Source organism: Diospyros lotus, chromosome 14 (assembly GCF_014633365.1).
Source record: "Diospyros lotus cultivar Yz01 chromosome 14, ASM1463336v1, whole genome shotgun sequence".
In the NCBI taxonomy this organism is placed as follows: domain Eukaryota; kingdom Viridiplantae; phylum Streptophyta; class Magnoliopsida; order Ericales; family Ebenaceae; genus Diospyros; species Diospyros lotus.
The window spans coordinates 26,929,066-26,995,260 of record NC_068351.1 but is presented as its reverse complement, the minus strand read 5'-3'; the positions used below and the strand labels follow the sequence as shown (position 1 = coordinate 26,995,260).

At 39.4% G+C, this 66,195-nt stretch overlaps 1 protein-coding gene and 1 non-coding gene across 4 annotated transcripts; both read right to left on the bottom strand.

Annotated features, from left to right (window-relative positions):
• Positions 1 to 39,544: 39,544 nt before the first annotated feature.
• Positions 39,545 to 58,238, bottom strand: LOC127790243 (sec1 family domain-containing protein MIP3-like). Of its 3 annotated transcripts, none has more exons than XM_052319586.1 (8): positions 57,788 to 58,238; positions 50,660 to 50,760; positions 49,292 to 49,435; positions 48,182 to 48,331; positions 44,027 to 44,536; positions 42,097 to 43,650; positions 41,903 to 41,971; positions 39,545 to 39,852 (listed from the first exon to the last, which is right to left on the bottom strand). In XM_052319586.1, the coding sequence occupies exons 2-8, from the start codon at positions 50,705 to 50,707 to the stop codon at positions 39,724 to 39,726; spliced, it is 2,604 nt and encodes an 867-aa protein (XP_052175546.1). In that variant the 5' UTR covers positions 50,708 to 50,760; positions 57,788 to 58,238; the 3' UTR covers positions 39,545 to 39,723. The 3 variants fall into 3 exon arrangements, with proteins under 3 accessions (XP_052175546.1, XP_052175547.1, XP_052175548.1); XM_052319587.1 differs by having other exon boundaries at positions 50,660 to 50,733; XM_052319588.1 differs by lacking the exon at positions 50,660 to 50,760.
• A 7,070-nt stretch (positions 58,239 to 65,308) lies between these two features.
• Positions 65,309 to 65,415, bottom strand: LOC127791263 (small nucleolar RNA R71). The gene has a single exon (XR_008020903.1). It is a non-coding gene; the product is annotated as a small nucleolar RNA R71 (small nucleolar RNA).
• Positions 65,416 to 66,195: the final 780 nt, after the last annotated feature.

The window sequence follows — 66,195 nt, the reverse complement described above, 5'->3', positions numbered from 1 at the left end:
TAAAAGAAATTCCCCTGTTGACCCGACCAGAAACCGGAGAAAAACTATACTTGTATTTGGGAGTCAGCCATCAGGCAGTGAGCGTAGTTCTCGTCAAGCAGGTCGGGCAGGTTGATAGCTCGGTCTATTATGTGAGTAAGGTATTGCAAGGGGCGGAGATGCGATATCCTTACGCGAAGAAAATTGCCTTGGCATTGGTGGCGACAGCTAGGAAGTTAAGACCCTACTTCCAGGCCCACGCCATGGCAGTATTAACAGATCAACCATTGAGACAGATTCTACAGAAACCCGAATGTTCAGGAAGACTAACCAAATGGGCCATTGAACTCAGTGAGCATGACATTAACTTCGAGCCAAGAAAGGCGATAAAAGGACAAGCATTGGCAGATTTCATAGTCGAATGCACTCACCCGCCCGCGATAGAAGAAACTCGTAATAATGAATGGATGTTGTTCGTCGATGGGGCGTCAAACGCCAAAGGAAGTGGGGCAGGGGTAGTGTTGATTTCTCTGGAACAGGAAATCTTGGAATACTCGCTTCGCTTCACCTTTCCCAGTACAAATAACGTAGTAGAATACGAAGCCTTGCTTGCCGAAATGACATTAGCAGAAAGACTAGAAGTAAAAAACTTGATAGCCCACAGAGACTCTCAGTTGGTGGTACAACAGTTTCAAGGTACCTACGAAGCAAGGGAGCCGGTGCTGGCCCGCTACCTGCAGAAGGTGAAAGAACTCGCCCATAGGTTTGGGCATTTCGAGCTGATTCAGATTAATAGGTCCCTCAACCAGCACGCGGACGCACTGTCAAAATTAGCCTCTGCCTGGGACACCCCCGGACGCCTAATCCACATGGAAGTCCTCCAACAGCCTAGTGTAGGAGAGGAAGACATCGCGGTACATTGCATTACGGAGATCGAAGATTGGAGAAGCCCCATATTGAAATATTTGCTTGGCCAAGAACTGCCAGTAACCTCCGCAGAAGCAAGGAGATTAAAAACCAGCGCAACCCGTTTCACAATAATTGGGCAGAAATTATACAAAAAAGGGTACTCCATACCGTTGTTAAAATGTCTTGGGCCAAGGGAAGCACAACAGGCACTAGAAGAAGTGCATGAGGGGGACTGTGGTGAACACTTCAGAGGAAGGGCGTTAGCTGGGAAAATCCTGCGAGTCGGTTTCTTTTGGCCCACGATACGGCAAGACGCCGCCATGAAAGTTCGAACCTATGACAAGTGCCAGAAACATGCTCCCCTGACAGTAAAGCCTCCGGCTCCCATCCAGCCGATATTCCAATCTCTGTCGTTCGCGCAGTGGGGTCTAGACATACTGGGGCCATTCCCAATGGCATCTGCTCAACAAAAATTCCTGCTGGTGGCTACAGATTACTTCACAAAATGGGTAGAAGCTGAACCTTTGGTAACCATCACGGAAAAGAAAGTGTAAGGGATGGAATGGAAAGACATTATTTGTCGTTTCGGCATGCCACGTATACTCAATACAGATCATGGAACACAATTCGACTCAGATGCGTTCAGAGCTTTTTGTCATCTATGGGGAATCAGTCTAAGAATGGCATCTATAGCATACCCCCAAGTGAACGGACAAGCCAAAGCAAGCAACAAGACCATACTACACGGCTTAAAGACCCGACTAGAAAAGGCAAAAGGTGGATGGGCCGATGAACTCCCCAGCATCTTGTGGGCATATTGCACAACTAGTCGGGTACCCACCGGGGAAACACCTTTCAGCTTGGCATATGGAACTGACGCCCTTATCCCTGTGGAAGTGGACCTTGGCTCACCCCGAGTCATGGCCTTCAGGGAAGAAGGTAATTCGGATCGTCTACGGGAGAACTTGGACCTGTTAGACGAATTGAGGGAAAAGGCGGCGGTACAGTTGGCAGCTTATCAGAGGAGAGTCTCCAACTACTATAATGAAAGGGTTCGCCCTCGCAAGCTTGAAGAAGGAGATCTGGTACTCAGGAAAACAGCCATCACCAATGCTCTTAGAGAGGAGGGGAACTCAGACCTAATTGGGAAGGACTTTACAGAATTCAAAAAATGTTGGGACCTAACACGTGCATACTGCAGACGCTACAAGGCGAGACAATGGGCAAAACTTGGAACACCGTCCACCTCAAAAGGTACTTCCCGACCATGCCAACCATGAACTCCAGCGAAGAAGGCGAAGTACTATAGGCAGGACCAAGCCTGTCACCAGAGGCGTTGCCCGATCCAGCTGAGGGTCGAGATTCTCTCTAACTTTTCATTGTAATAATGTTCCCCAAACAAATAAAAGAATATACCCCCTGTATTCCAGTGGAGTAGGCAAAACTATAAGCCGAACCACGTAAAATCTCTATGCCCGATTGCTTGTGTGTCATTGAATGTAATGCAGGTACAACGGCTCAAGCACTACCCACTCCCAAAGGCCAAGTCGCCTAGTGGCAATCTGGCGTCAATGACCGCGAGCTAGCCCGGGATCGCCAGAAAATTCGATGCCTATGCCCGCAGACTCACCCGGATCCCTCGTTTGAGTTCGGTGCTATGCCTTTTTGGCCATACCCGACTCCTTGGTTGATCTGGCTCCTAGGTCTCCCGGCAAACTCGGATGTCTGGCAGGAATCTCGCGATGGATCGCGGGTCAAACCCGGATTCCCTAAGATAGATCGACCCATCCTGACATGATTCTTCTTACCAGAGTTGAGTCACCCAGTTGCAATTTGGTGCTAATAACCACGAATTGGCCCGAGATCGCCAGAAAATCCGATGCCTATGCCCGCAGACTCACCCGGATCCCTCGTTTGAGTTCGGTGCTATGCTTTTTTGACTAGATCCGACTCCTTGGTTGATCTGGCGCCTAGGTCTCCCAACAAACTTGGATGTCTGGTTGGAATCTCGTGCTAGATCACTGGTCAAACCAAGATTAACTGAGGTGGACCGACCCTGAAAGACAGAGACAGAAGACACAACAGCAAATGAACTACGACCCATCCCGGGATCTCCAAATGCCTGGTCGCCTAGAGACAATCTGGTGCTTATGACCCCAGATCGACATAGTTTCTTCAAGTATTCTGACACCGATGCCCGCAGGCTCACCTGGATCCCTCAATTGAGTCCGATCTATGCCCCTAAGCTAGACCCAACTCCTTGGTCGATCCGGCGCCTAGGCCTCCCGGCAAACTCGGATGCCTGAGAAGGATCATGTATCGGACCCGGGGTCAAAACTAGATTGCTTATGGCAGACGAATCCATAAGAGAAAGAACGGGCGGCCCCAAGAAGGCTCCCCACAATTCTTGTAATCTATGATTCGTAAACACAGAACATGAAAAAGAGCAAGGCACGTCCCGACACAAGAATAGTTGAAGAAAAATTTTAAAAACGCCATGACAAGCATATAAGTGCAAAAGATACTGGAAGGAAATATATATATATATATATAATAAGCGATAACAGCCCATGTGTAAACGTGACAAATAAAGCACACCTAATCTTTCGTACATAAGATTCGTGGCCCAAAAAGTTCGACATCCATAAAAAATGGGGCCACCATTTTACATAACCAAGATGGGAATTCAATAAAAAAGCATGGCCTAATCACCTCTGCGGGAGTTGAGGTGCTCCAACTCCGGAGGAAGCGGACTCAGGGGGGCGCCATCAGGTTCATCCAACCCATGCCTAATCGTTTGCAGAGCCTCTATAATCCCGGAGGTATCCTCCTGATCAGGTACATAAGGACTCCATGGACCAGACAGGTTGGCCAGGTCATCTGTCAGGGTTGCCCTTATATACTTATCAGGGTCACATGAGTTAGGTTCATACTTCCGCCAGTCAGGAGGATCAAGCGAAGCTGTTTCTGAAAACACCATTTCAGGAAATGACTCCCCAGGACGCCGGGACTCCAGTAGACTATGGCCAAGGTAAAAGCCTAGCTTGGAGAAGCAGCTGGCGTAGGCTTCCTTTCGTTGAAAGCAATCATTAGAAAGCCAATACTCTTTCACCACCTCTCGAGCGGCCTCATTGATCTCTCGATGCCTACTTTCACCATGACTGGATATCTCCTGACAAGCCTGCACCACCTGATCCTCGGAGTTGGCAAGAGATCTTCGAAGTTGAACAATCTCCTCCTGAGCACTAGAAAATGAAGACGCCATATTTTCGTACGCTTGGCCTTGCTCCACGGATTTCTCCTTCCATTTTTGAGCTTCTGATTCTGCTGACTGGCACCTTGTAGTGAGACCCTAAAGCTGGGTTTGGAGGCCTTCGATTTGCGTGTGAAGGTTCGAACTGTCAGACTCCAAGTGCCGGATATTCATATTCAGTACTTGTTTCTCCTCACTCCATTGCCAAGACTTGTTCATCCACTCAACGATCTCTGCCTCAGCTTTTGCAATGCGCGCCCGATTCATCGCGTTTGCCACCACGGCTCCTTGAGCACCCTGCCATAAGGAAATTTAAACAGGCAACCTTCAAAAAAAAAAAAAAGAGAGGAGGGGAGGGGGCTTACAATGGCCAGGTGGCGTTCAAAATCATCCATGTGATCAGGGGGGTTCCGAAAATAGCGGTCCTCATCTCGAGGAAGAATGTTAGAATATAACAAACGTGCCCCAACCTCGCACATGTTTATGGAATCCGTATCCAAAAGCCCCGGGCGCGCCATAAATTCCTCGCCTCGTGCCCATCGACCCTCTTTAAGATCTAAAGCGTGTTCAGCTGGTGAAGGGAGCTTGGCGAATCTAGGCTCTAAACCTCGGAGGCGTAACCTCTCCTCATTGTGTAGAACCCAACGCTCAGTATGCTGTGGGTTAACTACCCCTCTGCGAAATTGCCCACGACCAGTAGCATGAGATGCATTGATGGCCTCTTGGTCAAGGCGAGAGGTAACCTCGATCTCTTGCCCGCCATGGACCACCGGAGTGGCATCGAAATGGCTAACGTACCCCGCATCATTAGGAGCCCCGCTCATGGCAATCGAGTTGTGCCCTTCGTAGGGAAGTTCACCAGGTTCAAGGGGATATGCACTTGGAGAAGGAACCGATGGGACGCCCTCAGGAGGGTCCATAGGAGTAGGGGCAACGATCGGCTGGGAAGTGGATGGACCTGCCTCCCTCTGCTGACACCGACTCCTTTTGTGACAACGCCGCACCTCACCAGTTTCCCCTGTCCCCTCAACAGCATGAGTCTCTGGGTTGGTAACAACACCTTCAGGGGGGAGGGACATAGGCTGAGGAAGCCTGTCACGTGTCACTCCCTCGTTCGCCCTCCGGCGAGAAGCTTGCATTACTCGCCTCATACCTACCAAGAAGTAGAAAGATTTGTGAATTAAGATCAACTAAAAAAAAAAAAGAAGAAGAAGAAAACGAGAAGGAAAGAAAGGGGTAGCAGTCGGAAGGATCTAAACCCTCAGAAGGAGACCGCTCCTGGAGAGTGACGGCCCCTCCTTCTGCTTGGACATTGGTTGCCGGAGGGGCTGGGGGCCGCAGGGGAAGCGTCGAAGGGACTGTGTGCCTCGATGATTCTCTCGCGTGGAGTACCCAGCCAGCCCTCCTCAACCGGTCCTCAGAGAGAAGGTCTAGGAGGCTTACTAGACCTCCACGCAAGAGTTGACGCCGCTCATCATTGTATCGCTCCCGAAGAGCAGGGATGGATAAGGAAAGAATTGGCTTGGCCACTCGATCGTCAGAGCGCCAACCTCTGGGGGCATACCATGTACCCGGTGGAGGATCTACTACAAACCAACGAGTCTCGAAGTAGTGAGCCTTAGGTGGAATGCCCTCGAACAAGCGACCCTCAACACGCTCCCTATAAAGTGTATACAAGTGATAGCGAGACTGCCCTAGCCGAAAACGGTAAAAAGAAAGAAGAAGATTGACAGTAGGAGACACCCCCCTCTCGTGACATAAGACAAAAAAACCTGTTAATTGGGCCCAGCCATTGGGATGCAGCTGAGCTGGAGATAGAAAGCTTTGACGAATGAGCTCTACACCGAAAGGATGAAGCGAAAGGCGAAATCCTAAACGAAAACTTATTTCGTGAATTGCCATACATCCCTCTGAAACAGTGGCGGCACAAGATTCGCCTGGCTCAGGCAACCTAGCATGATAAGAGGAAGGAACGCGATAGTTGCTCACTAGTTGGGCAAGATCATCAGCTGTTAAAGAGGAACGTTTGCCCATAAGAAGTCGACATGGACGCCCCTCAAGATCTTGGGTACGAAGGTATACACTCTTAGGTGCCATGATCTTTGGAAGACAGAGACTTGAAAAAAGGAAGGGCCCTAAAAGACTTCAAAAAAGAAAGCCGGAACTAAAGAGGCTAGTGGCAACATGGCTCACGTGAAAGACTGGAAAAATGAAAAAACTCGCAACAAAGCCAACGGAAGGCTAATGGCAACAGCTAGCGGCAGGCTTACGGTAACTAAAGAGATTAGGAGCATTTGAGAATTTAAAGCCTCGCAGCAAGAGCAAGGAAAGCTCGCGGCAGCAACCTGAGGGCTCACGGCAAGTGATAAGAAGGCTCGCAGCAAGAGGCAGGAACTCGCGGCAAGGCCACGCAACTCCTTGGAAGCTCGCGGCAAGTGGAGAAACCTCGCGGCAACTCATTAGAAGCTCGCGGCAAGGGGAGAAGGCTCGCAGCAAGCGCTGCAAACTCGCGGCAATGGCCAAGAAGTCTCATGGCAAGCTCGCAGCAAATCCAAGGCAGGGTCGCGACAAATCATTGGAAGCTCGGGGCAACAAAAAAACCTCGCAGCAGAAGGAGCCAAAACTCGGAGAAAAACACAGTAAAACCCATGTAGTAACTAGTATTTATACGGGTGCCGGAAGAACCATTGGGCTGGAAGGAAAATTACCCCACGGGTAAAGACCAACCTAGCGGCGGTGTGGCCCTCTTATGTAAAATTTATTACTCTTTTCATTTTGTCCATAGACAAAACAAAAAGAGTGGGGGCAATTGTTGTGCCAAAGAAATCAGGGCAAGAAATTAAGCAAATAAGTTGCGCAAAGAACGCGGCAGTGTGCGGCAAGTTCGCGGCACACTACCGTAAGCCCTCAAATTAAGCAAGCCCTCAAATCGTTGCATAGGCTCGCGGCAGTGTGCCGCAAGCCCCTCACCGCCCGCTTGCTAGCGACAGCTTCTCGGCTAGCGGCAAATGCCGCAATCTCGCTGGCTCGCTGCACAGTCTATCATGCCGTTAGCCCGACCGCTTAAGCTCGCGGCAATTGCCGCGAGCTCGCCGCAAAAAGAGCAGGGGCTCGCGACACAAATACAAGTGTGCTCCCAACCTCCTATACTGCCGCAAGCCCCCAAGCTTGCGGCAAACCCGACCCTGCGACAGCTCAATGGCTTGCTGCAGTGTGCGTCTCCCGAACAAACTAAGAGCCCCATTCGGTGAGTGCCACGTGTCGACACTAGCCACCCTTGAAAATCGCGCCCTATAAATATCCAGCTAGAAGACAATGAACAGGACTTTCGACTGGGGTAAAAAATCTGGACATTTTGAATACACTTTGACTGTTCTCTTTTTCGTGAACAATTACTTTAATGTGGAGGACTAATTTTAGCATCGAAGGGTCTTCGCGGGTAAGATTCCCGCGAGCCTTCTAACCTATTTTCTCAGCATTAATAGGGTCGAAGCTTGCGGCGAACCTTGTGGCGAAGCCTTGCGGCAAACCTTGTGGCGAAGCTAGTGGCGAAGCTTGCGAAAAACCTTATGGCGAAGCTTGCGGCAAACCTTGCGGCGAAGCCTTGCAGCAAACCTTGCGGTGAAGCCTTGTGGCGAAACTTGTGGCGAAGCCTTGCAGTGAAGCCTTGTGGCGAAGCTTGTGGTAAAGCTTGTGGCGAAGCTAGTAGCGAAGCTAGTGGCGAAGCCTTGCAGTAAACCTTACGGCGAAGCTTGTGGTGAAGCTAATGGCGAAGCTTGTGGCGAAGCCTTCTGGCGAACCTAGTGGCGAAAGTTAGTGGCGAAGCCTTGCGGCGAGCACCCTAGCAACAATTTCCCTTGAAGCGACATCTCTTACGGCAACCCAACTCCACTTAACACCAAGCTCGAGTGGACCCCACATCACAAATTTTAATTATTGTATTTTGGCAACAACAGAAGTAGAAAATCAAGCCAACCGCCCACACCAGCGCTGCCTCATGGGGTGCCACTTTGTGCTCAAAATCCCATTTTTGAGCTTTTGACACGCTCCTTGAGTCCCAAATTAATCTCCAGAATTTTCTTGATTTTTCTACATTTTTCTCCTTTTTTTTCTTCCAATTTCTTTTTTTTTTCTTTTTTTTTCTCTCTTCTTCTTCCTTACTTCTTCTTCTCCTTCCCGCGCGCACAGTGGCCCCTACGCACCCACTAGCACTGTCAGCCACTCCATTTGGCCTTTGCTGCCACCAGCCGCAGCCACAGCCAACCTCGCCATCGCAGGTTGCCCCAGCTCCACCGCGCACAACCGCGGCTAGCCTCTCTGCGTGCGACCACCGCTGCCATGGTTGACCCCTGTCATTGTTAGCCTTAGCCATTACCGGCTACCCCCGAAGCCACAGGTCGCCACAACCACCACTAGCTGCCTCCATGCCACCGTGCGCTCTAACCAGCCACCAAAATGCCCTTGAGAAGGTGATGGATCCTTGAGATTGAGAATGCCCATGAGAAGGGTATTTTGGTAATTTTGATGGAGAAGTCCAATAAAGGGTATTTTGATAAATTAAAAATAATTCCTATGTGAAATTAGGTGTGTAAGTGAATGAAATCCCAATTTGGTATTTATGTGGAGATATATGGGATTAATAAATTCTCAAAGGGTATTTTGAGAATTTTGGAATTTAATTCCATAGAGGAAATTAATTATGGAAAATAGGGAAAATGGAGAATATGAAATTATTGGAGAAAATAATTATTTTTCCCTAAATTGGTGAATAAATGTGGTAATGCCACATGGATGAAGGAGATTAGAACTTGGAAGCCAAGGTTAGTGTCTTGTAATGACACTTGGCATTTTGTGGTCCAAGTTAAATGGAGAGATTAAATTAAATGTTAAAAGAAATTCTAATTAGTCTTTCAAGCATTTAATGTAGAGTATGATTATGGAGAATTAAATAAATCCAAAGAAAAATGGGAAATTAGTCTCCCATTAATGATGGAAAATTGTGGGATTTATTAAATGGGAAATCAATGTTTTATGTCTCTCAAATGTGATGGGGTGAAAATAGTCCCATTAATTTAAATGGGAAAGAAATGAAAAATTGGAAGGATGAGATTGATTCTTGGAATTGGAAATGATCTAAGGGCCACCATTTAGTCTTGAAGGTTGGCAAGGATTGCCAACATATTAATGATTTAATTTAAAGACTAATTTTGGAGGGCTAAGATTAATTCTTTGAAAGGCACATGGATTGTGCTTCCTTTTAAGGGTGGAGATTAAGTCTTGTAAAGGCAAAATAATCCAATGGTTGAAATTTAAAGAAAGGAAATGGCATGGATTGTGTTTCTTCCACGAGAGATGTATTTAATCCAAAGAGATGGATGGTTGGGATTTTCTCTCAAAAAGAAATTGGAAATCAAAGGCTAAGATGAAGTCTTGAAATGGAGATTTCAAGACAAGAGTAGTATTTAAAGGGAAAGTAAACCCTTGTCTCAAATTTTGCCATTTCGAAGAGAGAAAGAAAGTGAGTGGAAGGAAAGAGTTGTCTTCCAAGGAGAAGAAAAGAGAGAAGAAGATGAAGAAGGAAGGAAAGAAAGAGAGAGAAAGAAGTCTTCCATGGAGGGAAAAGTAAAGAAGAAGGAGAAGAGAATCAAGGTAAGTTATATTTTCTTATTCTCTTTAATTAGTGTTCTTGTATGCAAAGTGAGTGAATCCTTGTTTGAATGCATGTTAGATGGGAGAAAATGAAGATGGAAGCTCTCTTGAAATGAAGAATGGAAGGTTCAAGAATGAGGTAAGGGATGGCCTCTTGTGGTGGAGGCCTTGCATTGCATTGTAAGCAGGTTGCATAAATTTTTATGCATCTCTTTGCATGCTTTACTTGTACATGAGACCTATGGCCATGGGGGTGGGAAAGAAGTGGTAGGTTGATGCCTCAAACTATGTTGGGTTGTGAGGAAGGAATAACCTAACCATGCTTGCATGCATTTTCCATTACATAGATTTGTTATGCTTGTATTTACTTTGCATATGCACCCTTACTGAGCTTTGTGGCTCATGAGGTTTTATCCTCCCCTTGTAGGTTGTTTTATGTCAAGAGAAAAAGGGAAAGTTGCAAGCTTGTGGTTGGAAGCTCTTGGTGTATATTTCCTTTATTTTTATTGTAAAGCTAAGGCTTAAAGAAGCCTAGGCATGTGATTATTTTATTTGTGACCTTATGGATTAGGGAAGCCTATTTGTTGTTGTTGATCATGTGTGGTATTTATTTATGAATGTTGTTATGTGAGCAACAATAGGTTGTGTAAGGCTTATGTGTGAAATGGAAGGAGATTTTGATGTATGTTATGTATTCATCAAAGAGGTGGATTAAGCCTTAATTATAGAGAATTAGAGGCAAAATCAGGATGAATGTGAAGCATTTTTTATTAATTTCAATTTTGGAAAAATTGGGTTAGGAAGCCCAAATATATATATAAAAAAAAAAAAAGGGTGAAGAGGCAGCAGTAGCCCCGCGCACGCATGCAGGGCTGCTTGGGCGGCCGGGCGCGTGCGGGCAGGGCCGCGCGCGGGGGGGGCGCGCGCGGGAAGTCGTGCATGCGGGCAGGCGCGAGGCATGCGCGGCCAGCGCCCAGCGGGGCCCCACGCGGGCCCCGCCGGCCAAATTTTTTTTAAAATTTTGGAATTTTGGGGAATTAAGGGGCATTTCTAAATTGATTTTGGGCTCCGAATGAATTTTCAAAATAAAGGGATTTTTCGAGCATTTTTTGAGAAAATGCCGAAATTTTGGAAAACTGAAAAATTATGAGTTTTTCCTCCTAAATTTGTAATCGATCAATAGATTGATTTAAATGGTAATTTTTATGGAGCCCGGTAAAATTCTTGGTCGAAAAAAGAATTTAAAATGATTGAGAAAATGGCGGTTGGGCATCTTCATGAGTTTTCTTTTCAACCGAATGCGGTGTGGTTGAAGCTCAATTCTGCTAGGGAATCCTGGGTTTGAGGGAAGGGAAGGACGAGTCTAGTTCCCACCTAGGGCGTTTCGTCTTGAAACATGGTCCACCCTTCACCAAAGGCCGGGCAGGTGGACAATTCGGGTATTTGTTCATGAGTAACACCCGTAAGTGGGAGCGGGGCGTTACATCGACCTAGGTCCGGAGCACTACAAACGGGGACCGAGGCAGGCGCGAGGTCCTATGACGGACCGCATCGACCTAGGTCCAAAGCACTGCAAACGAGGATCAACGCAGGCCCGAGGTCCTGTGACGGACCACATCGACCTAGGTCCAGAGCACTGTAAATGGGGACCGAGGCAGGCTCAAGGTCCTGCTAATAGTTGTCTTCACAGAGGATTGCTATATATCTACTCCTATATTTTGAGCTGCTTAGTAGTAACTAGGGGTTGACAGTATGCTCTTGCATCATCCTTCACGTCAAACGGTGGTTCAAAATATGAGTATGTAAATGCATTCTTAGCAATTATTTAGGGGAGTAATCGGGTGTCTTGATCACAAATGTCAACATTTGCGTCAAAAGCCAAGTAATGCTTAGAAAAGAAAAAGAAAAAACAAAACTCATCCCTGTTATTCCTTATGTTTGTAGTAGTGAAGATAAGTGATTGCAAGAAAGCTATTGCATGATTTAACTGTGTTGGTTGCAAGGTTTCATGAGTTAGTTTTGAAGCTTGGATAGATGCGAAAGTGATGATTTCGCATGACTAATTCTTTCAATTAATGTTTTTGGATTTAGAGTTGATATGATAATAAGGAGGGTAATCAATTTCGAGATTAATTATGCATTGATATGTTATTGAATTCTTGATTTTGGCATAGCGTGAAAATGAAATGTTTATAGTTTTGCGGACCGTCACAGGACCTCACAGGACTACAAATAGCTTCCAATGACTACAAACAACTATATTTCTCTTGAAGTTTTTGGGTTGCTTATAAATACAACTCAAGTATGATCAAAAAGAGGATAATGGATGGAAATGAGTTGATCTAAATAATGAAATAAGTGAAGTGACGTTACAAATTATTTCTATTCTTCTCCATTGTATTTGTGCTTTAATTTTTCTCTCTCCAAGGCTTTGCTCTATCTTTGTAAATTTATTTTCAAGCCTTGTATTTTATTTTTGAGAGATCATTGTAACTAAGATTATTCTACTCTTAGATTTTCTCTCTTGTTCACTATTGTATTTTCTTTTCCAAGCTTGTGAAGCTTGAGGGCCTACCCATTATTAGTAGGAGGTTTGTATTTCCTAGTCTTGAACTAGAGAGCCTACTTGGGTTCAAGTAGGAGGTTATAGTGGATTGGTTTACAAAATTCTTAGTGAGGAGTTGTGGTAATGGATTAGGGTTGGTTTAAGTCAAACCACTATAAATCCTTGTGTTCATCTCTTACTTATGCTTTTTGTTTCATTTATTGTTCTAAGCTTTTCAATAATCCTCACTTGTATTGAAATTTTATTTTTCATCAGAAGGATTTCAAGTTTCAAACTAAATTTTTAAATTACCCATTTCACCTCCCTTCTTGGGTGTGTGCCATAGCATTTCAAACCTATCAAGTCTAATGAGCCTCCTAGAACTTCTATCTAAGGATAGATTGAGAAGGGACCTCCTACGTTGCCTCAACAACCTTCAGCTCCTCCTACAACTCACGTCCTTGTAGAGGAAGAGGCCACCCCCTTATAGGAGTAACCAACTCTTGAGGGTTTGGATCTCCCAACTACACTTTTTCCTTTTTTTTCTCTTCCAATTTTTAGTTCCAATTGCGATTTTCTTAGGTTTCTATTTTGTTTGGCTCCCTTCGTGTTCTTACTGGATTATAACTATGGGTATTCCTTCTTTTTGTAGACATGAGGCACTTTATCAAGTCGATGCATATGAGGGTAGCCGAAGATGCTGCAACTGCTCTGCCTCCCCCACATCCTGGCCAGCCTAAGATTCCACTTCCTCATCTTGAGCTTCTCGCGCTTAAGCTAAAATAAGAAGGAGAATGAGAAACAAGTAGGGGGATGTACTAGAGGAAAAAAAGTAGGCATCATCGTCATGAGGTAGGTCTGTTTGCATCACCTCCTCTAGCTGCCTTGCCTGTTCTCAAGCCAATTCAATCATCGATACGAGCTTAATCTATAGGGTCAATTGGGGTCATTCGTAAAGAAGCCCCCCCAACTTCCTAGCGCGTCTCCAATTATCCCAAAAATAGAGGTAACTTCATGCCTCGACCACAAAGTGATTGACACCATTTTGGCAAATGGCCATACTCAGTTTCGCTAACCCAACGATAATCCTCAGCTGGTTGATAGGCACACGCTGCATCTAGAGCATAGTCTTAGTTTTGCCCCTCTAATTTTTAGAGCTTCCTCTTCTGCATTGGGGGATGGTTAACTTGGGTCATGGCCCCCAACTTTGAGGTGAAAATTTATGCTTTTACATAGGTTTGCTCGATACCAAAATCGTGGACACGCTCGGTGTCGATTCCCCCTTATTTATGCCTCCATCCTCTTGCGCGATGAGGATTGGTACTTTAGGAATCCTTCCTGGGACTTGGACAATTTTGAGCGTTATCGCATCATTGTAAGTATCTCCTACACTTTTTCGTTTTGAATTGGGCTCTTTTTATGTTTTTTGTATACTAAGTATAATAATGTTTCTTTCATATGATAGTGTACTCAGGGCATAGTCATGGCTAATGCCATGAATTGGGCACATCTTTCCATAGCAGAGGTGGGAGCCACTCGCTGGAAGGACCTGTCCCAGAAGTGGAAAGAGGAGAAGAAAGTATATAATGGCTGGATTCAATGGTTGGATTCAAATTTTGTGAACCTTCAGTCCCAACTGCAGACCCTTTCAACAAAATATGAGATTATTGAGGTTACGCCAGAAGGTGGAAAGAAGCCTCCGAGGAGCAGCAAAAGGCCTATGAGGAGATGGGGTCTTCCTTTGCCATTGTTCAAGAAGAGAACCTGAAGTTGCTAGAATTACTTGAGGCGACACAAGAGCAAAAGGTCCAAGCCCGCTAGAAGTTGGTTCGAGTCATGGAGGACATGTAGTAGGAACTAGCCTTGGTCGAGAAGGGCAAGTAGCGTGAGATTGGGGAGGAATGATGAGGCTGTTCTGGAATATTGCATTTCCAATGACTGCTTCTAATGCAATGATGGTAAGGAAAAACAAATTAGAAGCTCACATGATGGTAAGGAAAAGCATATTTGTTTATGCCAGACAATAGCCACGTAAAGAGAAGAGGTATCAAAAGTTGAGATAAGTCAACCTGAGCTTTCTCTTGTTTTGGCCAAAGAACCCCCACATAAAGGGTCTCCAGTGCGACCTTCGGTTGGCCCTATGGAATGGATGCTTGAGGAGCAAGGAGTGAGTTTACCTCTTCTTTCCCTTGTTTTGAGGAGCATTATTCCAGTGCCAGGTTTATGCCAACTTTAAACCAAGACATCCCTTATTCTCACCGTGATCACCCTTCGAGTTGCCCCATGACCTCTATAGGGACCAAATAATCTTCAAAGTGAAAGAAAGTGCCAACAGTTGGTGTATCATGTGGGTGGTTAGGTTGGTTTTCAAAACATTTTCAAAAACACAAGCAAAATGCAATGGAAATAGGAAACAAAAGCACACGCAAGACCCATTATGGAAATCCATATGCTTTGCAAACAAACCATCAATAATGAAAACATGTAGCAATTACCTCTTGAGACAAAGATGTTGTTCGTTGCTTCCAATGTGGCACAGTCTAGCCTCTACCGGTTTGTTATAGGATACCTGCGAACCACCTTCACAAACAACCACGAGCCACATCTGTTTCCTCACGAGCCTACACCTTAGCCGACCACGCCACCCCTACATACGTAGGGGACCAAGTTCGTCACCACCTAAGCTGCACCAAAACACTTCGTCGGACCTTAGTGTTAGCTAAGCTAGAGCGAAAGTGATGGATGGCCATTATTTTGGTTTGAGACAACAAAAAGTGATTGTCTCATGATCTCAAATTAATAAGGGCTAAAGGATGAGGAAATAGGTGGAGCAAGGTGTGGAGGAAGAAGAACAAAGCAAGCCGAAGAAGAAGAAGAAGAAGAAGAAGAAGAAAAACAAGAAGCTATCAAGAGAAATAGCTTCTTTTTTTATCTTGTTGTCTTTGATCAAAGGCCCTTACGAGAATGGAGAACGACTTCTCATTTTTCCCTCCAAGAGCATTTCACTTCTCTCTCTACACTCATTGCTCTTAAAAGACTTTAAATGCAGTTGCAAAGTTGCAGTTGAAAACGATAAGAGAATGCATGCGATTTGAATCAAGCTAATGGAAACGGTCTGCAGTTGCAAAAATCAATCAACCATTTCAAGTTTATTCTACACAAAGTGGTCAATAGTTACAGTAATCAATCGATAGCTTTAGGTCGTGTCAGCAAAGAACAGTCGACAATTAAAGAAATGGTCGACTGCTTACCTTATCTTATTTCAGCTTTCTATTAATTGCATTAAGGCCTGCTATTAACTCTTAATAGCTCTTCCATTAACTCTTAATGAAACTAAGACATTTCATTAACTCTTAACGGCTTCCCTCGCCTATGTCATCTAAATCTAGCATTAAGATATTAACACTAACACTCAGAATATTAAAGATAGACATTATCTAAAAGAAATATAATCTTAGATTTAAGAAAGCTCTATGTTCCTCTATAAATAGATAAGTGTTCATTCCAAAAAATAGGTACATATATATCTGATACTAGTTTCAATGCAATTTTTAAATATTTAGTGTCTGAATTAAGTATTAGAGTGTTTATGTAGAGATGTCCTTGCGCCTTCTAATCATTTTCTTTCTTACAGAGTCCAAATAATTTGACGATAACATTTTTAGTCAATAAATCTATTGTTGTGTTCGAGCGACAACACTAAGAATTCACTTTTCTACTGTGAGAAGGAAAGCTAGTGTAATACCTAGAATTTTATATCAAAAGTATTTTAATCTTTTGGGTCTAAATGCAGTTTATCATACTTTCGGACCAATGTGTAAATTTCAAAACATGAACGAAAAGGTAAGTGACCATACCAAAATGAAACTTGGATGGTCAAGGTTTTTTCAAAACCAAGAGATTTGAGGAAATTTAGGGTCAAATACGTGATTAGGGGCATTCGGGCCAAAGTGCAAAATCTAAAATTTAACTAAGGATGGTCAAAACAAAGGTTTTCTAAAGTTTTGGGGGTTTATTATGACATCCTAAAATTGTGGGGTCAAATGGAATAAGTAGAAAACCCAGGGTTTGAGAGATAAAGGCAGAAATGCAAAACACCAAAAGTTATGGGGTAAAAGTGAAAATTAAAAAATAGGTGTGAAACCTGCAAATCACTTACCAACTTTGCGGCAGCCATCGGCGGGACTTCCAAGGGGTATACGGATGCTCTCCAGGCCATGATGATTTGAATGGGTATGGTTATTGGCAAAGATCGACGGTGATAAGATAGAAAACGGGCTTCAAAATGATCAAAAATCTAGCCAAAAATTTCAAGGGGTTTTCATCATCTTTTAGCTTGATTCGAGGCTCTAAATGATGAAGATTCGAAGCTTGGGGACTAGGAAAGCTTATGTATGGTCGAAAATTCGATGGAAATTGAGTATAAATAGGGTTTATAAGGACGATGGTTTCATTCTAAATCGAAAGGAAATCGAGGAGTTTTAGCAAGAATCGAATGTTGAGAGCATAGGGCTTTTGTTCCTTGAGTTCTAGAGAGTGATTCCGGAGAATTTGGGAGGTTTTGGTATAGGTTTCAAGGGGTTTCAGTGAGTTGGCCGGAAAATCGGGCTTCGCCGGAGCCGACCCTGTAATTGGCCGTTTGAAGCTTCTCCGGTGTAGATTTTAGGCAACCCAAGGTACCCCTAGGACCGACTTGAAAATGGATATAAGGTGGTAGGATCAGATTGGTCATCAGAGCTAGTTGCAATAGCCGTCGCTGGAGAAGATGACAGGAGAAGACAACCCGTGTGTGCTGCACATGCGGACCCCACTTGTAGGCTACTCTCTTGGCTCGTGAGGGCACATGAGATACTAGAAATTTCTAAAATTAATTTTAGAATTCTTAAAAAATTATTTTAAGAATATTTGTGAAAAATATTTGATGAAAATAGGTGTTGTGTATTTATTTCACATTTTCAAAGAGAAGGAAAATTATAAAAAAATAGAGAAAAATAAGAAAAATTGAGGAAATTATGGAGGAAATTCGGAAAATCATAAATATTGATTTGCTTGGAAAATTATTGGCCAGGAAAGGATAGCTAAAAGTGTTGAGGTTTTACACACTATTCGAGGTCGACACATTTTTTGAGGAACATGTCGAATTTCTGTCCATGGTGAGTGAGCAGTCTCTTCAAAACCTAGTGTGATTTATGTGGATGGTTCGGCCCAAGGTTCGATTTATGATTTCATCTGTTGTGCTGCATGTTTGTTTATAAGCATATGGTGCATATCAAGTTATTTTCACGTGATGCATTAAATGGATATGATTTGTGAAAATGCATGGCAGGTGATTTTCATTGCATTGTTATATTTGAATCATGTCATAGTCCGGTAGGGCAAGATAGGGTCTTCTTGAAAATGGGGCAAGGTTAATCTCTGTTGATCGGGTAACGATGATGTGCACCCTGAGATTAAGTATGTCGCGGTAAGGTCAATCCCCACTATAGGATGTGGAATGAATTTTTTCACGGGAGATTGAGTATGCCAGGGAGATTTCTCAAGATTGACGTGTCGTGTTGTTTTGTATATGTCATGCTTATGTTCATACATGCATTTTATAAAACTGTTTCTGTGCCATCACTTAGATGATTTAGCATCTAATTTGGATTCTGCCCTTGGAACATTCAAACATTCCAGACGAGGGTCACAACAGGGATGAGGACGTGGTCGGATAGAGTCGATGAAATACAAGCATTATAGATGTTGTTTATGTTTTTTTAAATTATGTAATTCTTATTTTGTTTGGAAGGTGGTTTGTATGAACGGTTGTAGTATCCTACGATATCAAGTTATGTTATTTTCGCTGCGTAAATTATACCTTGTTTAGTCTAGATTTATTGATCTTAAGAAATTAAAAGGGCAAGATTGGGGTTCTGGAATTTTGTTAGCATGTGAAGATTATTCTTTTGGTTACACCGTGTGTGTATGGATCTTATGTATGGCAAAAATCCCGATAACTCCTTATAGTGAGACGCCCGACAAGGCAGGGTGTTACAGTTAGGAGAACAGAAGTAAAACCAAGATAACGATGAAGTTGGGTCATTAATATTTGATAAAAAAAATGAAGAGCTCAAAGATGAAGATGACCTAGTTGAGGGTTCGAGTAAACTTCAAGGACCAAAAAAGGATTCTGATGAGGCCCAAATTTAACTCAAAACTTGGGTTGAAGACCCACTTCTTAGAGTTCTAACTATGGTGAAACCATGTGTGATTAGGATATGTTAGTTCAATATGCATAGATTATTGTAACAATATACATGGAAGGGTAATTTTTCATGACAAAAGCTAATAGGAAGTGTACTACCTAATGTGGAATTGGGGGCATAAAGAAGGAATCTTGGTTTTACTAGTTACATATGTTGCACAAGGGTCCCAAAATTGATCGCAAGGGACATCTGGTTCATGCAGGTCGTACCAGTAAAGAGGTCGTCGTGTCCTAACACGGTTGCCTCCATGCCCTGCATTTCTCACCCCAACGTGGGTCCCACGCGTGCCCACATATCTCAACCTGCCAATGCTTTTTGTGAGCGCCATCACGTCGCCCACGCCCATGCAAGTAGTCATGCTACTTGCTGCATACCAACTGCTACCCCTTCAATGCGATATCATAGCCTTATTCTTGCTCCAACGCTTATAACTTCAACCCACAATGCCCACGATCCACCTTGCATTGGTTGCTAGCCCTCATGCCATGAGCGTGTCAAGGTCCTTACACTCACTTCTTGGTTAACATGGAGAAATCGTGTGATAATTGTTAAATTCAAACAAATATTTTTAAGAGAAACATCAACCCCCCAATTTTTGAAATTCAATCTATAATAATTTTTTATGTCAAATAATAACCTCAAAGTTTCAAATACTTAAACTTCTTTTTTTTTTTTTTTTTGAATTACAACTTTGTCAATATTTTTCTTCAGATGACCGCCCTTGTGCGAGCTCCGCCACTCTTGCTCTCAATTCTATTAGAGAAGGTAAATTGTAAATGTGAGACTTTATCTCACTGCACAAAGCGATGATTGAATTCACGACCCACTAGTATCTATATTTTTCTTTCTCTTTGAGAAGTATTTTACTATTTTTGCAAACCTTTTGTCTCATAAAAATCTAAAGTTTAAATGGATCTTGTTAGGTTAAAAATAATTTAAGTAATCCTTAAAGGTCACTCAGGTGGTGACCGACAAACACCCCGTAACAAATATGAGGTTATGAGTTTGAACATTTCAATATCCTTAGGTGCAAATACTTTTAGTTGTTTCTCAAACGCAAAAAAAAAAAAAAAAAAAAAAAGATTTTAAGTAAATTTTTGTTGCATCAATAGTAAGTTTAATAGAAAGTGAATAGTATGACAAATCTTCAAAAAAAAAAAAAAAACAAATTTGTAATTATTCTTTTTTTATAAATACCCTATATGATTTAATTGTATTATTTCAGATTTTATGGTCTATTTTGTTTTTCTAAACACATTTTATATGATAAATATTTTTGGCATTATGAAAATAATTGTTTAAAAAAATAAATAGAGACTCAATATATTAAAAATATACTACTAAAAATGTATATACAAATAGTTCAAATAATAATAGGCCCTTAGGGTAAAATTTATATTTGACATGGGACAAGTAAAAGGCACAAACTCTCAACTCTTAATGCACCTTTAGGATTTAGTTTTAATCAATCCACGTTGAGTTAAGTTTAATATCAAATGCACTAAATGAGGTATTTGATAAAATTAATGTCAACTCAGTCAGATACATTTCAGAGCCCAAACTCAACCTTAAAATATTAATATTAGCGTGTTTTAACCCAAACTCGATCAACTTCAAGTTTTTTGTGCTACTATTAGATCAGTTCAGATGTTTTACTGAACAATTATTATGACATCCAAATTTTTTCCGAATTTTTAGAAGGAATTTATTTAAAGAAAATATTTACCAAAAAATCTAAAGAAATGACAAATCTTTTTTTTTTTTTGAAAGCATAAATATATGTATAAATAGATATATGTGTGGAAATATAAAGTGCCCCGTCTCCCGTTTTATGAAAGAAAGAGAGCACATTTATGCAATGGAGATGATTTAAATGAAGGTAAGAAATGATATGGGGTAGATCATATCAAAAATCACAAAATTCCATGGATGGGACGATGGTTAATCCTAGTTGAACATGCTCGGGTTTGGTTTAATGGTTTACCCGAAGCATCCATTTCCTTATTTGGGCAATTAAAGGCAGAATTTATCAAAGCATTCATTATTAACAGCCAAAGGAAGAAAGACGCAACATACCTCCTTAGCATTCGATAAGGGAGAAAAGAGACCCTATGCCATTTTGTGGACAAATTCTAAAATGCTACACTTGAGATTCACAACTTACTAATTGAGATGGCAGTGTTCGCCATATTCCAAGGAGTGCGATTGACTTATTTTCAAGAATCCCTATCTCTAGACCCGCCAAAATCCTTATCAGATTTGTTCGTCAGGGCTAATAAATATATACACCATACAAAAATAATGAGGACTGTGGCAATGAATGAAGATAGCAAGTGAAAAAAGAAATGAGCGAGATATTGAAGAAGACCTTAATTGGCGACAAGAGAGGGCCTGAAAACTGGATGATGTCAAGGCCCAGTTTAATCACTATACCCGGCTCACCCAACCTTGGTCTGCCATATTGGCAGTCATAGAAGGATCAGGCCTAATCAGACTTTCAAAAAATGTGGATCGACCTATAGGGAAGAATCAAGATGAGTATTGTCAGACTCATGGCCATTCCACTTATCAATGTCAAGAATTGAAAATTCAAATTGAAATGATTATCCAGGAATGGCACTTATAAAGATATGTACAAGAAGAAGAGGAAAATAATAGGGAGCCAAAAAAAAAGGGAAGAGAGGCCTGAATCACATGAAAGACATAATCCAAGACAGCAAGAAAGAGGGAGTGACCACAGATAGAATCCCCCTTGGATAATGAACCTACACATCAAGCTATACACGTCATTTCAAGCGGTGAAACCTTGGCTGGAGACAGCTCCTCTTCCCAAAAGGCCTATGCTCGTTTGGCCTACCAGGTCAATTCAATAATGGAGGTTAAAGAAAATAAAGAGCCCATTATGTTCACACCTGCCGACAGAGGAGATGTAATCATTCCTCATGATGACCTAGTGGTAATCTCAATTGTCATTGCAAAGCACCCTATTGGGAGAATTTTGGTGGGCAATGGCAGCTCAGTTAACCTCATTTATTGGAATTGCTTCGAGCAAATGCATATTTCCCATGATCAACTGAAAAAGGTTTCTTCCCCTTTATATAGTTTCACCGAGGAGACTATCCCGGTGGCTGGTTTAATTCAATTGCCAGTCACATTGGGCTCTGATCCTCAAAGCACAACACGTCAGGCCTGCTTTATGGTGGTTAAAGCCTCATCAACTACATACAATGTAATTTTTGGTCGTCACTTGCTCAACGACATGAAGGTTGTAATCTCTTCCTGCTATCTGTTGATGAAATTTCCTACACCTCAAGGAGTGGGACAAGTCCGAGGGGATCAACGGAAAGCCTGCGTGCTATGTTGCATCTACAAAAGGAAAAAAAATAAATAAAGAAACTTTATCAATTTCCAAGCAAACTATGCAAGACTGGAACTTTTGTTGCGAGGAACCAAACTGTTGGAAGAATAAATTTAATTTGAAAATCATAATAGGAAGGAATATTATTGATAAAACTTCCTCAAATTTTGCACATTTCAAGTGTTTTTGACGGGTATTCCTCTCGTGTTTTTGAGTTTATAAGCGCCAAGACTTAGGGCTTCCACTACTCTATATAGGTGTCAACTTATTCTTCTCCTAAGTACCTCGAATGTCTGCTCGCTACAGCACCCAGTCTCCGAGCAAGAAACTTCGAGTCTTAACCCTTCGGTTGTAGTACCCCTCAATACGTTGATTGTAAGCACCCTGTCGAACCCTTAATTGATCATGGAGTTCACCAAAAAGGTCTAAATTATTTCTAAAATTTTCCTCATTGGACTCTAGGTCAAAATGCTCCACTCTAAGTGTTGGTACCCCTATTTTCACAAGGATTAAAGCTTCTGAACCATAACATAAACTGAATAGGGTCTCGCCTGTAGACGCCTTCATTGTGGTTCGGTAAGACCATAGAATACTTGGTAATTCATCCACCCAGCTTCCATCCGCACTTTGTCCACGCAGGCCTTTAGGTCGTGGAGTAAGGTTCAGTTGGCAAGTTCAATTTGGCCATTAGCTTGCAAATGAGCCACCAATGTGAAATGCTGCCTTATTCCTAATTCTTGGCACCATTCCTGCACTGATCAGTCAGTGAACTAAGTGTCGCTATTTGAAATCAGGACTCGAGGGACTCTAAACTGACACACTACATTTTTCCACAAAAATTGTTTAACCCTCCAAGCAGTGATAGAGGCAACTAGTTCTACCTCAATCCATTTTGTGAAATAATCTATACTCGCAATGAGATACTTAACCTATCCAACCGCTAGAGGGGAAAGGACCCAAAATATCGATGCCCCACTGAGCAAAAGGGCAAGGGGTAACCAGATGGGTTAAAGCGGCGGCTGGTAGATGGACCAGGTTGGAGGTTCGCTGGCATCTCTCACAGGCTCTGACCAACTACTCTGAATCCATCGTCATCATTAGCCAATAATACCCTTGCCAAAGAGCCTTTTGGCAAAGGGTTCAGGCCCCAATATGGCTTCCACATATTCCTTCGTGAATCTCCCTCATAATGTAATATGCTTCTCGAGGCCATATGCACTTCAATAAGGGTTGCGAGAAGGACCTCTTATAGAGCTCCCCATCGATAATCACGAATCTCCGGGCCTTTCTCTTAATTTCTTGAGCTTCTGAGTCACCTTCGGGAAGTTTTCCATCCTTCAAGTATAGGAGTAGATGATCCATCCAACTTGATTCGGTATCAACACACATTTGGTCAGTCGACTTCTCGATGCTCTTTTGCGGTAAAGACTCAATTCGAATCTCTCAAAAGCTCGTAAGAAAAGAGGACAAAGCAATCCTGGATAAAAGATCCGCTTCAACGTTCATAGCCCAAGGGATGTATTCCACTTTTACTGACTGGAAGCGCGCCATCAGTTCCTTAGCCATAGCTAGATATTTCGTCATGTGCCCTTCCCGAGCCTCATATTCTCCATTTACCTGTTGCACCACCAAGTTAGAGTTCGAACTGTTAGTGTAGGTGCTCTAGACCCAATCAGATTGGGCATGTTGTACACTGACAATTGTAATCATGTTATTATTTGAATAAGGAGTTATTCAAATTCACAAGAAGTCATTCTATTAGTTTCTTGTTATTATTGTAATAACCGAATGAAACTAGATAGAAGTCCATATGATGTATACTATGAATAATCTATAAAGATGTGAGATGATGCATCACAGTTTATAGACATCATTAAACGTCCCAAGTCGTAGCAATGTCAAGAATGGACATTGACAATTGCAGTAAGACTTGTATGTGCTATGTTTTTGCTATGTGATAGCAATGGGGGTCTCACACCCATAGGCATGGGGATGCCTAGACAAGTACATAGGTGACCAATGTTGGAGAACGTGTCACTGGACATGACTCGCCATGAGAATCCATTTTGGTTAAATGTTGATGGAATTCTCATATGAGATGGGTGTAACTAATCCTTGGACCTGAGGTTGTCACGGTCATCTCATAAGAAGACCGGTATGCTTTGACATCGTTTCGATGGGCCTATACAAAGGCTGCACGTGGGCGATCGTTGGGTATATCATGAGGCTTATGGAGATGGGTGCATAGCCAAGATGGGACTCGTCTATCCCTTGATAGAGGATGATGTATCTAAGGCGCATTCGGTGGATATTCACTTTAAATCCATGGCCATGGTGAAAGAGATCAATAAGGAGTTATTGATTCACTTTCTATTAAGTGAAGATATCCGAAAGACCGAAGAAAACTCATGTGATCATTATCAAGCAACACATCGCCATACTTGAGATCACATAAGATGCATTGACGAGAGGATCGTATTACACGGTAACCATGCTCGTGAAAGGTTATTTGCGGATTATGAATCCTTCTGAATAATTGGGTAGGCATGACGCCTTGCTAGAGGCCAATCTTGTCTTATGTGTTCGTACCGACACATTGCCAACATATTCGGAAGCCTAATGAGTCATACGCAATAGGCACGGTCCCTGGCTTAAACCAGGAGAGTGAACGTATGGTTAAGTGGGACACTTCGGCAAAAAGTTGTGCCGTAGTAGGTTCTCACGGAAAAAGAACAGATAGACGTAATGACGTCGATATGACGAGGAGTTGTCGTAATGGAAAGAGTTTCCTAAAAATGGCATTTGATTAAATTAGGAAGGAGTTTCTAATTTAATGATTTTCTATTTGTTGGAGTGGCAAATAGGAAATAAAATATTTTTGGGCTTAAGTTAATATTTGGACTAAATTAGATTTGGGCCAAATATTAAATTAAATATTATATTTGGACTAAATTGGATTTGGGCCAAATATTAAAATAAATATTATATTTGGACTAAATTAGATTTGGGCCAAATATTAAATATTATATTTGGACCAAATTAGATTTGGGCCAAATATTAAATAAAATATATTTGGGCTTGAATTAGATTTGGGCCATAATATTTTATTTAACCTATAAAAGGATTGGGCCATTTAATTATATTTCTAGTTGGACTAGAATAAGCCCACTTATGATTCTAATTAAATTAGAATTAATGGGCTAGCCCAATCCATTAGGGTTTTAGAAACCCTAGGATATTTCATTATAAATATCCTGTTATAGGTTGCCCATTATAGTGGTGATTTTTTGTGTCGTTTTTCAAGAGTTGAAAAACGCATTGCCGTTCACTCTTCCCCGTTTCTTTTGGCATCGATTTGAAACGTGGGTGTTCTTTTACCGTCCATACACAAGCCGCGCAAAGGAGAAGGAGCTAGCACTCCTATTCCGCTCTCCTTGCCAACGGACGCGTGCCGCGTATCACGAGTTAGAGGCCGGATGCTTGGACGGCTCGAATCCGCGAACGACTCGATAATCTAAAGGTTAGATTTATTTATTTGTTTGTGAATGATTTGATTTCGACGTTGATCCAATCGCCGGGATCGGGGTAATGTTCAAAATTTTTGAACTACGCTGCTTGCCCCGTAGCGATCTTGCCTTAACTTTCAGTGGTATCAGAGACATCGTCGAAATATTTCAATTCCTTACGTGCGGATTCGATTATGTTGTTATTTGTGAAATAATTAAATGATTGTTGCGTTTGTATTTTTGGATTGCAAAACGTTTTTGGGTGAAGGGCAAAAGATCGTGTATGACACGAAAAAGGGTGAAACGGGGTTCGGGGTGCATACAGATGCACCGAGGCGTCGAAAGACGCGGCCGAGCGAGGCCCGCGCGCGCTGGGCACGGCCTGGGGCGGCCTGGGCGCGCGCAGGGCCCGGCCAGGCGCGGCCCTGCGCGCTGGGGTGCGGCCGCGCGCGCGCAAGGCGGCCCCAAGCGCGGCCGCGCGCGCGCGCAGGCGCCGCAAGCGGCCCGAGCGCGGGCGCGACCCGCGACCCGCGCGCGGCCCGCGGGTGTGACTCGCGACCCGCGCGCCCGCGGACGACCCGCGCGCGGCCCGCGGGTGCGACCCGCGACCCGCGAGTGGCCGCGGGTGCGACCCGCGACCATTGCGCGCCCGCGCGCGGCCCCAGTGGCCCGCGCTTGCCGCCCTGCGGCCCTTGCCGCGCGCCCATGCGCGGCCGCGCGCGCCAGGCGCAGCCCATGCGCGCCCAACGCGCGCCAGGCGCCGCCTTTGGCCTTGTTTGGGCTGGCAGCATGTGTGACATGCTGCCCAGCCACCTCCCGGCCCCTCCCGCTCCCTCAGGCTTCGGTTTGACCGTTCCCGGGGGTCCTCGTGAAGCACCCGGGCCGACCCTTCGGTGGCCCAGTGCGTTCCGTTCTTTTGGTGGGGCCCAGCCAAATTGTTTGGCTAATTTTATTATTTTTTTCGATCCATGAGTGTATGACACTAATGGGCCATGATTTAAAATGGGTCAGAACTATTAATTGGGTTATTTATTAATTATTGGGCTGCTAATGTATGTTTGACATACATTGGTTGATCCAAGGCCTGTTAAGCCTTGTTAGTTAGACTAATGGATGGAGCCTAAGCCCAACACAATTAAAACAATTTTGTTTTTCCAAAATTATACAAATTTTCAATTTATTGAAAGCGTTTCATTAAGATTGAAATAGATGCGACAATTAATTAACATAATCTAAATGAATCAATTAGATTGATTGCATGGGTGTATGGTATGGATCGAGTCGACCATTTATTTTATGTTGGGAATGAATGCTTGTAAATTTGATTTTTGAAATAGGGCCTGCGTGTCCTGCCTCTCTTATACTCTGATGTACATTCTCTTCTCATCTCACTCCCCCCGAATGTAACTCAGGGTTTCTGATTCTATGTAATGTATGTAAAATAGAATAAAGTAGTGATAGTTGTAGTTTGTATGAAGAGCAAGAGATGGAGCCAAATTGAAGACAAGATTCGAAGACCAATGAAGGCTTGAAGAATGTGCTTATGAAGCAAGATGTGATTCTTCACCTAGGTTTGACCCGCTAGCTTCCCTTCTATGGCTCGAGGGGACTAGCCGTAGTTATCCATACCATACACCGGTTTGAGTCGTTTATTATGCATTATTAATTTGATCAATTGCATGTGATGAGACCTAAATAAATAAATAATAAATCCCTCATTAATATTAAGCCAACTTGCCTTCCATCATTATGAAGCATTAGGTTTCTAGCTGGCACTTGATTTGTTGAGTCACTCAAGGTCATGTGTCACCTATGATTCCTATGCTTCATGGGCCATGAGATGTCCCTGAATGATGGGTCCGACTTAACTAGAAAAGTGGGGTTTGTTGAGTCACTCAAGGCCTTACTGAGTATAGAGGCAAAGATTGGGAGTCACGTAAGATGTGCTTGACAAGGAGTTGTCAACCCAATGAATCTAGGAGTTGCATGGAGATGCAATTGGTAGCAAGTACCTACCTAATCGATCCTAGCACAATTTGTTGAGTCACTCAAGGTTGTGCGAGGGGAGATGGGATCCTAGCCTGCTAGGAAATCTTCCAACAGGATTTCCCGAGTTATGTCTTGAGGGTGGCAAACTCGTAGAAAATAGTGGGAGCAATCATAAAATGTTACTTCTTGCAATTTATGATTTCGTAATTCAATATGATTATAATAATATCTCTATTCAGTTGTTGATCCAGAATGTCTGGAAACATGTCGATAAGATCGATACTCGAGGGCAATAATACCTTCAACGGACTAATTTCTATAACTGGGAGATCATCTCGAGGATAGTCCTCATGTGTGATAAGATTCTTTATGCGATAAAGAGCTATCTTTTTACGAAGCCACCAGTTAAAGAAATAATAGCACATTAGGCCTGGACGATGCACATGGGTGATATGATCATCGCTTGATATATCGTTTTGGCTGCCATGACCCCGAAACATAGGTCGCCACATAAGAGTTATGATACCTATGAGATCATGGCTAGGCTCAAGGATCATCTGTTGAGAAGCATGTCATGGAGATGATATGTTTTATCAATAGGTTGCTAGAGCTAAACTTGGGTATGGATGCCGAAACTTACCCTAGATTTGGTGCTACAGTCCCTCCTTAACGGCTATGGAAAAGACTCTTGGAGAGTGGTTATCCATACTTAGGGAGACCAAGCCTAAAATTGATTATAGGCCAAGAGAAGTGTTCTCTTAGTTGAAAGGCCCAAGGCGCACAAGGGCAAGCCCAAGAGTACGAAAGCCAAAAAGGAAGAAGAGTTCTTCCATAGCGCAATCTGGAAGAGTCCAGAAGACTAAAACCCAAAAGGCAAAAAGGATGCAATCTATCTCCACTGTGATAAATCGAGAAGTGCAGAGTAAGAAGAGTTCTACTCAAGGCACTTCAGGTATTTATGTTATTGGAATTAATCTATTTACTTCTGATCAGTCCACATGAGTATTAGATACTGGATCTAATGCTCATACTTACACCTTTGTGTATGGGCTTAGGAGTACGAGGAGATTAATAATAGGAGAAGTGTACATATACGTGGAAAATGGATCAAAAGTTGTTCCATTAGTTGTAGGGACCTATTTATTGACATTGCCCACAGGACTTGTATTAGAGTTACATAACTGTTACTACAATCCTAGTTTGACTAGGAATATAATTTCTAATTCTTGTTTGACAATGATGGATATTCATTTTTTTATTTAAAGGACAATAGTTGTTCATTTGATAAAAATGAGTTGTTTTATGGTAAAACAACAGCACGTAACAGTTTATATGTCCTTGATGTTGATACTCCTATCAATAACATAAATATTAAGCGACTTAAATCAGATGATTTAAATAGCAATTATTTATGGCATTGTTTCCTTAGCCATATAAATGAGACTCGCACATCCAACTTGTATAGAGATAGATATCTCGGCACATTTGATTATGAATCATATGGTGCTTGCGAATCTTGTTTACTTGGTAAGATGACTAAGTCTCTTTTTAAAGTAAAGGGAGGCTACATAAGTGCTAGGGCTTGTGCACATTGATGTGTGTGGGCCCATATCCATCCAGGCTCGAGGTGGGTATATCTACTTCATAACCTTTACTGATGATAGATCATGTTTTGGTTATGTGTATCTTTTAAAACACAAATCTGAGACTTTTGAAAAGTTCAAAGAATTCAGATTTGAAGTAGAGAAACAAACTGAGAAAAGTATCAAAGTACTTCGATCAGATCGAGGTGGTGAATATTTGAACGGTGAGTTTCTAGATCATCTGAAGTAGAATGTGATTCTCTTACAATGGACTCCACCTAGAACATCAGAGATGAATGGTATGTCTAAAGGAGGAATAGGACCTTGTTGGACATGGTCTGGTCCATGATGAGTCGCGCTGAACTCCCTATTTCATTTTGGGGATACGCACTCCTCACCGCGATCTTTGTTTTGAACAGGGTTCCAAGTAAATCAGTTACTCAGACTCCATATAAGATATGGAAAGGAAAGAGGCCAAATCCTTCTTTCCTTAAGATTTGGGGTTGTCAAATTTATGTTAAACATGTTGACAGTAATAAGCTACAACCCAAATCGACGAGATATCTGTTTGTGGGATATCCAAATGGACATTACTTTTACCACCCATGTGAACAAAAGGTGTTTTGTTGCCAAGTATGTGGTATTCCTTGAGAAGGAATTCTTAGATGCTGTGGCTAGTGGGAGGAATGTTAAGCTCGAAGAGATTCGAGACGAACCACAAACAAATATTTCCCTCCAGGAACCTGAGAAAGATCAGACACAAGATATTGTGTCAACTCCCCAACCTTCTACACAAGAACCTCATAGGTCAATGAGGGTTCGTCGCGAGCAAGAGAGATATGGATTTCTCATCTTGGCACATGGAGATGTGTTTCTGGTTGAGAACGATGAGCCTACTACCTATGATGAGGCAATGTCTGACATTGACTCTGGGTTATGACAGATGAATGACAAAATAGCTTTCCTTAAAGGAAACCTGGTCGAGGATGTGTATATGACACAGCCTGACGGTTTTGTTACTCATAAACATGCAAATAAGATTTGCAACTTGCAAAGGTCCATTTATGGACTAAGGCAAGCATCCTGGAGTTAGAATCAATGTTTTGATGAAAAGATCAAAAAGTTTGATTTTTCACAAAAGGGAAGTTGATCCTTGTGTTTACAAGAAGGTTAGTGGGAGCGTGGTAGTCCTTTTAGTCCTATATGTGGACAATATATTGCTCATAGGGAATGGTGTTCCCATGATGCAATTAGTTAAAATATGGCTTTCAAAATATTTTCTCCATGAAGGATTTGGGAGAAGCAACCTATATTCTAGGAATAAGGATCTATAGAGATAGATCCAGGAGGTTGCTAGCACTCTCCCATAGTGCGTACATTGACAAGGTGCTAAAGAGGTTTAGCATGGAAGATTCTAGGAGGAGAAGTCTTCCCATGTCACATGGAATACATCTCTCCAAGGCTATGTGTTTGAAGACACAAGATGAGAGAGATAGGATGAGTTGAGCGCAATATGCCTTGGCTATTGGCTCGATCATGTATGACATGTTATGTACGAGGCCTGATATCGCATATACTTTGAGCATATGTAGTAGATATCAAGTTGATCCAGGTTAGAAACACTGGATTGCTGTGAAAAACATTCTTAAGTACTTGTGAAGCACTAAAGAGATGTTTTTTGCCATATGGAGAATAAGAGCATACCATGAAGGGGTTCATGGATGCCAGTTTCCAATTTGACCATGATGATTTTAAATCACGTACAGTCGAAATTCATATTCTGCCTATATGGCTGGGCCATGAGTTGGAAGAGTTCCAACAAGAGATAGTGGCAGATTCAACAACTGAAGTCGAATACATAACAACCTTCAAAGCAGCTAAGGAGGTTGTATGGATCCGTAAGTTCATTGATGAACTTAAAGTGGTGTCCAGCATTGTTGATCCAATAACAGTTATTGGGACAATAATGGAGCCATCGCGTAAGCGAAGGAACCACGGTCTCATCAACGGACCAAACTTGTATTGCGGCATCACCATATGATAATGGAGATTATCAGCTGAGGTGACATATGTAGAGAAAGTATCGACGGATGACAATGTCGTAAATCCCTTGACTAAAGCTCTGTCCCAAGAGAAACATGAAAGTCATGTTCGATCATCAGGTATAAGATACATGAATGATTGGCTCTAGTGCAAGTGGGAAATTGTTAGTGTAGGTGCTCTAGACCCAATCAGATTGGGCATGTTGTACACTGACAATTGTAATCATGTTATTATTTGAATAAGGAGTTATTCAAATTCACAAGAAGTCATTCTATTAGTTTCTTGTTATTATTGTAATAACCGAATGAAACTAGATAGAAGTCCATATGATGTATACTGTGAATAATCTATAAAGATGTGAGATGATGCATCACAGTTTATAGACATCATTAAACGTCCCAAGTCGTAGCAATGTCAAGAATGGACATTGACAATTGCAGTAAGACTTGTATGTGCTATGTTTTTGCTATGTGATAGCAATGGGGGTCTCACACCCATAGGCATGGGGATGCCTAGACAAGTACATAGGTGACCAATGTTGGAGAACGTGTCACTGGACATGACTCGCCATGAGAATCTATTTTGGTTAAATGTTGATGGAATTCTCATACGAGATGGGTGTAACTAATCCTTGGACCTGAGATTGTCACGGTCATCTCATAAGAAGACCGGTATGCTTTGACATCGTTTCGATGGGCCTATACAAAGGCTGCACGTGGGCGATCGTTGGGTATATCATGAGGCTTATGGAGATGGGTGCATAGCCAAGATGGGACTCGTCTATCCCTTGATAGAGGATGATGTATCTAAGGCGCATTCGGTGGATATTCACTTTAAATCCATGGCCATGGTGAAAGAGATCAATAAGGAGTTATTGATTCACTTTCTATTAAGTGAAGATATCCGAAAGACCGAAGAAAACTCATGTGATCATTATCAAGCAACACATCGCCATACTTGAGATCACATAAGATGCATTGACGAGAGGATCGTATTACACGGTAACCATGCTCGTGAAAGGTTATTTGCGGATTATGAATCCTTCTGAATAATTGGGTAGGCATGACGCCTTGCTAGAGGCCAATCTTGTCTTATGTGTTCGTACCGACACATTGCCAACATATTCGGAAGCCTAATGAGTCATACGCAATAGGCACGGTCCCTGGCTTAAACCAGGAGAGTGGACGTATGGTTAAGTGGGACACTTCGACAAGAAGTTGTGCCGTCGTAGGTTCTCACGGAAAAAGAACAGATAGACGTAATGACGTCGATATGACGAGGAGTCGTCGTAATGGAAAGAGTTTCCTAAAAATGGCATTTGATTAAATTAGGAAGGAGTTTCTAATTTAATGATTTTCTATTTGTTGGAGTGGCAAATAGGAAATAAAATATTTTTGGGCTTAAGTTAATATTTGGACTAAATTAGATTTGGGCCAAATATTAAATTAAATATTATATTTGGACTAAATTGGATTTGGGCCAAATATTAAAATAAATATTATATTTGGACTAAATTAGATTTGGGCCAAATATTAAATATTATATTTGGACCAAATTAGATTTGAGCCAAATATAAAATAAAATATATTTGGGCTTGAATTAGATTTGGGTCATAATATTTTATTTAACCTATAAAAGGATTGGGCCATTTAATTATATTTCTAGTTGGACTAGAATAAGCCCACTTATGATTCTAATTAAATTAGAATTAATGGGCTAGCCCAATCCATTAGGGTTTTAGAAACCCTAGGATATTTCATTATAAATATCCTGTTATAGGTTGCCCATTATAGTGGTGATTTTTTGTGTCGCTTTTCAAGAGTTGAAAAACGCATTGCCGTTCACTCTTCCCCGTTTCTTTTGGCATCGATTTGAAACGTGGGTGTTCTTTTACCGTCCATACACAAGCCGCGCAAAGGAGAAGGAGCTAGCACTCCTATTCCGCTCTCCTTGCCAACGGACGCGTGCCGCGTATCACGAGTTAGAGGCCGGACGCTTGGACGGCTCGAATCCGCGAACGACTCGATAATCTAAAGGTTAGATTTATTTATTTGTTTGTGAATGATTTGATTTCGACGTTGATCCAATCGCCGGGATCGGGGTAAGGTTCAAAATTTTTGAACTACGCTGCTTGCCCCGTAGCGATCTTGCCTTAACTTTTACGAACTTACTTTGATTCGCTGTGCTCCCAACTGCTCAACAAGTCTTAACCCAGCTAATAGGGCCTCATATTCTACTTCATTATTGGACACCCGAAACTCGAAGTACAAGGCATAGGGCCCATCAGGGCTTCTGATCATCAGCCCTACTCCACTACCACCCGAAGTCGAGCTCCCATCTATGGCCAATGCCCATGGCCTTTGGTCCTGCTCTGAAGGCTCTTGAAAACCAACCCCCTCGACAATAAAATTTGCCAATGCTTGGGCCTTGATAGCTGGACGAGGCCTATACTCAATATCAAAAGCTATCAACTCCATTGCCCACTTTAACATTCTTCTTGAGAGTTTTGGTTTACTAAGCACCTGTCTCAAAGGTTGGTCAGTGAGCACAATAATGGTATAAGCCTGAAAATAGGGTCGAAGTTTTCTCGTTGAGATTATCAAGGTGAAGGCCAACTTCTCCATAGGGGAATACCGAACCTTAGCCCCAGTCAATCGCTTGCTGGCATAACAAACAGGTCTCTATCTTTTCTCTTCTTCTCGAACTAGCACCAAGCTTACAGCCTCCTCAACCACTGCCAGATAAAGATATAGCGGTTCCCCTTGCTGAGGTTTGGTGAGAACTGAGGGTGAAGCAAGATGTTCCTTAAGCCTACTGAAAGCTTTTTGACACTCATCATCCTAGACAAAGTTCTTTGCCTTTGACAAGGCTCTGTAAAAGGGAAGACTCTCTCTACTAACCGAGAAAGGAATCTCCCTAAGGCTATCATTCTTCCTTTCAGGCTCTGTACTTCCTTGATGTTTCTCAAGGCTGGCATGTCCATAATGGATTTAACCTTTGCTGGGTTCACTTCAATCCCCCGATGATGAACTATATAGTTTAGGAATTTTCCTGCAGAAACTCTAAAAGCACATTTGATGGGATTAAGTTTTACATGAAACTTACGGAGAGTTTGAAAGCATTCTTTCAGGTCGGCTGGATGATGTTCGGCGATAAAGCTCTTCACCAACATGTCGTCTACGTATGCCTCCATATTTTAGCCCAACTAATGTTGAAAAAGCTTATTCACCAAACGCTGATAGGTGGCCCTAGCATTCTTCAACTCGAACGGCATTGCCATGTAACAATAAGTTGCTTTATTAGTGATGAACGTCGTCTTCTCCTGATCTTCAGTGTGTAAGGGAATTTGGTGGTATCCCTAAAAAGCATCCAGAAAACTCATCAGTAAACATCTAGTCGTGCCGTCAATTAAGGCATCTATCCGAGGAAGAGGGTAACTATCCTTCGGACAGGCTTTATTAAGATCAGTGAAGTTAATGCAAAGCCTCCACTTGTCATCTCCCTTGGGTACCAATACTACATTGGCCAACCACTCAAGATAATCTACCTCCCGAACGTATTAGGCCTTCATTAGCTTCTCCACTTCTTCCTCAATCGCCTTGGCCCTTTCGGGAGCAAAACTTCGCTTCTTCTGCTTGACGAGTCAAAAACCTGGGCTTATTCCCAACCTGTGCGTCATGACCTCCGAGTCAACTCCCGGCATGTCTTGAGTTGTCCATGCAAAAATATCAGCGTACTGCCGAATAAGGGCTAAAATTTGACCTCTTATGGGGTCCTTTGGCTCAGCGCTTATCTTTATACACTAGTCGGGATGGTCCTCCTTCAGAGGCACTTCATCAAGCCTATCTACTGGCTCTGCCATCTTTGGGTCCTCTGGCCCCTCCAATAAGAAGCTAAAGGCTGGTGGAAGTTCCCTTACTTTTTCTCCATCCAACTGCTTTTTATGATTAGAAGTTTCTTCCTGAACTAGATTCTCTTCTATTTTCCTTCGCGGGGTCTCGATCCCCCGAGCCACGCCTATGGATGCCATGTAACATTTTCTGGTCGAACGCAAGTCTCCTCGCACTTCTCCTACCCCATTAGCCATGGGGAACTTTACCACCATGTGATAGGTGCTGGGAACAGCCTGAAGAGCGTTGAGACCCGACCTTCCTAGAATCATATTATAAGCCGAAGACACATCCGCCACCAAGATATCTAGCATGACCTGGGAGGTTCGGGAACCCTTTCCCAAGACCAGTGGAAGCTGTATAACTCCATCAGAATACACTACTTTGTCATCAAATCCTACTAAGGGGACACAGGTCGGCTTTGACTGCTCCATCCGGTATCCCATACCCAAGAAAGCTCGTCTATACAAAATCTCCGAAGAGTTGCCTGGATCTACCAAAACCTGCCGAAGCTCCCATTTTCCAAGCTTAGTTGTAATCACCAGCGGATCATTTCGGTTAGGATACCCCAGGAGGTCATTATCTGAAAAAGAGATCGTCTCCCCTCTTCTCGACCTCTTTACCCCTGAAGTTCAGCCCTCTACCAAATCCTCCTCGGTCTTCGCATTTAGAACTTCCCCTGTTGTGAGAGTATGAAAACTAGGGGTTGTGGATGATCTTCTTCTGCTTGAGGTGGTCTCTCCCTCCAGGGTGAATTCTAAACGCAATCTTGCCCATCAGCTCGGTCCTGCCTAGGAAGAGGACTTCACGTACGCCATTCTCGCCCCTTCGGGGATCCGTTTCCCTGGCTACAAAACTTCTAAGGAAACCCCAGTTAATGAACTCTTGAATTTCTTATTTTAACTGGTGACATTCCTCCGTATCGTGGCCATGATCCCGATGAAATCGACAATATTTATTCATGTTCGTCTTATTGGACAGTGCCCTCATAGGTAGCAATTTTTTCAGATAATCCTTGTCCTCGATAGTACCAACGATCTCCGCTTTAAGAGCATTCAGGGGAGTGAACCCACTCAGTTCCCACCGAGGACGGGGCTTCTCTTTACGATCCTCCCTACTACCCTTACTCTTATGCTCTTCAGTATGCTTCTTTTTCTTCTTCTTCTCAATATACTCGGCTCTTTTCGCCTGCATGACTTCTTCAGCGTTGATATACTTCTTCGCACAACCAAGAATATATGTAAACGTAAGAAGGGGAGTTTTGGCCAATGACTGAGCGAAAGGGTCGAGCCTTAAGGCATTCTGAAATGCCACCATTCTGACACTCTGGTCAAAGTTCTTAATGCTCAAAGCCTCCATATTAAATCTTGAGATTAAATCATTTAAGGACTTGTCCTGGCTCTACTTTAGGCTGATGAGAGCCATAGTAGATCTCTGATGCCTCCGAAGAGGCACAAATTGGGCTAGAAAACTACTCCGAAACTATGCATAGTTGGCTATTGAGTGATGGGCCAGATTTGAATACCAGGCGCGTTCATGGCCTTCCAGTGTAGCCAAGAAAACCCTACACTACATTGCATCGAACGCGTCCTGCACCATCATATGAGAGGTAAAGAGATCCAAGTGATCCGTCGGATCAGTCGTGCCTGCATAAGGCTTGATAGCTGGAATGCAAAAATGCTCGGGCAGCACTGTAGCCATGATCTCTGGACTAAGAGGCTGGTTCATAACCGTGCCATGGGACTCTCCCCGCTTCGACTTTAATGCCGCAATCTCCTTCTCCAACTGACGCAGCCTCTTTTCTTGCTGTGCATACGACATGCTAAAAGATTCCTCGGCTTCACAGGGCCCAATCTCCTGTCTCCATCCTCGGGGCTCCACCTCCCATTGGCAAGATCCTTCCTCAGGAGAAGGCTCATGTCTTCCACTCGGGTGAGAATGGTGGGCTTGCTATTGGTGCTGTTGGTCTAGGAAGCCAGTGAGCAGCTCCATTAGACACTGAAACTGATTCTCCAAAAGTGCAATACGATCGAGAGGAGGAGGAGGATTATCCAGGCTACGTTCCCTCCCCTACTGGCTTCTCGGGGGATTGTTCTGGCTCGGTTCTGGGGCAGGGTTACTGCCAATAGCCCGAGATTGGTGTCTCCTAGTTGCCATTAAAACAAAAAGGACTCGAACGTCAAGAAAATTGTACTTGGCAAACAGAAAGAAAAACGACGGGCCCTACAGTGGGCGTCAAATGATGTTACAGGGCCGATCACCCTCTTCTGTCTCGAACCAAGTACCTACAAAAAGAGTCAGGGACTCACTTCCCATGATCACTCTGACGCTCTAGTTAGTTCACAGAGTTATCAAAACTAGAGTATTTAGTAGAAGTAAAAGAAAAAGATCCCCATACATATCCTGGTCGCTTGAATTTATAGGGTGATTCCCCCCTCTTGTTAAGATAAGGCCTCTCCTTTTGAATTAGAGATCTCCTCGATGCTTCAAAGGAATTCTTACCGCACTTTCCTCTGTTCGTGAATTGTAAAACTGCCCTTTAAACTTTCAGGATAAGGACCTGCCCATTGCAGAGCCATGGTCTTTGGCGAAATGGATATGGCGATCAGTTTCCGAGAGGCTCGAGATAACCCCCACCTCCATGAACTTTAGAGCGATGGTTGAGGCCGCAGATGCCGAGAAATCCTCATTGAGAAAAGGTTAGGATTCCCAGTCGTTCTGTTGGGATGAGTCTGTCACGTGTCCATACCAGATTTGGGCTAAATAGTGACTTTGGCTTGGTTCTCTGGAAAACTCGTGTCCTCGTTATCATTGACTGATTTGCAAGGGTATTGGGGTAATTATGAGCCCGAGGTCATTTCCCTCATCAGTAGCGTTCTTTGTTTGACTTTTCATTGAGCTTATCACAGACAACAACAATTGTTGCCAAAATACACAATGAATTTGTAACGTGTGAAAGATCTTAACATTCATGAGCAAGGATAATCAGGAGGCCAAAATATGATTATGTGGCCTTGAAAGATGATGGCTTGCTGATATTGGTGAGCAACTGCTTGTTGATAAACGAGATGCCTAAAATACCCTAGAGGCCTCAAGTAACTAAGAGGCTTACCAAAACGAACAAACGGTGAAAGGCGTTGGAAGTTATTCCCGTGCAAATCCTCTGATGTTTAAATTAGTTTTCGAGTGGTTGAGCATAAAAATAAGATTCGAGTATCTGAATGAGCATACCTGAAAGAGAAAGCGGGCCTCCTATTTATAAAGAAAGGAGATAGGGACACGTGGCAGCCATCCTGGGTTTCCCATGTGACATATTTCAAATATATTCTTGACATATTTTTTGGTTGAAAAAGATTGTGACCAAGTGGACCCTCATAACCAAGAGGCCTCTCAATCATAACCGAGTTGTGGCCTCTCCATCACCACTCAATTCCTCCTTGGTTGTTTTCCTTGTTTTCCAACTCTTGGATCGTATTTTAGGTATATTTGACCCATATCTATAAATCTAACCCATGCCTGGTTCTTTTGATATTTATTAGGCGTATCATACATACATACGCCCGCACACACATATATATATATGTATATATATGCATGCTGCCGTAGCCGTTGTACTCAATTCAATTGGATTTCTTCACTTCATCTTGATCTCCTCGATTTGAATTCTTCTCCCATTGCAATTCTCCTCCACCAATGCCAATTGCAGCTTCCAATTTATTATATTTTTAATTCTTTACTTGCATTATAATATTTATTTTAAAATTAACATTATAAATTAATTTATAATATCTTACTCTTTTTTTCTTTTTATGCCTAAATCTTCTAATTAATTTCCTTTGTTGGATTCTTATAAAAAAATATTTAAATTATATAAAATCCATAAAAACGCACACTTTAAATAAAAAAAATAACATAAAATTGAACTTAAAATTATATATATAATTAAGACCTATCAGTTACTAATCTCTTATCTTCAGGGTGTCAAAATACTGTTTATATTCATGTCATAGCATACTCATAATCATAATCATGCACGAAATGTTTTCTAACCCTTAAACCTTACCAAGTGTCAAAACACTTTTAAGTAATAACATTGAACTTTTGTGTTTTAATAGAATAATAATATTGCTAAATCTATATTTTTTGCAAGAATGGAAAGGTTACTATTATATTATATTATATATATTATATGGTACACTAATGAAATTCATTAGAGAATGCACCTGAAATGGGATAGTTAAAACAGTTGGGCATTAGAGGGCAAGGTGGACCAAATTGGACCCAGCCAGATCAGGGAAGGGAAGTTTTAAGGAGAGAACAAAATAAAGAGCAAGCCAATGCAAGTAAAGGCCCACGACTGATTTACTGTTGAATAGACCAAATCAGTCGGTCTAATTTTAATAACCATTCTATTAACATCTCCATCTCCTGACCTGATGAATAAAGACATCAGCTAAAGAATCATAACTTAATATTTGACATTTGCTACATTATAATTATTATTATTATTATTATTTGAATTAACACTTCAACCGTAAAATAAATCTTAAAACAAGCAGAAGATTAGGACCGACAATTCAAGTCACCAATAATAATAAGAGAGAACAAAAGTATTGCAATTTAAAATTTCATACTTTTCTTGCTGGAAAATAATTAAAAAAGGGATCCAACCACATGAGATGAGACCATTTATTTACAAATAAGAAATGTCTATATTTGGTAATCTTTGAATATAAGAAGAAGAAGAAGAAGAAGAAGAAGAAAAAGAAGAGATTCAAAAGTAACTAGATTCTCCGAGAAGTAGATCATACATGTCAGTAGGAGTGAGAAGAGTTGTTCCCCCAAGAACCAGTTCTATGTCAGGTCTCCCACTTTCAGATAATGCCTCCTCAGCTTCACGCACCTTCTCATTCAAAAGACACCAAACCAAACCAAAACAATATCTATCTTGTCATATATTTACCAAAATAAAACAAACATCGTCAAAAGCATTGGATGTAGTGGAAGGAAAAAGGCAAACCATCCCCGGATCCAGCAAACGCAGTTGACATTTCATTCATTTTCAAAAACATAACCACAACTCACAAGTATCAAATAAAGGGTCTCTATGTCAAATCATCTACCATTCAGCTATATTCGTTTCTGTAATTTTTCACATTCTTACAAAAATTTGAAGAAGTTACAAAAAGCCAAGCAATTTCTTTTTTAAGGACAAAATTTCTTTTATTATATATTAGATATTTAGATGTAACATCTGAAATTTTTTTAAAAAAATTTAATATTAAGAATTATTTGTGAATTAATTAAAATTATAATCCAATGGGGCTTGGTGATAATTTGGAAAAAGTATCAAGCCTAGAAATGAATCTAAAACTACTGTACAAAGAAATAAGACCTAAGTGTAGTTTATCAAATTGAATAAATAGGTCAATTTCACTACATTAGAAAACTAACTTTGAGTGCAAAATTTGACCAAATCAGATCAAGCCCGACACAAGGTACGTAGACAGGATTGAGACAAAACAGCAGGACCTAATCTCATAAAAAATCGCCAAGCAAATTAAAAGTTATTTGATCCCAAAGTTAGTCAAAAACACATAGAGGGTTGGTCAATAAAACAATTTGAACTTGAATAAACTTGGAATGAGCTCAAGTTAAGATAAACCAAAAGATGGGCATCGAAAAAGGCATGATCAAGAACAAGATGGTACTTCTCGAAGAAGGCATGATTGAGAACATGATGGTACTTTTGGATTGCATTATCGATGATCAAAATGAAAATAATCAAGCTTGATAGATTGAAAAACAAAAAAACAAAACTACCCCAAACATGACAAACAGTTTGGGTAAGTCACTTTAGACTCACATTCCGAATACAGCCTCAAACCAAACCGAACCATTTGATAGATCATACAGGTGACATAGAGGAGAGTAGCCTAACATTTATGGTACATGTTTCAGATCACCAATATAGAAGATAAAGTAGGCCAGAAATGTTCGTAGTAAATCAGGAAAAAAAAAAACATGGGAAAGCAATGATCCACCCTTCAAATCTTCCCGTTTCTCTACAAACCTTCCAAATTGATGCTCAAACCAAGGTCAAGTATCCGAGCACCACTTTTGACCTAGAGGATCGAGATTTGGAGGAAATATGGAAAGAAATCGAGCAAGCCATGCATGGCAATGTTGGAGAAATTTAGAAACTCATTGCCTATAAAAAAAAAACAAGTCCATTCTTTGATTTTGAGACACAACGCAAGAGGAAGAAAAAGGAAGAGATTGTGGAGGAGATCAGCATCAAAAAAACCGATTCAGGTCGCGACATGCAACAATGGATGGCAACGTTCCAACTTTTTCAATGGTGATTTCAAGCGAGGGACGATCCATGGTGGTTGACGGCAAGTAAGGGAGGTTCCAAGGGTGGAAAACACAGCAGCAGTTGACAGTTTCCTCAATTACAATGCATTCCTAAAATTTTTCTTTTTCCTGTTTTGCTAAAACCCTAAAAATTTACTTTTTAACTGTATATATCTATATAATTTATGACTCCAATATAATATATGAAAGAGCAATCAGACACATCTCACGTGCATGCTACCCTAATTTACCTTTGAGTATTACAATATGTGTGTTCCATTATTAAATAACTTTAGTAACTCATCAAAATAATTTTGCATAAATAAATTGGATGTATTGATCAAGTGCAACAATCTTCCAAATGCCACAACTAAGTGGTATTGGAACTACCGAAGTAAAATGATAATAGTGTTAACAATGAGGTGGACTTATTCAAAAATGAGAAGTTGATAAAAGAAAAATAATTGTTTGCTATCTCTATGATTAAACAGAATATAAATAATATCTTAAGGGGCAGAAGAAAATTGAAGACAAAAAAAAATGAAAGAGGAAGAGATTAAACAGAAGAATAAAATTACAGGAGTTTAGGGACATACCTCAACAGCATTGATGCCCCCTATTACGAAAACCAAAATAACATTTTGATCAGCAAGACTTGGTTTTGCCTGCGGGATCAAGAAGCCACTCCAACATTTATATTCTAACAAAAGAAAAGTGAAGGAAAATAAAAGAAGAAAAGAAAATAAAATGAAAGGAGGAAAGCAAACCAAAAGAGAAGGTGGAGAATCACCTGTCCCAGACCAAACCTTCCAAACCCACTTTTAAAAATTCGTCCAACAGTAGAGGAATGGTACTCCAAACCAGGTATATCATGCTTTCCTAATACCCTTGTCAATAGCTTATAAATCAGTCCTTTACTAGAGTAGGAATCCCCACTAAAATTATTCTCCATGCCCAATGCTCCTCCTCTCAATGGTAGATTCCTTTCCTTCAAACTACACAATTTGTGAAGAAATTTGAAAAGGTTATCTACCCTATCACGCAACTCCAACTTCAACTGCATATCGCCGTACACTTGCTCTTTCTTAATATTTTCATCAGCATCTTCATCGCCCCAACTGCCCCATGTATCATCTTCAAAATCACCAGTTGGTAATTGGCTTGGAGATTCTTCCTTTGCTACATCTAATTTCTTCTTGTTAAAATTGGCTTGAAGCTCTTCTGTTAGACCACGGAGAAACTTCAGTTGTGCCAATCTCGGGTTCTCAAGAACTGCATCCACAATAGCTTCCTTCGTGAAATGCTCTTCTTGCCAAGAAAAAGGACCACTAAAGCCAGAAGTTGGAAAGTTCTCACTAGCCAATATATATCCGTAAATAGTGAGAAGCAAAGCATCTTGAAAAGAAATCAGCCCATCTGAAGGCTCCGTTAACCCAGAATTCTTTCCTTGTGATCCCACTAAAGCACTCTTATTGATAAGATCACTAATTTGGGCAGCAAGGCTCTGGCTAGTGTCTCCAGCACTAACATTTAACATTTTCTCAGCACTGATAAATGCATCCCATTTGGCAGAATATAATTCATCAAGAGCATATAGTGTAGCTGCAGCTAGCTGAATAATTCCTTTATTTCTTATTAAAGAAGGCTGGCTTCTAGCCAGTGCTTTAATCAGAGATTGCAACTCAGATTTTGTCACAGAACCAGGACGAATTTTCACATTCACATTTACATTTTCCCGACGAAAAGTTTCTTGAAGCCACTTCCTTATCAGTATGGCACCATCTTTTGTTCTTCTGTCTAGCATAGCTTCCAGGAAGGGTGTTCCCCGAAAGCTTTCTGCTGACACAAAGGAGCCATTTAGCAGTTTACTCTCATAAGTAAAAGACTTTTCACCATGGAGTTTGGTACTATGACTAAGGAACTCTAGAGTTCGCAAAGATGTGTCACTTGAATTCCACCCATGCAAAAAAGCTTCGGTGTTTTCCAACAGACGGAAATTCTCCAAAGTGGAGTCTTCTTCCCCCAAAAACTTCACTAATGGTATCTGAACATCCAGAGGAGCACGTTGCAGGTCAGCAGGGCCATCTTTCAATTGAGTTTGTGAACCTTTTGTATGGAAAGATGATGTTGCCCGTTGCCTACGAGGCAAAACTGAAAACATGCGATCTATAAGTGAATCCCCATGAGAGCATGGGGTAAGAAGATCAAGCGTCCGGTCAATAAGTAACAGCCCTGCTGATCGTTTCCGACGGCCTACATCATAAAGGCTTGACATGTCTGTCAAAAGCTTCCCCACGGTTTTTGATAAATCGCCAAGAGAGTATATTTCCATTTTCAGATCCATCTACATTTTTTGGAGAGTTATTTTGAGATTGTAGATGTAGAATTACAATAAAGAGGCAGAAGAAACCAGAAATTTGGAGGAAAAAAGGAATAGTAACAAAAAATAGAAAGGAAAAGTAAAAGATACAAGCATACTTTATTTGACAATTAAAACATTATATAATTAGAAAGAATGTGAAAATAGGTGCATCAGATTTTTGTATACTCTGTTTCAACATTTTCCTATGGTTCAAAAGCTCAGACACATAGGCCATTAAGAGAACCTAGGTCATTCTGAAGGGAAAGGTAGAACCAAATATTTCTCACTTGCAAAAGGAGGGGGAATAAAAACTAGAAAGAGAAAATGATTAGATTTAAGCATGTAGAACACATGTTACCTTTGCAGCCAGATGATAAAGAAATTGTGCTGTAAGAGTAGCCCCAGGAGGAACATCCTCGCCATCAGGAGGTGAGCCGGTACTTAAGGGAGGCAACCCTGGACTAAGGGAGTCCTCATGTTTAGTTGATAAATATGCTTCACCAACTGATCCCTCTGAAGGTAAGACAAAGACCCTAGGTGAAAAAGGGCACAAGATCAAAGGGAAGTGATGCACAGAAACAACCAATTTTTTCCGTACATCTTCGGCGTGCCCAATTGATTCATCTTCATATAAATCTTTTGCAACTGAACCCGATTTGTGGGGGGAAATGTCTTCTTCACTAGTAGTGATCTGTGACCATCCTTCGTCTTCAGAGGTCAAATTTTCCTTGGACGTGCTTTCCCCCGACTGTCTAGATTTTACATCAGACCTTTTCAGGAGCTCCTCATAATCTTGGATAAGCAAGGATTTATATTCATGAAAAGCATCAGGTCCTAGAGGAGAATTGGGATAAGCTGAGTGAGCTATCTGCAAGTGGTAAACATATAATGAGACTTCCAAAGACTACAAGCAACAACAACAAATTTACAGAATAACATATTCTATAAATAAAATGAATTACAAAACAACTAATTTAACTTCATAAAATGTGCTTACTAGACTAAGGTAATCTAAGCTTTTAACCATGCTAATAAAATAATTAAAACAAAGGCAACTCTTCAGCATCTTCTTGCAAGTGTCCGGCACACTTTAATTCTCATACTCCTCTTGTATAAGATAAAGATATTCAATATGCTCTTATTTTTTAAAAGACCCGAATGCTAGGGAATATAGATTACTTCAGACGATGTCAACAATAAAATGATACATGAGTGTGACTAGAAACTAGTGTCCTGAAGGTATCATTTACTTTAGGCATCCAACAAGTCTTACAAGACAAGTCAGCGGAAGGAAAGGCTAAAGATGTCATATGTATCTATTCAACCATGAACGATGAAGGTGCACAGAGGTTAGTTTAATTGAGCAACAGACAAGGGTCAGTCCAAGAAACTGGAACTAAAACCAAACAATAAGGAAAACCAAACAAAACAGAATGTGTCAAGAGCAGAAACTTACCCAATCATTCTAAATTAAATAGAGGAGCCTAGTGCTAACACTACCTCTTCACAGTCTAGGGAGGTCAAGTACGTACAGCCCTATGCCCTGCCATGACCCTTCAATGGCAAATGAAGATGCAAGAGGACTAGAGAAGAGTTCCGTTGGCCAGCCCTAGGATGTGCTGCAAGCAGTGTTGGGAAAAGCGGGTAATATAGAGCAATTTGGCAAGAATGTTTTGTCAGATAAGCCAAACAATGCATGTCTTCACACCAATTAGCTGTAAGGCACTGTATGTGGTGCTTTGCTCAAGGAGTCTCAATTTATCGAGAATGAGATTATTGAAATCTATGTGCCAGCTAGCTGTATAGCAGCAAAATCATGAAGAGCTCAAATCTCATGGAGATTACATACATCCTAATAATAATGTTGAGCTGATCTGATGTGTCACCTTGGAGCACATGATATGTGTATCAACAAGGCAAAACAGAGACTCAAAATCAATTTTATGTTAATGTAAGAGAAGCCGCTTCTGATAACAGAGAGCCCAAGTTATATATATGGAAGCAATAGGCTCTAGTTTTAAGGCAAAAAATAATGATATTGCAGCTAAAACTGTCATAAGAAAAGCTATAGTTTTGGGATTATATATAGTTAAGCAAAGTAGGGATGTTGTAGGCTGTTCTCACACTGTGCATAACAATCATGAATGCAGGTCTTGTTGGTTGGCTATTTTATAGCTTGCAAGGGCAAGAAGATGAAAATGTAGATGACTAAGACTAGCGAATCCCTTAAAAAAGGCAATACCAAAGCCGATGGTAACTGTTACTGGCTTAAAAGTGCATAAAATGTGAGAAAAAATAAAACATCTAATATCAGAATTGCATCACTCAATTCAAAAGGCTTCGTGTAAGTTTCAGAAAATTTTCTGAACAATATCCCTCACTAGATAGGAATTACATGTCACTATATTAACATCAACCACTCCTAAAACTGAAAATCCTAAAAGTATAATAGGTCTTGTATACTAAATAGACAACATATGAAAATCCTAAAAGTATAATAACTTGTATTAAAACCCATGGTCATCCCTAAATATGTGAAGAGAATTATGAAATTATTCAAGCACCCATAGGATGTAAAGTTTGGCAAGCATAACAAACATCGGTTGCCACATACTAAACCCAAATCTAGACAAATGAAATGCTTATTAAATAAAAAAAATGCTTATTGACACTAAAACTCAATGATTGTGCAAGTCAAACTGGCAACCTCCAGGCAGCTTGCAAAACAGGGACTTTAAGGACGCATGACTAGAACTAATGAGTGAAATTAGGAAGCCACCTAAACCTCCTTGTGGAAATATGGACTCTTGGGTCCTTATATATTCTAGTTCCAAGCCAGACTAAAGGAGGGCAGCATTAGGTAGCTGAGAGCTAGCGAAAAACTCGCCAAATCAAACAAACAAGTTGTTGCTATAGTTGTACTCCCTTATTTCAACCAAAGAACTGTGCACATCCATTTTAATATTGTCCAACTTTGGTAACCTACCAAATTCTTCTTTTGTTATTCCTCCTAGCCAACTCCACATCCAAAGAAAATCCATGCATCTTCAGAATCTTGGATCAGTCATTCTCAGAAACCCTAGTATCATTGAAGCTTCTTTAATTAAGTTCATCAAACTTATCTAAAGCCTCTTAACATAAAAGAAAAAAGAAGGCAGCTTTTTATCTAGCAAACAAAATCCGAACTAATACAACCAGGAAGGCACCTAAGCTATGAGCTATTCCTTCTTACAAATTTCAAGAAGAGACACCTTAATCTTCTAAGAGCCCTTACATATACAAGACTAGGAGTTTGATCAAAGAGAAGTCTATAAGAAATGGTTGGATAGCACTTTGGAATGGTAATCCCAGAAAAAGAAAATCCAATCAGAACATACTATAGTTGAATCATTTTGGTAATTGAACCAACACTCTCAAACAAAACAATCCAAATGGTAATAGATTTTTTTTATAACCTACAAGCTTCTTCTATAACACCTCCCTTCCTCATTCAAGAAACTTAACACGCAAAAGTTCACCAACAAGACCAACAAGATGCAGCACTATCAACCTACATCATCTATCTTTACAAAAAAAAGAAGACATAAAGGAGCCACCACCCAGTATGCTATTTTTCCCCCCAAATAAGTAATAGAGATACATAATAAAAAGAGGACCAAGTGGTGCCATTTGAGAACACCATCCCAAAAATAAATCAAAAAGTACAACCATTCCTTATGAGAGTCTACAAAAACCAAATAGTATAGAATTTTTGTACGTGGAAAACAATAAGGATAAGCTAATCTTATTTTGAAGGGACACATTATCCAGGTTTCTTCAACTATTTGTCAAATCAACTAATTATATAAAATCATAGTTTGCAGACACTAACTAAAAGGAATGCATTTTTCACCTCACATGCACAAGTGCTATCATTGCAATACAACCAACAACTGAATTCTCCCCATCCAAACACTTGTCAGATCTGAGATCTGACGGGAAGTCTCTTCCGTAATTGAGGAAGAGATGAGAATTGGCAGGAGAGAAGAATTGAGAAAATTAGAGAGAGAGAGAGAGAGAGAGAAGTGAGTAGGAGAATAGGAGGGAAAAGATTAGTGGAATAATCCTGAAAATTAGAGAGAGAGAGAGAGAGAGAGAGAGAGAGGGAGAGAGAAGTGAGTAGGAGAATAGCAGGGAAAAGATTAGTGGTATAATCCTCACATGATGCCCATACTCTCGTACACTTCTTATTTATAGGAGAGTTAGTTACAATTTCTAGAGAATTCTCATAACTCCTCTTGGTTGTTAGTACCCAAGTGGCCATGTGCACTTGGGCTTTAATCCCCTACTTCTAATTACAATCATAGACTCTCCTTACAATCTTATAACACCCCCAATTACAGTAGTGCCCTTGGGCTGTGACAACACCAAGTTCAAAAAATATGGTCAAAATGTATAAATTCAGGAAGCAATAAACTAACTATAATAATGGGATTATATATAATTAAATAAACCTTTAATGCCAGAGAAACACCTCTGAAATGGACGTGAATATAGTACACTGGTTGGCATTTTGATGTGTGTTCAGGCAACGTAGAATATATCGATGTGCATCACTTAGCAACCGTGATGTAAAGACCACAACTTTTCTGGCAGAATGGAAGCTCACACTCCAATTAACCACCTACAAAAAAGAAGCAAATATATAAAGACATAACAACTTAACTCATGCTTAAGGCTCATTAATGAATGATATAAGAAATCAAGGAACCAAGTGAACACATGAAGATATGCACTGTGAATGTTAGGTAGTTACCATATCCACATTTGCTTCTATAATTTTGTTCCACTTATGTTCAACGTTTGGCATAGCAACCCTAGCTTGAATAATAATGTCCATAAATGAGAAAACTTTTTAGAAAATGAGAATTATGAAGCAAAAGGGAAAAAATACCCAAGAAAAATGAGAAGGGAGTTTCCCTTCATAATTTTGGCTAGGATTTGAATAGAAAAAAATTTCCTCTCATTCTGTCCTCCGCCAAGCGCCCCTTCCCCCTCAGCCCCCCAAAATAAATAAATAACTTCAATTTGACAAAGAAATAAAGTTTAGTTTTCCTTTATAGTTTTCGCATTTAGTTTACCACTTCCTTTCACTTCATAAGACATCGGGAATTTGTACCATCCCCTCTCTTTTCCTTTTCCATTTCATTTTCTTTGTCAGATAACTCTCTCCCTCTTCCTTTCCCTTATTCCTAGTCTTATGGTCTGTTTTTACTCCCAACAAGTAGATTATTACTTTTTTATCAACCAGATTGGAAGGCCGAGAAGGAGAGAGTTCTTGCTTTGCTGGAAAACAAAAGGTATGGCAGTCTTTTGTATATTGAGCAAAATACTAAAGATGATTGTTGTATTAATAATTCTAAGGGTCTCCAAGCCTGCATACATTTGAAGTGTTTCCTCTTTAGGGAATTCAGGAGACTGAATAGTAAATCAACATTGCTATTTTAGAATGGCTAATTCAGAACCCAAAAAAAATAAAAACATACTAGTAAAAGTAGTTCATAAATAATTAACATACTTTAAAATAAAACTTTTGACAATCAGCCTAAAAAATAGATTAATTACACAACTAAATTGTTCTCACCATATCAAGAGAAGACATGTTCTCCAAGCTGCATACTGCATGTGCTCCAAGCTCCAGTAACAGAGGGTAAGCCCCAAGAAACTGGAAACTCTCTGTACATCCACCATCTAAATAAACAGTAGCACCTTCAATGTGCCATGATATCTGAACAACCACCAAAAAAGAAAAAAATGAAAGAATCATAAGGAAGAGTCATCTCAAAAGGGATGAAATTTATTGCAAAAGGAGAGAGCAACACAGTTAAATCTTCAGCTGCGCCTAAAACAGTACCAACTGTTGCTTTTCCATGAAAGACAACTATTAGAGCCATATCATTTCTTACTTAGGTTTTTCTCCCTTCCTACATTGTTCCATTTCAGATTGGTATCAAAACAACATTGATTCTCAGCTTCCATCAATTTCAACATCACCAAATTACAACAGCTTGACCCTAATTTACTGGAGTTATACAGAAGCCAGCAGACTCATCTAATGTAGGTAATTTGGTGTTGATGACAGTGTACAACATCCAGTGACAGACAGAAGGTCATCCAACCTCTTTCTCTATGGTTGGGTGATTGAGCAGTGAGGGTCCACACAACTCCATGACGAGTTCTTCTCCAACAGGGGGGGATTGATAGGATATTAGACGGATTCTTCTTTTTTCCATGATATCTATCACCATGTCAACTAAGTGATGGAACACATCTATATCAATTATCTTCATTCACCACCATCTTATGAAACGTCTCCTTATGAAGATGGTGTTGAAACTTTATTTCATCATTACTCCGCGAGGAGATGTTATCCACTGCCGGTCCCAAGCCCAGATAAAGGAGGAGAGTTGCGTTAGGTAGCCGACAGCCAACGTAAAACCTAGTCGGATCTAAATATGAATTTTAAACAAACTATCCGTTGGGGCGTAACCCACATAAAAGTTTAGAATTTATGTAGCTGACCCCACATAGTAAGATAAAGGCTAGATATGTTGTTTTATCTATCACGGAACAAAAATTTTCAATTGTTTCCACTTAAATAACTGAAACATTTTGTTTCCTAAACAGACCAAAATGAATATGAAGATTCTTGAGTTTCCATCAAATCACACCAAAAAACTTAAAAGTTGCAATATCCAAAACAATAACTGAAATGTTTTTGCCATGTTTCTATTTACATGCTGATTGAAATGGGGTAACAAAAGAAATCTTGATCTTTGATGTCGACTAAAATCTGATGATCATTGCCACGAGTCTAATTATTTGAGATAATAGCAGAAAAATCAATCATAAACAAATGTTAGGGATGGCATCATTTGAACACCACAAGATAGCACCAAAAAGAACAACAAAAAAAGAAAATGTTTCTAATTTATTATCACAAAAGGCTTACTTGTCTGATGGAATCAAGGCAAGATATGATCACATCAACCATAGCCATGTTGCTAGCCCTGACCCGCTAGTCTTCTGTAGCACATAGCATGGGTCGTAAGTCTACAAAATAATCGAGCATATCAATATGAATTAGGGCAAATTGATGGTTTCTAAGCTCAAACATGATACAAAATGAATTTAATGCATCAGAATCAATGTTGAACAGTTAAACCCCCCTCTGCTTCTGCCTCAAGGATCAATATTGATATTGTGAGAGTGAATGGGAGAAAACGTGAGAGATTAGTCTCTTAATTCTATTATTTATAGCCTAATTACAATAAATGGGTCTTAAATTATGGCACTAATCATGGAGCTAATTACAGCCTAAATTATGGAGACTAATTACCCTAATTATAAACTAATTACCAGTTGACTATACACACATTCTATATATGTCTAAATACATGGAAGGAAATAAATATAATACTCCCCCTCAAGCTGGAGTATATATATCATATGTACCAAGCTTGTTACAAATGTAATTTATCTGAGGACCCCTGAGTGACTTTGTGAAGGCATCTACTAGTTGATCATTGGAATTAATGTAAGAAACTGAATAATTCCTTCATATCTTGAATTGTACACAATGAGTCCTCTTATAAAGGAGGGAAAGATACAACATAGGAAACATATATCACACAAAAAAGGAAATATATATATGTACATCTTTATGAAAGTTTCCTAAGTCTGATTTAGGCAAGTATCCTAAAACAGATTTGAAAATTTCTAAACACACACACTTTGACCAGCACAGCCATCCCTCTTTCACACAGATTCACGGGAACCAACACTCCCCCTCAAACTGGAAAATGTATATTTATCATTTCCAACTTGCATATTAAATCTTCAAACCTCTTGAAAATAAGGTATATGAATTAAATCTGCATCCAACTTCTCTTTTATGAAGTGTCGGTCTATTTTAATATGTTTTGTCATGTCATGATGGACAGAATTGTGGGCAATGCTAATAGTTGATTGGTTGTCACAATACAGCCCAATTGAACCTTCAACCTTGATCCTCAAATCTTCTAGGATAATCCTTAGCCACAATAACTCGCTTAGGCCAAGAGCCATTACTCTAAACTCTACCTCTGCACTTGATCTTGCCACAACACTTTGTTTCTTACTTCTCCAAGACACAAGATTTCCACCTAGGAATACACAATACCCACTTGTTGATCTTCTATCAGCAAGGGATCCAGCATAGTCAACATCTGTAAATCCCTTAATGTCCAAATCAACCCTTGTTTTGAAAAAGATTCCCTACCTAGTGTAACTTTTAAATGGCTTAGGATCTTCCTTATTGCCTACATATGCTCCTCAGTTGGGTTGTGCATAAACTGGCTCACTAGGCCACTGTTGTTAGAATCGTGCAATTTGCATCAACTCGATTCAATGAGAAATCAAGTCAAATCTATAGAGTGAATCGATATTCCCTTAGAATCGATCATGAATCAAAAGAATCCGCAAAGAATCAAACCAATCGGAAGAATCGAGTGAATCGGATAAATCGCAAGACTACTTATAGTGACCTAACTATCCAAGCTAAATTCAATATACAAACCTTCCGACTATATGGCTTCCTTGATTGCATAACAAAGATGAGTTGTGAAACATTATAACTTGAAACGTCGAGAGCTAAAACCAAACAGAGAAGGATAAAACGTTGTTGCTGCATATGAGCATGATGCCATTAGCTAAAACATCAGAAGAAGCAAAGGCAAGAGCCACGACTGCGAGACTTCAAGCTCTGTAACTTCTGTTCAAGCCTTCAAGGTGTGTTCACTACGTTACTTTCTTCATCTTCTTCTTCTTCTTCTTTGCTTTATCCGAGATCATACGACTATACGAGTCTTAAAGTAGAAGATTGCTTTGCTTAAAACCAACTGAGACTCAGGTGTGAACGTTGCTTACTACTAGTAGTTTTTGTTGACTTTGGGTTGTAACTGCCACTAGTTAAAAGGAAGCTTGCTACCAAGCTGGCAGCTACTTTTGTTGACTGTGGGGTTGTCACCCGTGAACCTGAAGCAAGTTTACCACCTGCCAGCTACTTTTGTTGACTAATCTCTGGCAACCTATTGTATTTCTAAATTCTTTTTTTTTTTTTTCCTTTGCTCTGCAGTGCTATGTCTCTTATTTCATTTTGTCTCTTTTTGTTATGTTTTGTTTGGATTTCCTAATCTAATTTCTCTTCAATTTTTTTCTGTTTTTTTTAATTTTTAACTAATTTATATTATTTTCAATATTGTTTCTTTTTATATGGTGTGAAACTTTTAGTTTTCAACTAGTTTATATCATTTTCAGTTTTATTTTCTTTTATGGTGTTTTACTATTTTTTATTTCAAAAGTTTGACTTTATGTTGTTTTTCAATGTTAGAAGAAGAATATTACTTTCTTTCTCATGACGTTAAGATCAAAAAAGGGATCTACAACAACAAAGAGTAATGATCCTATATGGGAATATTGCTCTCAGATTAATGGGAATAGAATGAACTTAAAGTGCAATTATTGTGGACTTGAAAGATGGGGAGGGATAAATCAAATGAAACAACATTTTGCGGGTAATCATGATAATGTGGCTTCTTGTACACAATGTCCGGATAATGTGAGGGAACTTTGTATTCAGATCTTAGGAGAATTAGAAAGACAAAAGGTGAATGAAAAAGAATGTTTCCAAAAAGAAGAGAAAGAAGTTCAAATGATAGGAGGAAAAAGAAAAACTAGTATGGATGCCTTTGTCACTAAAGGTAAAGAGAAAGAAAAACAGAAAACTTTAAATGCAATGGTTAAGAAAAGGGAGCCCGTTGTTCATAGCATTTGTAGATTTTTGAATGGACATGCATTGCCTTTTGTTTTGGTCAAAAATCCCCATTTTGCTTCAATGATGGAAGCCGTTGGTGAATATGGAAAGGGATTAAAATTTCCTAGTTATCATGAGGCTAGAGTTGCATTTTTGAAGAAGGAAGTTGACAATGTAAACTCAATGCTAGAGAAGTATAAAAAGGAGTGGAAAAGGACCGGTTGTTCTTTGATGTCGGATGGGTGGACAAATAGGAAAAGTAGGTCTCTTACAAACTTTTTGGTGAACAATCCAAGTGGAACAGTTTTTCTTAAATCTGTTGACACTTCAAATGTTATAAAAGATGCACAAAAGTTATTTGAATTGCTTGATTCATTGGTGGAGGAAATTGGGGAGGAAAATGTTGTTCAAGTGGTGACTGATAGTGCTTCGGCCTACGTAGCTACGAGTGACTTGTTGATGGAGAAAAGGAAAAAAATATTTTGGTCTCCTTGTGCAGCACATTGCATTGATTTGATATTGCATGATATAGGTGGGTTGCCTATTTTCACAGATACAATAAAGAAGGCTAAAGAAGTTTGTGTATATATTTATAGACATGCTTAGGTCCTTAGCATGTTTAGGAAGTTCTCTAAGAAGAGAGAGTTGAAGAGGCCGGGAGTTACAAGGTTTGCCACATCATTTCTTACATTGAGGAGCTTTAAGAAAAACAAGATTCCTCTAGATTAAATGCTCTTGTCTTTGTGAAGTATAACATTCAACTTGAAATGAGGTAAGCCAAGAGGGAGAAAAGAGGTGAAAATTATGATCCTATTTGTTTGAGTGATATGGAGTCCAATGATAAATGAATCACCGAACAAGAAAACCCTTGTTTACCTGAGGATAATTTGTAGATGGATGCTAATGAATGTTTTGAAGATGATGGAGGTATTCAGCCAAGTAATAATAGAAAAGGTATATATCTATATTTTATACTTTATAGTTTCCAACTTTCTAAAACTAAGTTAATGTGTGTAAGTTTGAGTTGAATTCTAATGTGTTATATTGTATAATATGGGGCCAAGGAACTTGAAGCTAGATAGAAAAGGAAAAGGAAAAGTTGTTGAAGACAAAGTGGAAGAAGAATTGGATTTAGAAATGATTGATGGTGAGGAAGATGTAGAGGATGGAGAGCAAGTGGATTTGGCTACATTTGAAGACAAAGAAGATGATGAAAATGATGAAGATGATGATGCTCTTCAACTTGAAGATGAAGATGATTGATAACTAGTGAAGATTATGAACAATGGAGTTTATTAGTAGCCTAATAGTTTTTTTTTCTAGCTTGTTATTTTGAAAGTGGTTTGATTTGGTGCAATTTGAATTTAAAGGTAACATGAATATATTTTTGGTATAATTTTAATATATTTTATTTATTTTCTATGGATATATCATATATATTATTTATATTTGAAATTAAAAATGTGTACCAAATCTTACAATTCGATTCGATTCTCGATTCACAATTCTTAAAATAAGGATTTCGATTCTCGATTCAGCAACTATGCACTAGGCTGACAGCAAAAGCAATGTCCAGCCTAGTGCATGAGAGATATATCAACCGACCAACTAACTGCTGGTATCTCCCCTTATCAACCATAGTTTGCTAGACCCTTTGCCACCTGTTATCCCTGTTTCAGTCAATAAATCTAATACATATCTCCGTTGAGAGAGAAATATTCCATCCTTAGAGTAGGCAACTTCAATTCCCAAAAAATACTTGAGAATACCAAGGTCTTTAATCTCAAATTCCCTGGCTAAATTTTCCTTGACACTCTTATGCTCTTCTTCATCATTTTCGGTGACAATTATGTCATCCACATACACCACTAGTGCAGTGACCTTCTCTTCCCTTGAGTGCTTTATGAAGAGGGTGTGATCACCCCCTATTTTGGCTGTATCCCATGGCTTTCATGGCCTTAGAAAATCTGCCAAACCAGGCTCTTGAGGACTACTTGAGTTCATAGAGAGCCTTCTTGAGCCTGCAAACTTTCCCTGCATCCCCTTCTTGAAATCCGGGAGGCAACTCCATAAAGAGTTCCTCTCTCAATCTGCAATTCTCTTCATCTTCTTCCTCTCTCTTAATCATCCATTTTTGTTCCTACAACTTTACCAAACCAACACATGGTTGCAAAGTAATAAGTGAAGTCATTTTTCTTTTCTTAGTTTTCACATAATTCTCTAAAGGTTCATGCAACTTTGACATCACCAATATCTCTCTCTTTCTCTCGCATTTAGGTTCCAACTTTATCGATAATGGCGTTTGAATAAAAAGAGATGAGGGAGAAAGAGAGTTTGAATAAAGAGAAGAGAACCTATGAGAACTATAACAACAATGGCATTTTCTACCAAAACTTGTTGATAGAATTATTTTTGGTTTTGGAAATATTGAAGGGTATTTTTGGAATAGCCAAAGTTTGCCAGTACTTTGTTCTTGGTAATATCAAATGGTGGGTTTGCTTATATAAAATATTGAATGAATAAGGTTTCAAATGAGGATTTTCTTGATGGTGATTGGAAGTTGCAAGTTGTTTAGCTTTGTAAAAATTTAAATAAAGATAAGATTTAGCGAAGTGGTGAAATAGATTTGTTTTTAGGTGGAATTCATTGGTTTGAAACCTGTTGATACAATTATTTGTAGGTTTTTAAAATTATTGAAGGATATTTTTGGGTTTCCCAATTTGAAAGGGCTTCAAAAATACTAACACCAAAGGTGGTGTTTGCTTATATAATAGAATAGATAGATAATAAGTCTGGGATGTGTATATATAAGTACATGAATACACATATGAACGAGTCAAGTATATGGATACATTCCGAGCACGAGTGTTGTGTGCATATCCATATACATGGGTTCATTTTAACATGTGCAGCCTATGAGTGAGCACGCCACTCTTAGTGTGCACTCACATGTATCCATATACGGTGAGACATGATGATATAGTCAATGGCATAGCTTGATGAATTCCATGACACCAAATCCAACTTTGATTCGAGGCAAGGTATGTGAACAACCACTCTGGTGTTGGACACTAGAGATGGTTGGGTACTGACTAGGACACTATTAGGATGTATTATATTCGTTATTTCGGTACTCATTGTGACATCTGTTTTCTTCTATTGTAGTCTAGACTTTACAGTCTACTTTCAGGCTCCACCTCCACCTCCAACTTGACATTCCATGTATCCCAAGTGAGTAGAAAGGAAATCATATGTTAACTTTATGTTTCGCACTATATGCTATTTCATTTTACATGATTCACCACTTGATTATCTGCATGATATGTCAACTAAAATGCTCAATTGTTTTTAACTTTATAAAAACATTTTCATCCTACTTGAAGAGATACTATTGCATTTCTGTTTGATTGCATATGATACCTATCTGTCTACTGTTAAGTCATAGCAGAATGACACTTGTGGTATCACTCTGACATAGTGGGATAGGTTAATTGGAACATTAGCACCCATAGCAAGTTAGTATGATATGATATTGTGGACCTTGACATGCCATTACCTTTGTACATGTTGGTAGGCTTTGCTCGACTATCTCTGATTCTCTGGGGACTATATGTTACTATATTATGATCAGTATATCTTTGTTTAGTTCTGTTAACTTTATCCCACACATTGCTGCATATCATGTCTTTAATTGCATAACCTTATTGTAATTGCATAAATTAGACTTAGAGTAGAGATGCAAACGAGTGGACCTATAGGATTGTACCATCATTTGTACTCTCCTATCTAAGTTACCATTTTCACATTTATACTATAGTTGTGGTACTTATGTTCATTTAAGTAGTATTATAATGGTACACATTCTTGTAGCATGATTGTCTGAAGTCTCTTCTAATAGGCATAGAATACCTTATATTCACCGATATAATTGCCCAAAAAACCGAACCGATTAACATAATAACCGATATACCGAACCGAAAATAAGCTACCTATCCAAATTCAAATACAATAAACCGAACACACAGCATCAATCAATCTAAACACGCAGCAACAGCATCCATCCACAACATCAATCTAAACATCAACGTTCATTTATTTACAGAAGCCTTTGCATCCAAATCTAAAATTGAAGGAAAATTGGATAAATCTCATTCATGATTAATAAAATGGCATCAGTTGATTTCTACGATCATTCACTCAAAAGTTACACAAAACCTACCTTGCGATAAATATCATTCACCTGTATATGCACCGTACAACTATATATATACACACATATATATGTACCTGTTAACCTTCAAGTCTGAATCGATCAAGGAATTGAACCGGACGGAAGCTTCGATACTGTCTCTCTTCTCTCCCTCTGTGCTCTGAATATGATTGCTCCAGAGAGAAGGGATGAAGGGGCGACGGTGTCGGGTCTATGGATCTCACCTGTCGGTGTCGGTGGGGTGGGTGACTATTCAGAAGCCGACGGCGACAGCGATTGGTTCCGACGGCGAGGGCGAGGGTTAGGGACTTAGGGTTTCAATTCGCTCTCTCGGGTGGGATTCGGGATTCGGGTGCAAGGGGGCTGGGCTGGGTGGGGGGGCGACAGCGAGGTTCCGAGTCTTCCGACGGACGGCGACTCGGCGAGGATCAGGGTTATTCGCTCATGGGTGGGGACTGGGGATTCGGGTGTAGGAGGGCTGGGCTGGGTGTTGGGTTTCGCCCGGGGGGGTTGTTATGCGGGGGCCGAACAGTTTGATTCGGTCGGTTCAGTCTTTGGGGTCGGTTCAGTCAATTCAGTCCTTTGTGTGTGTGTGTGTGTGTGTGTGTGTGGGGGGGGGGGGGGGGGGGGGGGGGGGGGTTGTTCGATTTTGATGGCTATTTATAATTCGAATCGAATCGATTATCTAATTTTTTAGAAAATTAATAATCGAATCAAATTATTTATCAAGAATAATCGAATTGAATTGATCGATTAGATCAAGTTATCCGAACTTTTACACACCGCTACGTAGAATGAAAAGCATCAAATTGTTTATCAAATCCTCGCTCATCATATATGCATAGGATTTTGCAATTATTTTTTTAAGTATTGGTTCAAAGAGAGAGGTGATTGAATATAATTTTGTCACGAACACCTCCCTCCCTCTTGTGTGTCTATATATATATATATATATAGTTGGTGACGCATGTGAAGCTGAATATATTAGATCTTAAGTTTAAAATATAAGAATATTTTAGTTTTTTTATCAACTTATTTAAGTAAAATAGTGTAAAAAATCACTTAAAACAGATGGTTTATTTGAGTCTACTAAAGATTGGAAATGATTAAAATGGTTCATATCACCATCTTATCTCTTTTTTAAATTAATCTATCTATCTAAGCTAAAAGTACAAGTAAAATGTAATAATTTCAGTGAGTGTGAGCAGGGCACTCAAGGGGTTGAGGTTTAGGTCACTATTAATTTAGGAATTTTTTAAAAATTAATAAAAAAATTCTTTTATTTTTAATTTTTTTTAATTATTTCTCTCTTTTTAATTGTCAGTTAAAAGTAAAAAAAAAAAAAAACAATAACCTCCTTTTTTTTTTTTTTTTTAGTAACAAGTGGGGCTGACTTTTGAAAATTCTTTGAACGTCCTTTTTTGGGAGCCTTAAACATAGATTTTAGTGGCCTTCCCTTAAGCTAGCAATGAGTAAGAGTAACAAATCAATAATTTTAATAATTCATAATTGTCTATTTTATTATTTATATTATGAAAAAATATGTTGTAAAATTAATTTCCCTCTTATCTTATGTATTATATATTTTTGTTTAAAAATTCAATTAAATAAGTTAAGCCCATGACTCAACTCACAATTAAACAAGAAAAACCTCACTATTGCCCCCACGAGCGTAGTACAGTGGTTCCTGGATAGTAGAATTATACTCAAAGATGCAAGTTCGACTCATAGCAGTCGCAATGTGGGAGTTTTACCCTCTTGTGGGAGTGACTCCTTGTGAGTACTATGCACTGTGCCTCCTGTTTTGAGGACTGCTGTGTATCATGATTTACCCATTCACATGCATGAGACAATGTGTGGGGATCCTTAAGGTGAGAGACTTCACCTTTTGCCCTCAAGAAAAGCCTCACCATTGCAATAACAAGTTATATAATTGTAATAATCACTTATATATATATATAAGTGTATCATTCTTTACACCACAATCGTGTAATAAATAATAATAATATTATTATTAGTGAGTGAAATTAAAACTTGAAGCAAAGAGAAAGTTAACATGATGGTGTGTGTGTGTGTTTGATTAAAGGGATTTTAAATATTATATATGTTTTAAATTTTTTTATTTAAAATATTTCTCTTTAAAAAATATAAATGACGTAGGTAAAAAATATTATGTATGTAGGTATATATAGCATTCTGCATGTATGTATGTATACAGCAGCATTGCTGCCATATATATGCTATAGCTGCTGCATTAAAGCAATCTTCATTGGTACGTGTCATACATAAGTATTTACATGTGATGGTAAATTTTTTTCAATTAATTAATAAGATTTCTCAAGTTATATTAATTCTTTATTAATTCAATTTACTGTTAGATTTTCAAATAGATATCAACAAAATAAATAAGCATTAAATTCTTTAAAAACCTCTAATCTCGAAAAGAATTTGACTCATTAAATTTTCTCAATTCCCACACATGAACTAATCATCTTTCGATCTCATAGTTAAGTATGTGATTTATATTACCTATAAATTTAATTTATAACAATCTTTAATCAATTATGCATAAATCATTAAAAGATGGTTAATCTTTTAAAATATTAAGCACAATAATATAAAATTCTTATGTAAATAATAATCGAATTTTGAATCGAACTAAATAAATAATCACATAATCTCAAAATTAAAATCCATCTAAAACCTAATTAAAATAATTTAACTAAACATTATTAAAATAAAAATAAAACAAAAATTAAAAGAAGAAAATGGACTTCCTGCCCAGATCTAGATCTAGATCATATGGTTATGCGTTCTTCAATTCAATCGTCTTTCCTGTGCATCATTTCCCTTTTTCCAATTCCTGTTGCCTTCCAATCCTATCCACTGTGTGCCGCACAGAGCCTCTTTTATTCCTTTCACTCTATGCGTCGCTTCCCAATCCCAATTCTATTCCTCCCCTTTTATATATATATATATATATATATATATATATATGGCGTGGGCCGCCCTAGCCCAAGTGGCCTCAATTTGAACTTCAATTTCAAGCTTTATAATATAATAATATATACATATATATTCCATACGCCCAGCCTCACGTCTCCAATTCAACTTCCATTTTAACTTTATAATATAATATAATTTATAATTTACAATATAATATAATATAATATTAATTTTAAAATAATTTTATAAATTAATTTATAATATTTTTTTTTCTTTTTACACCTAAATCTTCGAATTCAATTCATTTCTTAATGTAAAATTCATATAAATATACATTTTAAATAAGAATAATAGCATAAGATTAAGATAAAAAATAAATAAAAATATATATACAATTAAGCTTATCAAATACTCTACACTTAACTTTTTGCTTATCCTCAAACAAAGTAAAGAAGAAATAATAAATAAAATAAATTTTTTTTTTTTTACGCTAGGCCAAAATCATGGAATCTAATAATATATCAACACATAATTAATCACAAAATTGGTTACCCTCTATATTATTATATCAACTCTAAATTCAAAAGTATTAATTGAAAGAATTAATTATGCAAAATCATCATTTTTGATGCCATACATACTTCAAAATTAATACATACAACCTTACAACTAATACAATTAAATCATGTAATAGCTTTCTTACAATCACTTCTCTCCACTACTACAAACATAAGAAGTAATAGGGATGATTTTTTTTTTTTTAAATCACTATTTTCTAAGCATTATTTGGCTTTTGAGGTGAATGTCGATATTTTGTGATAAAAATTGAAGGATCATGAACGAGGATACAAAAGCATGCAACGGAAGCGTTTTAATCAAAAAACGTTCCTCGTATTGATTAGAATCTAGGAGACTTACTTTTTCGGCGGATTACCGGACGGAATGGAGCGATAGGAGCAGATGAGCGGGAGCTTCTTCGCGTGGTGGAGACGACGGCTGTCCTGCAATCCTTCGGCTCCTTCGCATTAGAACTCAAGAGCACTCTTTTTCGATCTTCCGGAGTATGACTCGAACTCGTGGCCCCTCTTTCGGTGAAGAAGAGCAAAAAATGACCTTAGATGAAAAACAACCAAAGAGAGATATATAAAGGGAGAACCCTAGGGTTAAAACCCTAGTGGGCCAAACCCTAATGGGCCAAGTCCATTTAATTAATTTTCTAAATGAGTTAGCCAATTAATTAATTAAACTAATGAACTATTATTTTATTCTAGCCCAATTAATTATGGACCATCCTGAATAAAATAATTCTCTCTCAATGTAATTCACCCAACAAGCCAAATGTATTAAAAAATACATGAGTTACATCGAGCTACCCCGGGGACCAAAAGACAAATTATTCACGGCTACTAAAATGATCAAAATATCCCTGCTACCTAGTAGCTATATTTTGTCATTCTAAGTGTTCCAACTATCACCATATGGTAACACTGACCCCACGAATAATTTTGCATATGCCATGTCTTTGACCTATTAGTGTAATGACGAAAATACCCCTCTGCGTAACACCCATCGTTTAGAAAGGAGTAATGTACTAACACCTTTCTAAATGATTTCTACCATCCTTAGATCACTAGTCCAATAATCCGTGACTACTCGAATGTACTTGCTTATCACTGGGAGCTACCCAGAAGCACACACTCTTAAGTCACGTTCCCAGGGCCCTGGATTATTTGATTATTCTTGAACAATCACAAGGGGGTGAATCACAGAAACTATCTTGTATTAGTCTGTCTTAGCTAATTAGAAACCATACTCCCAACTCAAAAGGATATTGATCTTTGATAGACTTCACCTACAATGAATCTAAGAATATAGCTCTAGGTTCACTAGACCACCAACTAATACTCAAGTATTAGAGTACTCGTCCACGTAGTAGCAGTGATAGACTAGCTCCATGATAATTAGTACTTTATCATTAGCTTCTATCACAGGTTCACTCTACGCATTCCAAATGCGCTTGTACAATTAGAGTAAACGGACTGTTTACTGGCTAAGGCAAGCCATCCTCCATTAGGATCTATTGCACAATGATCTTATCATGATAGAATGCCCAGTTCTATCAAAAGATCAAGAGTAATATTTTTCTTGCTTATTAAGTACCCATGATTCATGCCTAACTGTGAAGAACGACCCATCACATGAATCACTTACTTAATAGCATGGACACTTTTCCAACAATTAAATGCAAATAATATATGTGCCATGAACCGATAAAAGAAACATCATTACCATAAATTAAACAAAACATGTCTTTAGGGCATACATTTCCAACAAAAACACCCAGTTACTCCCAATTGCTTAAAATGCATTTGTATACTCATATTTTGAACTACCATTTGACGTGAAGGATGATACAGGAGCACACTGATAAGGCTTAATTGTATACATAATTTTATTTATTTTTTATCTTAACCTTGTGTTTTTTTTTCCTACATAAATGTGTGTTTATATGAATTTTACATTATTTTAATCTTGTTTTGTAGGAATCCAACAAAAAAAATAAATTCGAAGATTTGGGCGTAAAAAGAAAAAAATATATATATTATAAAGTTAATTTTATAATTAATATTATAAATTAAAAAAATAAATAAATATTTTAAATAACTAATATTATAATATAATTAAAGTTATTATATTTAATTGTATATTAAATATTATATATATTATTTTATATATTATATTTTATCTTATATTATTTATATATAATATTATAATAACCTAAATATTATATATATATATATATATAGTAATTGGCAGTGGCGTGAATGCCATGTGCATATTTATATATATATATATATTATTAAACAAATCAAAAGAAGTGGCTTGAATTGGGCTTGGCTAGGGCGGTGTCATACATATATATATTAATATGTGAACATGGTAAAAGGTGAGGAGGCTGGGAGAACGGCGCAGATTGAAAGAAACGGAAGGGCTTCTGGACACGGCGCAAAAGTAAAAAAATGGAGATTTCCTCTGGACACGCATAGTGGAATGGCGGACACAGCTAACAAGTGAAGCGGCGCACAAAGGAAAACAAAGAGATTGTAGCCGACAGCCGCACAACACCCTTCACCAATTGCGATCCAGATCTGTTTTAGATCTGGACAGGAAGCATTCTTTTCTCTTTCTTCAATTTTTTGTTTTTATTTTTATGTTAATAATGTCTAGTTAATTTATTTTAACTAGGGTTTGGATGGATTTTAATTCTGGAATTATGTGAGTATTTGTTTGGTTCGATTCAAAACCCGATTATTATTTGCGTGAGGAATTTATATTGTTGCGTTTAATGCTTTAAAAGATTGGCCACCTTTTAACGATTTAATGATTTATGCATGACTGGCTAAAGGATTGTTATAAATTAGATCAATAGGCAATATAAATCACATGTTTGACTATGAGATCGAAAGATGATTAGCTCATGTGTGGAATCGAGGAAGCTTAGTGAGTCAAATCCCCTTCCGAGATTAGAGGTTTCCAAAGAACTTGATGCTTATATATTTTGTTGATATCTTTTCAGAAATCTGACAGTAAAATTGAATTAATAAAGGATTAATATGACTTGAGAAAGCTTATTAATTAATTGAGGGAAATCCACCATCACATGCAAATAATTATAAAATACTGTAAAGATTTTGTGATTTTGAATTGGGTTGAATAAATAATTACATAACCAGATTAAATGAAATCTAAACCCTAGTGCACTCATTAATTAATTTTTCTCACAAAGAATCTAGTTTTCCATTTATTTTTCTTTTTATTCATCAATTAATTAATTGGTTCAAGTTAGGTTAATTTAGAATCGTTTTGGCATTGTGATCTAGTCCTCGTGGGATCGACATCTTTTTATCACTATACGCATATTTGACTAAGGTACACTTGCCCGAATTAATTGTGCGTAAATCAGACATCAAGTTTTTGGCGTCGTTGCCGAGGACTAGTGTATTGCATATCAAAACTACATAAGTTAGCCTTAGATTGAACATCTTTTTGTTTTCTTTTAGGTTTTGCAATTTTAATTTAATTTAATTATTTTTTTTTCATCTTTTAGAAATTTTATTTTTAATTTTTAGTATTTTTCTTTTTCTTTGTAGGTTTCATGGTGCATGACACGGAGTAGTAGTAGTGGAGAACTGATACCCATTGATCAAGAAATTGAAAAAAACTTTGAAAAAGCAAAAAAGGAGAAAAAGAGCGAAATGGAGCAAGAGCAACAAACTCAAAATAATCCAAGGACATTGAGCTCATATGCTACACCTACTCTAGATGGCACTACCTCAAGCATTAGAAGGCCCAATGTGCAAGCAAACAACTTCGAGATCAAGCCTGCAATTATTCAGATAATCCAGATGAGTGTACAATTTTCTGGCCCTAATGATGATCCTAACTCTCATATTGCTAATTTTCTTGAAATATGTGATACTTTTAGGCATAATGGAGTTAGTGAGGATGCAGTTCGACTTAGGTTGTTTCCCTTTTCCTTGAAAGATAGAGCAAAAGAATGGCTTAATTCTCTTCCAGCAGGTTCTATTACTACATGGAATGATTTGGCACAAAAGTTTTTATCTAAATATTTTCCACCTTCTAAAACGACTAAATTAAGGAATGACATAACAACTTTTTCACAATTTGGTAATGAATCCTTGTATGAGTCGTGGGAGAGATTTAAAGAAATGCTTAGGAAATGTCCTCACCATGGTCTACCTGTTTGGATGCAAGTGCAAACTTTTTATAGTGGCATTAATCAATCTTCTCGTTCGATGTTAGATGCAACTGCAGGTGGTACCCTTATGAGGAAAACTCCCGAGGAAGCATATGAACTTTTGGAAGAGATGGCAGCCAACAGTTATCAATGGGACAATGAAAGAGCAAATAAAAAGGGAGTTGGAATTTATAATGTTGATTCTATCACTGCTTTATCTGTTCAAATTGCTGAATTAAATAAGAATTTGGGTAATTTAGGGGTTTCAGCTATGAATGCTTCTTCTTCTTCTTCCCCCATTTTCTTTCTTGTGAGCTTTGTGGGCGAGGGGGACATGCTAGTGTAGATTGTCAAGTAGGAAATCCCTTTTCTTCTGGTTCTTCTGAACAAGCTAATTGTATTTCTTATGGTGGCAACAGGGTCAAATTTTAATCCCTACTCCAACACTTACAATCCAGGATGGAGGAGCCATCCTAATCTTTCTTGGAGTAATAATCAACAAAGAGTGCCCCCGGCTTTCAACAACAACATCAAATTCCACAAGAGAAGAAGTCGAATTTGGAAGATATGATGGCAAAGTTTATCAATAGTACAGAGGCAAGAATGCAAAGCTTAGAAACTCAAATTGGACAGCTTGCCCAAGCAATTTAGAAAAGACCACAAGGAGGCTTGCCTAGCAATACTGAGAAGAATCCAAGGGAGCATGTAAAAGCCATCACTTTGCGAAGTGGAAAAGAACTTGAAAGTAAAGAAAAAGATGAAGAGTGTACAAAAGAGGAA

Excerpts from the sequence above, each read along its gene's own strand:
- LOC127790243 (XM_052319586.1), bottom strand. The coding sequence starts at position 50,707 with ATGGCTATGGTTGATGTGATCATATCTTGCCTTGATTCCATCAGACAA. Across the intron at positions 49,436-50,659 it reads GCCTTGATTCCATCAGACAA|ATATCATGGCACATTGAAGG; the intron begins GTAAGCCTTTTG and ends GTGGTTGTTCAG. Across the intron at positions 43,651-44,026 it reads TTTATCATCTGGCTGCAAAG|ATGGATCTGAAAATGGAAAT; the intron begins GTAACATGTGTT and ends CAAAAAATGTAG.